Source organism: Prunus mume, linkage group LG6 (genome assembly GCF_029339155.1).
Source record: "Prunus mume cultivar Tortuosa linkage group LG6, ASM2933915v1, whole genome shotgun sequence".
Lineage (NCBI taxonomy): Eukaryota > Viridiplantae > Streptophyta > Magnoliopsida > Rosales > Rosaceae > Prunus > Prunus mume.
The window spans coordinates 20,516,819-20,578,391 of NC_142703.1; the positions used below are offsets into that span (position 1 = coordinate 20,516,819).

General features: G+C 36.3%; 8 protein-coding genes across 8 annotated transcripts; 4 read left to right on the plus strand and 4 right to left on the minus strand.

Annotated features, from left to right (window-relative positions):
• Window positions 1–10,170: 10,170 nt before the first annotated feature.
• Window positions 10,171–13,955, minus strand: BETA-UP (beta-ureidopropionase). Its single transcript, XM_008238910.2, has 6 exons — window positions 13,728–13,955; window positions 13,209–13,316; window positions 11,882–12,070; window positions 11,568–11,795; window positions 11,255–11,479; window positions 10,171–10,776 (listed from the first exon to the last, which is right to left on the minus strand). The coding sequence occupies exons 1-6, from the start codon at window positions 13,866–13,868 to the stop codon at window positions 10,411–10,413; spliced, it is 1,257 nt and encodes a 418-aa protein (XP_008237132.2). The 5' UTR covers window positions 13,869–13,955; the 3' UTR covers window positions 10,171–10,410.
• Window positions 13,956–17,823: 3,868 nt separating this feature from the next.
• On the plus strand, window positions 17,824–21,284 carry LOC103335877 (vacuole protein). Its single transcript, XM_008238911.2, has 6 exons — window positions 17,824–18,210; window positions 18,317–18,412; window positions 19,743–19,783; window positions 20,050–20,167; window positions 20,632–20,712; window positions 21,008–21,284. The coding sequence occupies exons 1-6, from the start codon at window positions 18,007–18,009 to the stop codon at window positions 21,062–21,064; spliced, it is 597 nt and encodes a 198-aa protein (XP_008237133.2). The 5' UTR covers window positions 17,824–18,006; the 3' UTR covers window positions 21,065–21,284.
• A 1,466-nt stretch (window positions 21,285–22,750) lies between these two features.
• LOC103335878 (uncharacterized) lies at window positions 22,751–28,070 on the minus strand. Its single transcript, XM_008238912.3, is given in 6 exon segments — window positions 22,751–23,042; window positions 23,138–23,235; window positions 24,161–24,409; window positions 24,521–27,190; window positions 27,192–27,391; window positions 27,790–28,070. Coding segments are annotated over 2 exon segments (2,775 nt in total). The 5' UTR covers window positions 27,297–27,391; window positions 27,790–28,070; the 3' UTR covers window positions 22,751–23,042; window positions 23,138–23,235; window positions 24,161–24,409.
• A 5,701-nt stretch (window positions 28,071–33,771) lies between these two features.
• Window positions 33,772–38,936, plus strand: LOC103335879 (uncharacterized protein At4g38062-like). The gene is given in 6 exon segments (XM_089054886.1): window positions 33,772–33,896; window positions 35,222–36,770; window positions 36,773–36,886; window positions 36,889–37,566; window positions 37,569–38,086; window positions 38,796–38,936. Coding segments are annotated over 4 exon segments (2,793 nt in total). The 5' UTR covers window positions 33,772–33,896; window positions 35,222–35,251; the 3' UTR covers window positions 38,051–38,086; window positions 38,796–38,936.
• A 799-nt stretch (window positions 38,937–39,735) lies between these two features.
• On the minus strand, window positions 39,736–42,001 carry LOC103335880 (Haloacid dehalogenase-like hydrolase (HAD) superfamily protein). The gene is made up of 4 exons (XM_008238915.2): window positions 41,816–42,001; window positions 40,973–41,144; window positions 40,677–40,793; window positions 39,736–40,050 (listed from the first exon to the last, which is right to left on the minus strand). Exons 1-4 carry the CDS (start codon window positions 41,923–41,925, stop codon window positions 39,874–39,876), a joined length of 576 nt encoding a protein of 191 aa, XP_008237137.2. The 5' UTR covers window positions 41,926–42,001; the 3' UTR covers window positions 39,736–39,873.
• A 1,052-nt stretch (window positions 42,002–43,053) lies between these two features.
• Window positions 43,054–43,700, plus strand: LOC103335882 (uncharacterized). The gene is given in 2 exon segments (XM_008238916.3): window positions 43,054–43,586; window positions 43,588–43,700. Coding segments are annotated over 2 exon segments (525 nt in total). The 5' UTR covers window positions 43,054–43,140; the 3' UTR covers window positions 43,667–43,700.
• A 2,271-nt stretch (window positions 43,701–45,971) lies between these two features.
• Window positions 45,972–47,429, plus strand: LOC148916395 (uncharacterized). Its single transcript, XM_089054556.1, has one exon. The coding sequence runs from the start codon at window positions 46,836–46,838 to the stop codon at window positions 47,232–47,234; it is 399 nt and encodes a 132-aa protein (XP_088910682.1). The 5' UTR covers window positions 45,972–46,835; the 3' UTR covers window positions 47,235–47,429.
• A 28-nt stretch (window positions 47,430–47,457) lies between these two features.
• Window positions 47,458–57,639, minus strand: LOC103335883 (Cysteine proteinases superfamily protein). The gene is given in 17 exon segments (XM_008238917.3): window positions 47,458–48,048; window positions 48,050–48,213; window positions 49,027–49,065; window positions 49,157–49,441; window positions 50,040–50,153; window positions 50,609–50,699; window positions 51,633–51,726; window positions 51,812–51,867; window positions 51,962–52,162; window positions 52,881–53,012; window positions 53,950–54,010; window positions 54,630–54,705; window positions 56,248–56,297; window positions 56,419–56,509; window positions 56,746–56,906; window positions 56,998–57,054; window positions 57,280–57,639. Coding segments are annotated over 17 exon segments (2,211 nt in total). The 5' UTR covers window positions 57,485–57,639; the 3' UTR covers window positions 47,458–47,714.
• Window positions 57,640–61,573: the final 3,934 nt, after the last annotated feature.

Sequence of the window (61,573 nt, forward strand, 5' to 3'; positions counted from 1 at the left end):
GGCTTAGTGAGAAAGTAATGCAAGATAAACAAAGATTTACCCAACATTGAGTAGAATAATTTTGAAACCTCCTGAACCAAATTCATAGAGAAATCTCTTAAACAAAATTAATAATGCAAAAAGATCCACAACTAGACCGCAAAAGTACGTTTGCCTATGTCTGTAAAGATGCTAAGAAAATAATGTTCATGAATAGTGTCAATGATCCTCAAGACACATGAGTTATGGCTGCTCACCTTCAAAAAGAGGCACATAATTCTCTCGGTGTCTCCTCTCAAAATAAGCCCTTGTGAACATGTCCAAAAAATAAGTTTACACACTATGGGCCAGACACCTGCTACAACCAACAATGAGTAGAGCTTGTGGAAGTGTTGGGCTAGTGTTATGGCTGCTACAGCTACTGGTTCCAGCCACAACCACGACAACCAAGATTGCCACGACCGCAATTAAGATCACTTCAAGAACTCCTGTGAGAAAGACCACAATGTTTTTGGGAAATGCTGGGATTTGGCAGCCATGAAAGTGGTGGAGGGAATTGAGGAGGGATTATCAATGCTGGGGTTTGGAACGTCATAAGCAAGAAAACGAGCACACAAGTCGATAAACTCAGGAAGAGGAAGAAAATTTAAAATGGTCATTACTGCATTTTGTAGTCGGCGCCCAAACTGTCGATACAACAGTGGCAAGGTCTTTGCTGAAGACGAACTTATCAATCGCAACAAGAGACTCGGCAAGGGGTTTGGTGTGACGATGATATTGATTAATAGATTTAGAGCCTTTTTGCATGTCCATGAGTTGGAGGACTCACAACACACTGTAAGTGAGTATAAATTCGAAGAGAATGCTAGTGATGTAGCTCACCTCAAGTTGATCATGTTGAAACCAAAGAGTATGGTCAGGGTTGGGTATAGCAGTATCATTGTTGTCAGATGAAGGAGGGTGAAATTGTGAGGCTTGAGGGAAAGAGCCATCAACGAAGTGCCATGTGCCATGACCAATAAGAAAGAGTTTTATTTGCCAGATCTAGATGAGGTAGTTGGTTTCTGGAAGTTTGAGGAAGTAGGAGGAATTCGGACTAGGGAGTGAGGAAGACATTGGGAAAGATTTTAGACGACTAAGATTTTGTGTTTTTGTTGGAAGTGAAGAAAGAGGGGGTGTAAGAGAGAGAGACATGATGTTGCTACTTATCTTTATATAGAGGTAAACTAAAGAGAACATGATTAATTGTCATTACAAATAAGAGAAAAAAAATTATAAGGGATAGTAAAAACAATGATGAATCACATGGGAGGGAGAGGAGAATGATTAATCACATGTGATGGTGGAGGATATAAGAAGAGATGTACGCAAACTTACCAAAATTGAAATCTTCCAAGCTTCCTTCCTCATTTCTCTCACTGCTGCATCGCAATTTTTTGAAAGATGATGAATGACCATTCACTTAAAGCTAGAAGCTAAGTCAGAAAGTAATGCGTGACAAACAAAGATGTTGTAACAACCTAAACCTAAAATTAATATTTAATTATTAATTTATTTGAGAAAAAGACTAAAATACCCTTAGAATATTTTATTAGTTTAAAAGTTGACTTTTTGACCAAGAAGGAAATTGGGGATTTCAATTATACCGTTGCGTAGAGCGCGACGAAACGAGTCCGTAGACACGTAGTGGACTCGAATCGGAGTTGTAACGAAGAAGTTACGGTCAAAATGCTTCAAGGGGCAAAATGGTAATTAGGAAAGTCATATTTTTTATAAAAAAACCTCTCTCTCTCTCTTTGGTTAATGAACCTCCCCCAATTTTTTCGCTCAGTCGGTGGCTTCAAGAGCCACCGTTGCCTACAGAGCCACGGTGGGCCACGAGATCGGACCCAAACGGACGGCCACCCCCTCCTCTTCCCTTCCCGATCGGTCTCAGCAGGACCGCCGGAGGTTGCTGGAATTGCCGTAGAAATGGCGGTTTTTGACAGATTTTCTCTAGCTTCGTTCGAACGATTTCGGGCACCAATTTGGACGAGTGAGGTATGGATTTCTAGCTATTTTTCATGCTCTAGCTGCTGGTTGGGTAGGATTTCAGAAATTTCCAGCGTAGATAGCTCGATTTACGAGCTAGGTTTCAGCAGGTTTTCGGGTCACTGTTTCGGCCACTTCCGATCAGTTTTTGGGGTAGGTCCAAGAACAAAAGTGGTTCCAAATAGGGTGTTTTACCTATGATAGGAGTCTTGAGCCGAGATGTTGAGATTTTCCGGCGAAGCATTATCGCTTTAGGCACCACGCGCTGCCGGCTCGTGGGCGGCGCGTGAGCAGTAGGGTGAAGACTACAGTCAGTCCTAGAATGATCTCCTAGTCCTCACGAGCGCGTAGGATTTCGCGGATCTTAATTCGGATATCGTTTGAACCCCGAACGGGTCTCGCCTACTGTGCGATTTTCGGGTTCAATACGTTTGAACCGTTAGATCGTAGTTAATTCCAAGTATGTTAATCTAGACTTTCCCAGGATCGTATAGTATTTGGTGGATCGTAAAACGGAGTCCCGGATACTCCGCAAACGTCAGCCCTAGAGTATGTTTTACGGATAATTGAACGATTCTGGTCGAGGCGGTGAAAGAACTACGTGTGGCTTGATCCTCGAGAAAGGCGTGGCAGCCTACGATTACAGCGCAGCCACGAAATAGGGCCCGAGTTTGTGTTATCGCTTCGGGCATTTTGGTCATTTACGACCCACAGGCACTATGTGTCGATTTTGCAGATTAGCCCGATTCCAAAGTGGAATTTGGGTCAGTCGTTGGATGTACCCAAAAAATTGAAACACAACCCAACAGCAGATTAACTCACTGGTCAAGCCAACACATAATCTCACACAACAATTAAAGAGAGAACAAGAGAGAGATGAACTGGAGCATAAAGGAAGTGATAGCTTCTATTCATTGTTCTGAGTCAAAATACAAAAAAGCAGCAACACCAATATAAAGAAAGGTTGAGCAACAAAAACGAGAGAGAAGCCTAGAAGCTTCAGAACACTAAGCGGCAGCTTATCTTCTTGAGAAACCAAAAGTAGCTGTTGAAGCCTAAAGGGTTTTACAACAACAATTAAAAATATTAAAGTGGGCTTGGTTTAACTTCTAACAGTCTCCCTTAAACCAAGCTCATCATAATTCATCATTCCCATCATCTTCTTCAGCTTCACAAACACATCTGTCTTGAGACCCTTTGTGAATATGTCTACAATCTATTCTCCAGTTGGACAATATTGAACTTCAACTTCCTTATCTTTCCCCAAATCACGAATATAATGCATTTTCTCACGAATATGCTTGGTCATTCAATGGGAGACTGGGTTCTTTGACAATGATATAGCTAACTTGTTATCACAAAATACATTTGTTGGAATTTTCTGTTCTTGATGCAAAACACCAAGAAATTCCCTCATCCACACTACATGAGTAGCACAATAGGTGGTTGCATTGTACTCTGCTTATGTAGAAGAAAGAGCCACAACTTATTGCTTCTTTGATGACCAAGAGATAACACCAGAGCCATTGTGAAAAGCATGACTTGAGGTGCTCTTTACATCAACATCTTCAGCCCAATCGTTGTCCGTATAACCCATAAGCTCAACTCCACAATTGCTAGAATATAAAATACCATCACTTTGAGTGCCTTTGACATACCTCAAAATTCTTTTTGCTGCCTGCATGTGTAATTATCTTGGAGCTTCTATAAATCTACTAATAAGCCCAACACCAAATATGATTTTAGGCCTAGTAGCAGTCAAATAATGCAAGCTACAAACCAACTGCTTGAAAAATGTTGGATTAACCAACTCTCCAACTCCATCTTTTTACAGCTTCAATTTTTCTTCAACTCGGGTCATCATAGGCTTGAAAGACTCCATCTTAAAATGCTTCAAAATATCTCCAGCATACTTTCTTTGGGAAACAAAAGTCCCATTCTTAGTTTGAGTCACTTCAAGGCCAAGAAAATAAGACATCAACCCCATATCAGTCATCTCAAATTGATATGTCAAGGCCTTCCTAAATTCTAAAATTCCTTTTGGGTTATTCCCTGTGAATATGAGATCATCCACATACAAACACATAATAACAAATATCTCCCTGTGAATTAGTTTTAACATACAAAGTGTGCTCATATGGACATCTTTAAAACCCATGCTCCATGAAGTAGGAATCAATTTGGTGTACCATGCTCTTGGAGCATGTTAGCCTTTTTCACCTTATATACTTTGTCAGCTTACCCTTTTTTTACATAACCTATTGGCTGCTCAAGGTCAACTTTCTCCTCCAATGTTCCATTTAAAAACGCAGATTTAATATCCACTTGGAAAATAGTCCAAGCATTATGGGTAGCAAGCGAAACAATCATTCTAATAATATCAAGCCTAGAAACAAGAGCAAAACCCTCAAAGTAATCAAAACCTGGTTTTCGCTTGTAGCCTTTAGCTACTAACCTTGCCTTGAAGCAATCCACATCTCTATTCAGCTTGTACTTTGTCTGTATATGAATGCCATTGAGTTGGCCAAATCAACATGTGAAGGCCAAGTTGGCCTTCAGGAAATTTTAACTAAGCAAACTGTAAGGCCATCTTATATATATATGTATTAAAAGTTTGTTTTATGTAAGTGTTTTAAAACTTGATAATATATATATATATATATATATATATATATATATATAAAAGCTAGAGAGTGAACAAACATCAGCCACAAAATCACTTCAGCACACCCAATATTCCTTTGCAACTCGAAGACCCAACTAGCCATCCTCACAATAGCAAACCTATCCACACATCCATCTCAAAAACTCGCCAAATTTGCTTTCCCGACCAGCATTCACACACTTCCAGCCAAAATCACATCCCATCCAACTGGACCTTAGCAAAAAAAAGCATCGGGGTAGTGAGACCATTCTGAATTTTTCTTGTTTTTGCCTCTTGAAATTGGGTTCCGCCTTTACTTGGAGTTAGGTTCCACCTTGATATCAGATTGGATTTTAGACCACAATCTGCATATAAGGCAAAGTTCACAATTTCTTCATCCGAGGCATCGTTGCCTATACCCACTTGATAATCTTGGAAGCGGGAAGATAATAGGTGCTCACGTGGTGGCCTTCTTGACTCAATTTCTTGTGGTACTTGAGCAGCTGGAGATTGAGCCATTGGAGGTTGAATTTCTTGTTCATTTACATGTTGTTCATCTCCGAAATAATTATCAGCTGCTGGAAAATATGTTGCTGGTATACTTTCATTCAATGACCAATCCCAATTCCTTGCTTATCAAAAGTGACATACCTGCTAATTATAACCTTCTCTATCTTCATATTATAAAGCTTGTAGCCTTTTGTGACTATATTGTAGCCAATAAAAATGCATTTCTCTGCCTTTTCATCAAGTTTCTTTCTAATATGATCTGGGACATGAGAATAAGTAATACATCAAAACACACGAAGGTGTTGAATATTTGGCTTCTTCCCACTCCACATTTCATAAGGAGTTCTTTTATCCACACTTATATTAGGAGAGTTATTCAAAATATACACAGCACAAGCAACAACCTCTACCGAAAAATACTTAGGCAAATTCTTCAATTTCAACATACATCTCACCATATCTATAATTGTTCTATTTTTTCTCTCAGCCACTCTATTTTGTTGAGGTGTATACCTAGCTGTCAATTGATGTTTTATCCCATTCTTCTCCAAAAATTCATCACAAACTATATATTCTTGGCCTTTATCAGTTCTCAATATCTTTATCTTCTCACCACTTTATTTCTCAACTTAGGCCTTGAAATTCTTGAAAATGTCACAAGCATCTGATTTGTTTTTTAAAATATACATCCAAGTTTTCCTGCTGAAATAATCAGTAAATGTGATGAAATATTTTCCACCACCATGTGAGGCCACTTTCACACTACACAAGTCGGAGTATATCAATTCAAGGGGTCTTCTGGCTCTAAAAGCCTTTCCTTTAGGAAAACTCTCCCTGTATTTTTTTTTTTACCCATATAACAAGTCTCACATACTTCATTAGGAACAGAAATTGGAGGCAAACTAGCAACTAAATTTTTTCGAGCAAGGAAATTCAAACTATTAAAATTTAAGTGGCCAAAGCGCATATGCTATAACCAATTATCTTAAGGACATTGAGGTTCCACCCCAAAACCACCAATTGGCGATGGGGGGAGTAACTCAACTTCTTATAGGCTCTTGCTGGGTTACTCAACTTTCTAATGTGAGACTTTTTACCTTCACATTCTCACACGCCCCCGCACGTGTGGTGAATTTTCAAGCCTAACACGTGGACACACACATTTTGGGTGACGTGGAGCACATGTGGCCATTAAGCTTTCACACGTAGACAACCCGCTCTAATACCATGAAGGAAATTGAGGTTCCACCCTAAAACCAATTGGCAATGGGGGGAGTAACTCAACTTCTTATAAGTTCTTGCTAGGTTTCTCAACTTTCCAATGTGAGACTTTTTACCTTCACATTCTCACATTATCACCATCCATCATTGAACTAAAGCAAGGTAATTCATGATAATTGAGATATAATGGAAATAGCATGTTTGGAGTTATTTTTACCTTAGCTATTAGTTCATGACTAGCATCACTAATAGTACAAACTCCATTGAGAAGCCAAATGTCATACCCCTTCTCTGAGAGTTGTTCGAGGCTCAAAAAATTGTGGCGCAAACTTGGAACATAATAGACATCATATATGGAATTGAACAACCCATCCCTTAACTTGATAGTGATCCTTCCTTTTCCTTTAGCTAGAATCTTCGTTTGATCACCAAATATGATCACAGACTGCACATACTCATTCAAATCATTGAACAAGTCCTTATGCCCACACATGTGATTACTGCATCCAGTATCCAGTATCCAGCAGCCACTTGTTTTTCTCATCATCACTGATAACATTATAAGCCAGCAACAAAGTCTCTTCATTTCCTTTATCATCCTCTGCAACCTTAGCATGGTGCCCTTTATTTTCAAATCTCTGATAATTGCATTCATTTTTGTAGTGGCCATATTTCTAGCACTTAAAACACGGAACATTGGATTTATCATGGGCTTGGCTCCAAGTGGTGCTTCTGCTTCTTCCTCTACCTCTTCCTCTTTTGTTTTCAAATCTATTCTGACCCATTTTGTAATTTGAGTTATGATTCTTTGCATTTGATCTTACTTCAAGTTTATTTGGACCTTCAATGCTTCGTAAATCCCAATCTCTGACTTCTCATTCAATCTTTGCTCATAAGTTTACAATGAACCTTGCAAATCATCCACTATGTACTTAGATCATGTGTCTCCTCAATAGCTGTAATTTTGCCTTCAAACTTGTCTATCAAGGTTCAAAGAATTTTCTACAAAATTTGGAGCTCTTTCAAATCCTCACCATTCGCTTTCATTTGATTTGCTAATTACAAGGTACATGAGAAATAATCAAAGATGATTTCTTTTTTCTCCATCTTCAGAAGTTCAAACTGTCTCTCAAGGTCTACAACCGTACCTTCTTTACCTTATCTCTTCCAATATAGCTATTGATTAGCACATCCCATGCCTCCTTAGATGTAGAGACATGTGCAATCTTCTCATAGATTGCTTGATCAATTGCAACAAAGATACACATCAAGGCCCGGCTATCTTTCTTCCAATTTTTCACCATCTCTTCTCTCTGGTTCTGTGTAAGGGTGGCTTGATCTCCTAAGTCAGTGACCCATTTATCACAACATCTGTGTATTCCATAACTTTGAAGAAAAACTCCATCTGAGAATGCCAATACTGAAAGTTTCCATACCCATCAAACTTACCCATTGAGCACTGCACAAACTCATTTATGTTTGCCATCCCTCTTGAGCCTAAGCTCTGATATCTGATGTAGGAAAAAAAAAATGAAACACAACCCAACAGCAAATTAACTCAGCAGTCAAGCCAACACATAATCTCACAAAACATTTAAAGAGAGAATAAGAGAGAGATGAACTGGAGCATAAAGGAAGTGATAGCTTCTATTCATTGTTCTGAGCCAAAATACAAAGAAGCAGCAACACCAATATAAAAAAGGGATGAGCAACAAAAACAAGAGAGAAGCCTAGAAGCTTCAGAACACTAAGCGGCAGCTTATCTTCTTGAGAAACCAAAAGTAGCTGCTGAAGCCTAAAGGGTATTACAACAACAATTAAAAATATTAAAGTAGGTCTGGTTTAACTTCCAACAAAACCTGCCTCCAATTCCACTTCCCTCACCTTCTTCACCTCTTGCGTCTTCTCTGTCCTCCTCGAAATCACTTCAAGCCCAAGCTTTGGCCTCTTCAACTCCACCTTGCCTACAACGCCCTCGCCAGCCAATACTTTGGCCTCTTCACTAACACCACCGTCCCCTTAGTCTCTCTGTTGCTCGTCATCGAGTTCGATACCAGGGTGGGTAGTGAGTTGCAAAGAGAGGAGAAAGAGTTTTTTTTTTTTTTAAATGATTTTAATTTTTTTTCTTCACTTTTTTCAATTGTTAATTGATTCTTTAATTTTTGCTATCTTTTATAATTTATTTTTATCAACTGATGTGGCACAATATATTTGAGTTTAGGTGAGCTATTAATTGTTACGTCATCATTTAACAAATAACTTAACACTCAAACAAACAAAGGTATAACAGTGGCAGAAAAATCAAATTTTGGATACGAAGTTGAGACGAAAAAAACTTTGTGTAGTAAAGTCATAATTTGTGGAAACTTCTGGATAGTAAAGCGAAATTAACCCTATAATCTATCCTAAAGATCTCACTTTGAGAGTGTTGTTTCTCCTTGTGGATTTAAGATATTTTCGTTGTAGAAAACGAAGATATACTCTAGTTTTCAGTAATGTTCTCTATCAGAATGGAAAGGGATTTTGAGGTAACAATGAAAATTTCATCAATTTCTTTGCATATGTAGGCTATTCTGCATCCATTAGAACACTATCTTTATGAGATTAACTCATAGTTTTATGTGATTTCTGTTGTGTCAAAACTTAAGTGTCAAAGCTGAGCTAAATCTCAGCCATAGTTGAGTTAAATCCCAAGTGCTTCGATTTTATATTACAGTAAATTTATTATCATTGTTTCTATTCTTATGAAGTCAATTTCGGATGTGAATTTATCCCCATATTTTTGCTGACATGCCAATTATTATTATTTTCAAATATGACCAATATTGAAATCGTGCAAAAACCAAAAAATTGATAAAGAAAACCTTGGAGCTCAGACATCTATGCACTCAAGGGTAGTTTGACTAATGATGCAATACTTCCGCAAACCTGCGTCTAAAGATTCTCAAATTTTATTTAAAATATTTTTTTTATAATAAGATCTAGGGTTATTCGTTTCATTAGTCCCGAACTTAGACTCGATTTGCATTTGAGTCTCTCAATTTCCAAAATCGGTCACGTGGTCCTTCAACTTCAGTTTTGTTATGACAAATGGTCATGCAGTCAATTTTGTCAACTTTTCTGTTAAATACAAGGGTAAAATGGTTTTTAATTTTTTTTAATTTTAAATCGATTAAAATATGAATAAAATATTTAAAACAAAAAAAAATTAGTTCAAGTTTTTAGGAATAAGAACTAATTTTTAATTTTTAGTTTGACTAAGGATAGGAATAAGATTTTTAAATTTTTAATTTATTTTTTGGGTGAGAGGAATATTCATAAATTGGAAAGAAAAAAAACAAAAATACCATTTTACCCCTGCATTTAACAAAAAAAGTAAAAAATTGACGGCAAGACCATTTGTCCTAACGAAACTAAAGTTGAAGGACCATGGAAACGTTTTGAAAATTGAGAGACTCAAATGCAAATTAGATCAAAATTCATAGACTAATAAAACGAATAACCCTAACAAGGTTTTGCTTTTAGGTTTATGTAGGGTTTATTTTATGAAGGGCAGATTTAGGTGAGTTTTTTTTGCTATTATTGAAAGTATTAATAAAAACTGACATTTGAGAGGAAAATTTTGGCTAATTTTCATAAAAACTCAGGAGTAGGGTGTCGACACAGATGCTAGAACTTGAACCCTTGCCTAAGGGAGTAATTACTCCAACCACAACACTTGCTGTGGACATTTTTATTTGTAAGCTAATGTAAGTTTTTTGGTTTTAATTTATAAGAAATTGATATTAAAAAACAATGGCGAAATGGTCACTTTATGAGAAATAACTACAGATACTTCAAAATACTTCGTGGGAATGTTGGTTTTCCTTTGTTTTTTTTCTTTTTTTCTTACGATATTTACTGAATAAAAAGTAAATATCTACAGATAGCCAATGCTTATTTTTCAACGGCTGAGAAATTGATGCACACAAATTTACTTTTTTAACTACATGTTCAGACTGCAGACCAACTAGAAACTAAAGAACTTAGGGAGACTTCTTGTGTAACAAGGGATCAGAAATGACTTGGGGCTCAAAATCCGGCTTCAAATACTGAGCAAGCAAGTCAGCATACAGCTCATAACGAGCAGTCATTCGGAATCCCCACTTGTCTTTTATCTGCCTACACAGGTTGAGGTCCATGTCTGAGATCAACAACCCATCGCTATGGCGTGATAGAGAAGGAGTGCACGAGGCATCTGGGGCTGAAAAATGGCTGGATCCGTAGAAATGCCCGAAATCTGCATGTTCCGGCTTTCCATCACCGGAAGTAAATGGATTTGGAAAAACCTCAGTCCCTACACGGTTGATTGACCCAACAAAGTAACTGTTTGCAATTGCAGCATTACGGGCCTGCAAAACAGAACAGTCAAATGGCATGTTACTTGACTACACAAAACAGTTCATCAAGGTTCTGAAAATAAACTGTCTATAAGATCATAGCAGGAGAACAGCTCATATTTGATCATCCAAGAAACATAAATTGTTTAAGTTTGTGCAAGTGTCCATATGGCTTATATCCTAGAGACTTCATAGCATTACAATTACAGCTAAACTAAGAAATCATGTGCAATTCCCTTTGAAGAAAAACAGGCTGTTCTTAAACATAAAAATATTTCCTTTCTGTGTATGACATTATGTTGTATCACAATTCATTTTGAAATCAGTAGTTTAAAAAATCTGAGAGAGAAATCTATTGCAAAAGAGTGGATTATAGAATGAAGGAGTAAAAAGTAACCTCGTCGAGGACACACGGGTTTGCAAAGTTAAAAGAGAGAAAATATCACAAAGCAGTGGCTCATAAAAATAAAACAGATGGGTAGTAGTTAACCTCAATGGGCCACATCGGTTCGCTGAGTTCACCAACAGTGGCGGAAGGGTTGAAAACAATCTCTGCACCATTCAAGCCAAATGCTAACCAATTTAAAGGATGGTGCCTTCCATAGCATATGTTAACAGCAATTTTTCCATAAGCTGTCTCAAAGACTGGATGTCTAGTATTTCCTTCCATATAATACGTACTCTCGTTGAAGTCGCCAACTCTTGGTATATGGTTCTGTCCATTATCATTTGTCAATATGCCTTTCAACAGAAAAGTATGCAAGTACAAAATAAGTTACAAACAGATATACTAATTCACTTACCTTTCGATGCTTGCCAATTATGTTACCATTATTTCCAATTATGACAGCAGTGTTCCAGAGAGTCTCTCCATGGTTGACATCCCTCTCAAGAATTGGGCTTATAATGACCATGTTGTACATGCGTGCAAAATCCTGGAGGAATCGAGTTGATTCCCCGTCTACAGGCTCTGCAAATTCACACCACCTCTTCTCCCGTGTACAAAAGGCAAATGGCATTGTCCATGCTTCCTGGATTTAATTTGAATGGATTTGCTTGAAAATATCAGACAAAAGTCAATAAAACAGAGACGACATGGAAGGAGAGCATAACGAACCTGCAAGCATAATACATTGACACCTGCAGCACCTGCAGCATCAATTATTGGCCTTAATTTCTCAAAAATAGCCCTCTTCTGGTCCAAAAAGTGAGCAGTAGTTGGAAGAGCTATAGAGTTTTGAATGAGACCAACCCTAACTATTCGAGGTTCTCTCAACAACTCTTTGTCAGCAAGAAAGCAGAAGGCCTGAAAGGACATATAAGATCAACAGTTCAGACTAGTCAGCAGCATAGCAGCAATTGATTGTACGATATACCATAGGAGACATGCCCAGGTATAAAAATTCAGTTACACTAAACAGGAAAAGCCAGGCAAAACAAAAAACCTCAATAATCTGGGTAACAAAAGAGACAGGTTCCGTCACAATTTCAAAAATCAAAGCAGCTTCCACAATGGGACCCACCGGTAGTTTTACATTCTAGATCTAGAGCTATACTTGTGGTGGGGAATAACTAAAGCAGCATGGTATTAGAAGAATTGACAATGTCATTTTGGTGGTGTTCTGGAAATTCTACAGCAGTTGTATGGATCACTTGAGGTAGAAGAAATCAAATCTGGAATGGAGAATTCCTATGGGATTCTATGATACTACTTTTACTTTCTAATGGTTAGACTCAGAATTTCTATGTGCTAATTAGACCTTAAATGAGTGGCTAAAATAAAATGGGAGTGAAGAACATATGGGACATAAGGTAAGTAGGTTCGTAGGAGCCCATTTAAGGTTATCTTGATTTTTGAGTAGGATTTTTTTGATGTTTGGAATGCAAGAAAATCTTTGTGGAACTCCATCTCTCTAGAAACTAATTAAAACACGCAAGGAAAGAGATATAGCATTTAAAGTTGTCAAAGAGATTCTAAGATCAGGCCGTCCCAGAAGGGGACAAGGAGAAGGGGGTTAGGTTAGTTGAACAGAAATGCTGCAAGAAGCTGGAAGATTAGAGTTCTGTGATTCAGTGTGTAAATAGCTGAAAGTCTACACTGTTGTTTGGATTGAATAGCTAGCTGAGAGATAGATTAGTTAGTTTACAGTTATGCAGTTGTGAACTTCTTTGACTGAAGGGAAATCATCGGTTGGCTTGTACAAAAGGAGAGTTTTGTTATAATTCACTGAAACACAGTGGATGAAAATCCGAAGTTCATTTCAATAAGACTTTCCTTTCAGAAAGACTTCATTTTTCTTAAAAACACTTTTGGTTACAGACATCCAAGAGCCTACTAACAGGGACTTCCGAAACCCTGTATATCACACCTCCCTTGACTATGAACTACTGGGATGTGAATGGTAGTCGCAGGTCATTGCACAACAGTTAAAGTAACTTCGTACCTGGAGGTCAAAATTATGTCCTGCAGAGAGTGCTTTAGCAGATTCTGGGAGAGAGATTGTTTCAAGTGCCTTACCGCGATTCAGACCCAAAAGAATACGGTTGACTTCCTGAAAAGTTAATTATACATTAAAAATATAGCATAACATGTCTGAGTCTGATAAACGCAAAATAACAAATAAAACCAATTAACATGGGGAGATTTAATGGTCTGATTTTCACGGAAATTGCATGAAAACCTATCTGGGTACAATCCGAATGTCCATTTTCAAAGCATCTAAATCTGAAAACCAAATCCTTCAACCTCAAAATTCCAATAAATATGTTAAGAATTCAAATATGAAATCTTCAGACTTGAAGGAAACGAAAACAAACTCAGACTAAACCGTTGACTCCAGAGCAAACTGTCTCATGAAAAAAGGATGCAAACCCAACAAAGAACCAATCAAACTGATCACAAATCGATCACCAAAAGCACCAAATGACAATAACCCAACAGAAAGAAAATTGAGAAAAGTGACCTGAAAAAGATGGGGCTTGAGATTTTCGCTGAGGAGGTGGTGAAGTGAATCGTACCCACAAACAGAACCGTCGCTGGAAGCCTTGGTTGCTTCTTGAACTTGCCCATTTTGGGCGTCAGTGTGTTGGGCTGGTTTTTCCATTCTCTCTGTTGTTGTGTTCTTCGCTTTAGACAGGGGAGCTGGTGATGCGTTTGTTCAGCTGCTGATTGAATTATGCACATGAAACGAAAGAGGCAAGTGTGATTGTAGTTTTCTGAATATTTGTGACGTGTGACGCATGGAATATTCCTTTTTTTTTTTTTCTATTCTATATTTTTTATATAAGGTGTGTTTTTTTTTATCTTTTTAAATCGAATTCTTTGTTTTTTTTCCTTTCTTTTGGGTATGAATGGCCTATTCGACATTATTCAATTTTTTAATTGGACAGATTTCTATTTATTTATTTCATGCCCAACAAATTGACTGATATAAACACCACAACTTTTTTTCGTCTCAGATTTGTATTTAGTTCTCTTTCAACATATAAGAGGTTAAACGACATTCAAACAAACGATTGTTTCAATTAAACATTGAGGGCATGTTTACATTTTTTTTTTTTTTTTGACGATGACATGTTTACTAATCCATAATCAGATGAGGAGGAATTGAATTGAGGAGAGCTAGAATCCGGATTTCAATTGAAGTTGTTTACTAAATCATATAAAATTAAGGTAGGAGTAGTATTGATTTCTTATAAGTTGTTTACTAAATCCCCATGAATTGAAATTGAAACCAAGTAGATTACTAAAATGCCCTTGTTGTTGGGTTAAAATAGATGGCAAATTTGAAAATTTTAAAATTGTGTGAGGATATGTTAGGTAAAAAAGATGGATTCCTAATGAGTTAGAATTCGAAGAATTAGAATACTACATCCCACCTAAAAGTCCAATTCCTCGAAAATCAGAAATTACTCCTAATTTTTTGTGGGTCCAACTCGCATTTTCATTCCTCCATGTAAAGTAAACACAGGAATATCTATAATAAGAATTCAACTCCTTATTTTGATTCCAATTACAGATTAGTGAACATGCCATAAATTATCACACTATTATTTAAACGACTAAATCATTTTTTAATTTGGTAAATATTTTATGAGAATGATCGTTGAAAATGAGTTGTCGCAATCATCATACAATATTGCAAAAGGAGAAAGAAAATGTAGAAGTGGAAGGTTAAAAAAGAAAGGTAGCTAGAATAATTCACTAACCATAGTTCATTTGAATGAATTATTTGGGTTTGGATATTGCCATAAATATCATTTTCCAACAAATTAAAGATTATTTTTATTTATTTATTTATTTATTTTTTATTTTTTGGGTCTGAACCACGAGGTGGTCCTAGATGGCAACTATGAGTGGCGTTTAAGCGTTAACCACAACCTAATCTCCGTCAAAGTATGACCCATCTGAGCAGAGATCGAACCCCTGACCTTCTCTTAAAGAATGAGAGTGCCGAACCATTCACACCAACTACCTTGGTTATTAAAGATTAAATTTCACTAAGCCACATAATAATATGTAATTTGAATGAATTTTTTTAACTTTAGAAAATGCAATAGTTGTCCTTTGCCTATGAGTTGGAGCACTTGTATCCTCTACTTATTCTCATATTAAGTTCAATTTCATTAAATTGTCTTCTTATTATCTTAGGTGCAACTGCAGTGTGGAGGTGTAAAAAGAAATGCAAACCGCTTTTAGATCTTCAATTGTCGGAGAAGTGTTGCGGTGGGCAGTTGTACATGGTTGTTTTTTTTGGGGGTTGGTGTGGGGGGTGGTCGTCGAAGTCACAGCCGACTGAATGATAGTTCTACTACAAATACATCCAAAATGACATCTTCACAAGTGGGACAAGGTGCTAAAAAGTTGGAAAGAGAAGGCTAGTTGGCTATGGATAACAGCATCTCCAGCGCAGAGCCCCAGCCCGGACAGGAGGGGGCTAGGCCCGCCAACACATTTCCAGCGCGCTTCAGCAGCTCGGATAAGACATGGATGCCACCAACCTAGGCAATGCCCAAGGCAAAATCAGTCAATTCTCCTGCCTGAGGGTTGGTGTTTAAATAGAAATTATTTTGTCGAATCCAACCATTCATTCAGAAGTAGTCAATTTGGGATTCTCTTCAACCACTGTAGGCCGACATAAAGCTCTGTTAATAAAAATCTTTCATCTCATGAAAGAAAAAGAGATATTTAGTCATGTATCTATTCTTAGCACTAATATTATAGATAAATCATACACCATTTAATTTCTATAAACAAATCTAAAAAAACCCAAAAAATAACAATTTGCCCTATTGAATTTAATTTTGATTATTAAATTACTTTGATGCCCTATTGAGTGTTTTGGGTTTTTTTAATGAGATTTTGGGGTTGAGTTTGTTTTAAGAAATCAATATCAGTTTTGTAATTTAAAAAAAGTTAAAAGTCTTTTTTATATATTGTAAAGAGTAATGCTACACTTACCACATTATTATCCCATATTTCTATACCACAAGATGTGGCATATGCCACATCAATTAAATAAATGAAGTGTATTTTAATAAATAAAATTAGAAAAACAAAAACTAATATTTTACATGATGTGGTATATACACATCAGCTGCCACATCATGTGGTATAAAATTGTGGTATAAAAAATGTTGTAAGACTAGTATTATTCTATTGTAAATGGATTTTGTGTGTGTTTCTAAAGTTCATTTCATGTAGGGCTTTATAATTTGGGCTCTTATATTGGGTATAATAGTAAATCTCCCAAAGAAAAATTCATAGATTAACAAATATCCTGCTTTGCTAATGTACATTGATTATTAGGTAAAGACAAGTTTGGTACAGTAGAAAAGCTTCTAAAATATGCATCGTGCCACCCCAATACTTAAATCATTAAGCTCGTGAGTTTTATTATTGTGTAAAAAGACAAAAAAGGTCATCCAACTTAATACTTAATCCTAGTACATTTATACACATACCCCACCACTCTTCATATTAAGTTTTAGAAAAAGACAAACTCCTCTACACTCTATTGCTAGATTACTCTTCTCTTTCAATCAGAAAAACCTATTACACTCTCATCTTCTCTTCACAAACCCTAAATACAGTATGCAAATAGTGGCTTGTGGGTCGTCAATTGAGGTATGTTATGTTAGATTATTTCTTAGTTTGGGACTCCTCTCAAAATTATTGAGGATGATGTGATCAAAGCCTTGTTGTAATTCTATTTGTTATCAATACAACTATTTTTAATTTAGTTCACAAGTTATTTGGTCATAAAATATCAAAACAAATGAAAAACATAGCATCAATATAGAGTGAAAAATTTTCTAGATTGGGTTGGGAGTGTATTGACTTTTCGACGACTTGAAAGAGTTCAATAATTTTATGCACTAGAGTTTGAAGTTTCTCTCGCTGAATTTGACCTTTCAACTGTTCAAGGCTAAAGCCAAAAGAGTCAAGCACAAATTGTAAGACGTGTGATGTTGATGCAAGCAAAGAGCTTGATTAGTGCTGCCCTTATTTGGGCAAAGTGAGTGCTAACAAAAACATATTCTATTTATGGAATGACCTAGTAGATGAATCCACACCGTACAAGTGGGGTATGGGTGTGAGGTTGATTGGGGGGGTGGTGTTTTATTATTTATTTATTTATTTTAAATTTTTTTTTAAAGATTGGGTGTGTATTTAGGGGTAGTTTAGGAAAATAGCGGGATTTTCTTAAAAATTGTGAAAATTTGAATTAGAAGTTAGAATAAACTTAGAATATGAGGTAAACAAGTGCGGAGTTTAAATAGAATTTTTTTTTTTAAATTGTTCGAATCCAACCATTCATTAAGAAGTTACCAATTTGGGATTCTCTTCAACCACTGTAGGCCGACATAAAGCTCTGTTAACAAAAGATTTCATCTCACGAAAGGAAAAAATCATAGATCAACAAATATCCCGCTTTGCTGATGTACATTGACTATTAGGTAAAGACAAGTTTGGTACCGTAGAAAAGCTTCTAAAATATCCATCGTGCCACCACGTGGCTGGGCCCTTTTGTTTTTTTTTTTTGGTGAACACGTGGCTGGTCCTTTCAGCTTTCAGTTCCTTCAAAGGAGGTCAAAGAATCCCGCTTCAATGAACAAACGAAAAACAGAGGGGGAGCCAAAGCCATGAGCGAAACAGAATCTATGCGTTGCAGAATATGAGATTTTCTCACTGAATAAATTAGCTGAAAATTTTTCTCGGAGCCGAGAAAGCGCGAGAAAATGTCGACAAACAATGGAGAGGCGGATGTAGAAGGGAGCGGACGGCGAACATCTCCAACTTCGAGTAACACCAGACTGAGAATGAAAGCCGACCCTTTCTTGGTGTGCTGCAGATGCTTCAGCGTCGTCACTGCTCTCACTGCCGTTCTCTGCATCGTCGTCAATGTCTTCTCTGCCATTGAATCTTTCAAGAATGGATCTGATGTACTCTCTCTCTACCCCTCTCTCTATGTCTCTATACATATATGTGTACATATTTATGGAGTTGTAGATTGGATGATTTGATTGTTTGTGTGTCGTTGAATTGTAGGTTTTCGACGGGATATTTCGGTGTTATGCTGTTTTGATTGCGATTGTGGTGGTTGTGGCCGAGACCGAATGGGCTTTCTTTATCAAGTTCTGGAAGGTTCGTTTTCACTTTTCACTATTCTTAAGCCCTAACAAATTTTATCGAAGGAAAATTTCGATTCTTAGAAATTAATTTTTAAGCAATTTCGATAGCTGATTTTAACCTTAACACAACAAATTTATTACGAAAATTGTGCGGTTTCTATGCTTTAGTTAGAAGAGTCAGAGTCGAGAGTAAAAATGTGATTGAAATGTTCAATTTCTTTCCTTTAATTGTGGAAATCTCTGAATCTGATCTTGGGTAGAGTGATCGTGACCATAACTTGTTTCTAGGAAAAAGAAAGGAGGAAATATTGTTCAGAGGAGTAGAATATGAAACTTACACCATAGGAGATGTAGGCGTTGTCAAATGATACACGCTTTGGACTGAATGGGTGGGGAAAAGAATTTTGTTTTACAAAGAAAAACTATGTTTGGTGTAGAAGCGGACAAAGGAAGAAAAGAAAAGGTTTTAGATCTCCATACTTTCTATTGTTGGCTTTATATAATGGGAATGAGCAAAAAAAAGAAGGTTAAAAAAAAAACTAAAACTTATGCGCAATTACAAGGGGAAGTTGGCTTACCAAAAGAAAAGATACCAAATTTTGTAGTTTCCTGTCATATTTCCCCTTATTTACTCCATGCAACTAAGCACAAGAAAACTTACAACTTTCTAAAAACTGTTTCTCTCTCTCTCTCTCTCTCTCTCTCTCTCTCTCTCTCTCTCTCATTTTCTCGTGCTGTACAAGAACCAAACATAGTGTAAGAAGACATCTCCTTTATGGATGCCTTGAACTGATTATAGGTCAGTGTTCCAAAGGCCACTCCAGTTACTTCAAATGTTGTTTATGAAATCTTTGTAACTTTAGTGCTTCATATATGCTCCTGATAGAAACAGACTAATTCTTCTATCAAGGATCAAATCTTCCCAAGGAAAATACGAAATGAACTTAATCCACATGGAATAAAAACTTATTATTAGATTTTATGATTCCTCAAATAGGGTACGTGATCTTTGTGATGATCAGGGACCCCCTTTCTCCCCAACCCACAGGAGGGGTTTTGCTAAGATGCGATTATAATTCCCAAACCAAAAGGATTGAAATAATAAAAATGAAAAAGAACCTGAGAGTACCAACAGTATGACAGGCACTTGATAACATTCAAACCTTTGCTGCTAAGTGCAATCGTGATGAATTTCTGCCTCCATTTCTCTCAGTCTTACTCTGTTTAGGAAAGATCAACAATTTACTGTTTTACAGTAACTCAAAATTTCTGGCAATGTTGGAGTTATTATTCAGAATTTTGCTTCTGTGATCTAATTTCAGTATTCAGTTAACTGTTTGCAGGTACTGGACTATTGGGTTGGTAGGGGTATGCTGCAGATCTTGTAAGTCTTAAAATATACTCAAAATATTTTGTTTCATTTTCCTAGAGTATTTCTCTGCACCTTGAGATTGTAGAGCGCACCTCAGTTCCAAACTGATTATCGTAGCCTTATAACAGTATAATTGTAGCTATGAGGCCTGTGACAAAGAATAATGATGGGATGGAAATTAAATTTTATGCTTGACTTTGACTGAAGCAACTTTTCATATCTATTGCACACCAGCATAAATTTTATATGGTTTCTGAAGTCGTGATTGTTTGTACCAGTGTTGCGGTCATGACAAGAGCTTTTCCTGATGAGACTGGTACAAGGAAGACGCTTGTTCTTCTTCAGAACATAGCAAGCTATATGCTCCTTGCTTGTGGTGGGGTCTATATTATTGCGGTAAGTCTCAGTAGAAGAATCCTATAAGAATTCTGGACATGTATGCCTGAGTGCATGTTTAAATGTCTTCTTGTAGCTGAGGTTAAAGATCGCTGTCTCAAGAGCATGATTAAAAATTCCCGTCTTGTGTTGAGGGCCGCTTGGGAGTGGCAAAACATAACACACCAAAGTATCAGAAAATCTTTTAATATTCAACACTACAATAAGAAAAACGAAAAGAATTATTAATTCCAGACGTTTTTAATGGAAATTAGCCAATTACTAGAGGATCACAGTAATTATTGATAACCCTCACAGAATTACTTCAGGAATTTGTTGTGTGTTGTGGTAGGGAGCAATAACCTAATTATATGAATGTTATCGCGATATTTCTGGTTCATGAATTATGGTCAACTAGCAGTAGGAGCTGCTAAGTACATTGGTCAAAGTTCTATCTACTAATCTTCACTATTTGATTTTTTAAGGGAATTCTATGCATTGGCTTCCTGAAACGGGCTCGGCAGAAGACAGAAATTTCAAGGGAGCAAGCAATAAAGGATCTTGAGGTAAGCTTTCAAATTCCTGGATTTCCAGAAGTAACGTGTGGCACTGGAAGTCCAGACACGGTTCAATGTTCCTTTTGCTTATCATACTTGCTTGTATATGGTTCCTACTACAAGGAAAAATAGCTTTAGCTGTGACCTTAAAGGCTTGCTCGCTATAAGATTTCTGCTATTTATGAGTCTTTGGTCTTTCTAGATAGTCCGTTTATGAGTTGGGTTAATTTGTGTTTGTCAATTGCCCGTAAGTCAAATCTATTACAGAAGTTTGCTCACATTCACCTGTTTGCAACAATCACAGGACTTGGAGCGGCGAAGGGAAGAACTTGAACACTTGCTTATTGTGGAAAGAGATTAAGACACTATGGTACAGGATCATACCGTACCGTAGACACAGAGAGATTCTTATGAACCTTACTTTTGTTTCAGTATTTGATTCTGCTAGTGAGTGGCCTCAGAACTAGTTACTTTGTAGGAGCTTATTTATTTGTATAGTTGTTGTGAAAAGGCATGTAATTCATTTTCCAATGTACCGAACATAAGAAATCCAGGCTGTTATTCATTTGTTTAGATAAAAATCTCCATAAGCTGTTTTAAATTGATGGATTGGTTTCTGCCATAAACAGAGGTTTATTAATGGAGTTGTTTGCGTTTGGCCATGACAAAATTATTAATTTCCCCTAATAACTTAATTAAGATTTAGGTACAGATAATCTATACTTTATATTAAGGAATTAGAGGTACGAAAATGTCAGCCTTGTCAGTTGATAGTGTATTTATCCAATGCCACGGAAAGAAAAATTGGGGATAAAAAGGTAGGGGTATTGAAAACATTTGCTTGGCTAAGCTGTTTTGTTGCCTCATCCATTGGAGAGGTGAAATGCTAGATCTAGTTGGTCTGACTGTTAGATGTTGAATTTTTTAGAAGTTCAATTATTATTATTATTATTATTTTTGGGTTTTATCAGGTTTGCACTATATCTTAATTGTCAATTTACAGCGTAAGCCTTTTTTAAATTGTATATTTGTGTACCCTTGAACTTTACATACATTACTGGAAACAAAAAAAAAAAACAAAAAAAAAATCACATATATTAATAGTCAAGTTGAAAGATAAAGATATGATGGCAATTGCAAATTACCAAACTTATATTTTTTTATTCAACAACTATCATCATCAAAACTTGAACTTATGACCAGCCCCACCACCAAAACCAAAAAAAACCAAAAAACTTGACTCCTGATCTCCAGAAAATGAGTGAGTAACTGAGATCTCTCAAAAGGTTCAAATGTCATTGTCAATGTCAGTAGAATTGGGCAATTCAGTCCTGATCACAAATGAATTAGCCAATTTCACATTGTGGATGTCCCTATTTTTGCTGATGTTTTGCTTTTGAGCATGTTTCTGATCTTCAATTTTCATAGTCCATGTCTAATGCCAATATAAGGCGATAGAGCCTTTTTTTATTTTTTATTTTTAATTTTTTTTTTTTTTAATGTCATGGCAAAATACGCTTTGAATTGCAATATTACACATTTCGCAGTTCAATTTTATTTTTATAATTGATTAATATTTAATTAATAATGTATTTGTAGTTCAAATAGTTAAGAGAGTTTATCTATGAATACGTGATCCTGCCTTAAATTCCTCCTCCCTAATATTGTTTTTATTTATAAAAAAAAAAAAGGTGTAAAATAGTGATGGGAAGGGATTTGTATCATTACAACCATTACCCATGTATCTGAGAAAAGTATTTACCCATACACCTGAAGTCTTAGATTCAAATATAATATCTGAAATAATGATCATAGACGAAAACATTATCAAGAAACATAACTACATATACGTTTGTATGTTTTACTATCATAACCTATTCAACCAAAAAAAAATTTGAAAAAATTTTATCCTTTTTTTAATATTTATTATGTTACTTCATATTGCATTTCTTTATTTTATTCTATATTTTTAACTAATCCATCTTTATAAGGTCCGTGGAAGCGCTGAGATTCCGAAGCTCCTTGTTAGCCAAGGCATCAGGCTGTCTTCAAACAACAGGTCCAACATCATTTCAATTCCAAATTTTTGTTTTTTCAAAAAACATATCAAATTTCAATACAATTTTACTTTGTTTTCATTTCTATAGCAATCACAAACATAGAGAACCTGGTTTATGAGATTATGAAGACAAGCACTCCTCTGCTGGATAAGCTAAAACCTTTGCTCCATGAACTTAATGTAGAATACAAGCTTCCTAACTTGCACACAAGGCAAGCATAAAAAAGGGCTTATTGTTCCAATAACCAACAAAGTTAATGATCCACAGAAAGAAATGAGCCTGCATCCAATTTTGGTAGAAAAAGTTTAAAAATTCCAATCAATGTGTGAAAAAATCATGAATAAGATAAGGCAATACGAATGTATGCAACCTACCACTCTTAAAACACACCTTCTGCAGACCCAACCTGATGAACCCTGGAAGGCTTGTATGTAGAACACTTGTCACAGCACCTCAATGTTATAGGTACACCCTGTCAGAAATCAAGACTCCAAAGTTTCAAAATTAGCTAAAAGTTTAGATGTAAATGCAACATTTAAATTCATAAGTTAAAAGGTTTTTCATGCAATTATGCAATCATAAGTCTAGAAACACAACACATCTTCACTTATCCATCACAAACTAGAGAACAACAAATACAAAACATAAACAAAGTTAAGAATACGCTCTAAAGCTCATATTACACTTTCGTAGCACTAAAAACCACAGCTACCTACACATCACTAACAAACATCCATCTCCCCAATCTGCACAAAAGGAAAAATGAAATGTTACTAAACTCTTTAGAAACGGAACCCCACAATGAAGCCCAACAATGCATTCTATCCCACAACAAGTCTACCACACACCAACCACACCACCCCCACACCCCCTCCCCAAAAAAAACCCCCCTATAATATAAGCTCACGGTTATAGAGTTACCTAAATGACTGATCACTATGATCAGAGTAACATTACGGTTAATTGACCATGTGAGTAGGTGTGAAATATATGATAGAAATCGTGTACGATTGACCAAGATAATAATAAAGTACTCTGATTGACACTTCAAAATAGTAATCATGCACGAAAACATTATCAAGAAACATTACTACATATACCTCTGTATTGTTTTACTGTCATTATAGCTTCAATCTATATCACCTATTCAACCAAAAATTCATCTCATTAATGGTTCAAAAAAATTTGTAGCATTTATATTCATACCGTTTACTTACAAGCTCTAAATCTCAACCGTTCGTATTTCTAAATTTTCACCCAAACGGTTTGAAACAATGCTTAGAACCTGGTCTGTTATCTATCAAAAGACTTTATCAATTGCTTCACCATTTGTGTGTGATGTATATTACTTTCGTGAAGTAATGAAAAAAACGAGTTGGCCCTTGTTTTGAACTTACATAAGGCTTTAGCATCTGATCAGAAAAAAGGATTTAGCACTGGCTTTCAATAATGTGACAGGCAAATTGCTGAGTTCATCACAAGCCTTTCTCTTTAGTGTTTCCCTCGCTTTCTTTGGCTGTGTTAGGCCAAAATGAACTGCTGATACAAACAATAATCAGGCATTTTCAAGAGAACCAAACTAGGGAGTAGGAGGCCACCCTCTCATTCGATTCAGTCACAATATCTGAGATCAGGAACATGATTATCTGCAACAAAGAAAAAGATTTCCTGTTATTTATTAGAGAATCAACCATATACTTAATAAGTACAGAAATAAAAGAGTAACTGGATTTGATGTTTTAATATCAGTTGCTTACTCAGAAAGTGCAGTGATCTCTCAAGACCTGTCGAGCGAGATCAACTGCTCCACTCTTTTTGTATATAAGATGCAAATTAAAAGCTGCTTCTCTGCGAAGGTCACAGTAACCCGGTGATCGATTTTCAACAGACTCTGGCTTTTCATGGGGAAGTTTTGGGATGGGGTAATCCTTCACATGCATTGCAAGAACTTTGTCATAGTGCCAAGCTGCCAGTGTCACAAGACCGACGTGATGGTACGCCCTGGCTATGTTGAAAAAAGCCTCTTGGCTGAATTCACAAAGCTGCAAATTTTTGTGGAGGAATGCTAAGCCTTGTGCAACACACTGGTGCCTATTCTGAAGTCTGTGTCCAAGGGCCAAGTTGATTAAGGCAGTACCGACACATAGATTAATCAGGGGATTCTCTGGCAATAATTTATAAGCTTCAAGGTATTCTCTTGCAGCATCTTGATGACGGCTCTTTTTAGTAAAATGATGCCCAGAAATGATACTCGGAGGTGCACAGTCTTTGAGTTTGTCTCGCTTTCCACGTAGAAACTTATAATGCCTCGCATACCAGTCATCTAATCTGGTAATTACTTTGTAATAGCAGTTCCAGGCAGCATTGCTGTATGGATGCTGGTCTGCAATGTATTTTACACAGTCAACCCCATGCTCAGGATCCGGAGTGTTGTATGCAATTTGAGCTCCAAGAGACCGGAGTTCCTCTGCAACAGAACACATGTTGCGAGTTGATTTCAAAGCAAGATTTATAATCTCCAATGCTTCGCAATATCTATGCAAGGAAGCCAGTGACTTGCACAAATCTATTATAAGGCCATGATTCTCTTTATCCTTGAGAAGATCTGGCAGGGGAGGTTCTTGGTGTATTTCTTCTGGAGGATCATCACCTGAATCATCACTTTGCCAGTCAACTCCAGCAGCCATTGCCTCAGCTCTCTTTTCTTCCTTTACTTTTGCCTTCTTTTGAAGCAACTTCTTCGCTCTGGCAGCTTTCAGCAGATCTGATGCAGGAGCTACTGGTCTAGATCTGCATAATAGGTTATCTGTTTGGTGATCATCCAGGACTTTCACTCTTTCTAACAGAACACTTTTTGTGAGCCTCTTTTTCACTTTCACCTTTTGCTGAAGAGATTCGATACGTAACGACTCATGTACCAAAGGATAGATTGCATCGACAAATTCCTTGAGCATCCCTTTAGCTCTGTAAATGTAGCAAAGCTTCAGTTTCACTTTTCCATTACACCACCATGGTTCCGATTTATTTGTTTGGGCTTCAAAGCGATCTAGATTTTTTGGAGGAGATAGCAACAAAATGGCTTCATCTTCTCTGGCTTCCTCAAGAAGAATAGAAGCCAATGTTAATCGGGTCTCAATATTATCTTCAAGTGTCTTTACAGCTTCATAGAACCACAAAATTGCCTGTACTCTGTCATTCAAGGACAAATGACATTGAGCAATTTTCATATGTAAAAAGCATTTATTATATTTGGTGTTTCCTTTCAACATTAAAAAATACTTCAATGCAGAACTATAATGCCCAAGACTCATAAATGAGTCTGCGACTTTAGCAATCAAGTCAGCCTGATCTGCACTCTGCTGTTCAAGAGCACTAAAGAGAGTTTCTGCCTTCTCCATATTTCCGAGGTAAGCATGGCAGATTCCTGCTTTAATTTTCATTGTCAAAGGCATCTCTTTATTTGAACAGAATACGAGTTGTGCATGCTCAATATGCTGAATTGCTTCATTATGTGCATTATTTTCCATAAGTATGGAAGCTAGCAGATCAATGACACTAGGATCAGCTTCAGTTGGATGATCTCTGAGATAAGCCTCCAGAATATGAATAGAATGCTCATGCTGACCACTTCTGTCATACATCACAGCTCCTGTCTTGAGTGCTTCAACATTATCAGGACAGGCTTGTACTATCTGTTCATACGATGCAGCAGCTTTATGATAATCTCCAAGCTTAACATAGAGTGAAGCACGACCCAATTTCAGGTCAATATTTTTAGGATCTGCTGATATTGCTCTTGAAAGGCAATAAATGGCTTTATGAGTGTCGCCTCGTCTATTGAACCAGCCAAAGAGCAGTTCCCAAAGAGCTGGATTTTTTGGTGCTAAAAGTGCAGCAATTGTGAAGCAATTCAAGGCTTTCAATTCATTACCAAGATTATCATGGACAAGTCCAAGTGTATGATATGTCTCGGACAAATCTGGTGCCTGCTTAACAATTTCTGCCAAGATGGGTATGGCCTCTTCATAACGTCCATGTACATAGTGAAGAGTAGCTTCACCAAGCCTTCGAGTAATCTCAGGAGTAAGTTTCTTCTTTGATCCTTTCCGTCTACCTTTTTTCTTGGGCTTCCTTGTTCTCCTTTGCATACCATAATTCATGGCCTCCATTATTTCCTCCATGCTTGCTCCAGTAACATCCTCATGCCTGGCCTTCTTAACAGAACCTTCAGGCCGACTATCCTCAAGTGCTTTTCTCTTTCTTTCAGCTAGAGCCTCATAACCCATGCCCACAAACTGTTCATAAACTTGGTCACCAAAAGCATCGTCTTCCACAAAATCCAAGGGATTAACCCCATCTTTGAAACTGAAAGTATTCTCATCCTCATCCTCATCCTCTTCGTCCACTTCCCCGTCTTCTTCATCCTCGTTCATCATCCTCGACATCTTCTTCCATGTCTTCTTCAAGGCACACAGCAAATGCATACTGTGAAGCCTCTTCATGATCACCAGTACCATTGTCTTCCTTATCCATCAAGATGTACAGCCAAATGAACCCTCGTGGAGAGCCAAATGAAAAAATAAATGAAGAAAAGCCTACACTGGCAAAAACTATGCGATATCCAGAACCTGTTTTCCCACCATCACCATTACAATGCTAATTAATATTTACAGTCCCAAAATAGAACAAATCAAATTTATCAAACAAGCATATGATCATCCAAGAATACCATAAATTCTGAGAGAGAGAGAGAGATATATATATATATATATATATATATATAATATAATGCAAACAAAGGAGTAAGATATATATACATATGATCATCCAGGTAAAAAGTTAAAGCCAATTCTGACACTTAATGCTTTCAAAGGCCAAGGCAAACAAAGGCCTAAGCTTCAATAATTAAAATATGCACAGCAAATAACCAATCAAGCATAATGTTCAAACCGAAACATTTAATATTCAATTACTCTAGAATCAATCCCAAGAAAAAGGAAAAAAGTGACTCAGTCATTTAACTCACCATCATCCAAGATATATCACAACCAGTGTTTTCAAAGGCATGCCTTCGCGCGCGTCGGCGAGCACGTCGGAGCGAGGCGGCAGGAAATCGCCCGAGGCGGTCGGCTGTTTCGCGAGTAGCACGTTTAGCGCCGGGAAGGCGTGAGGAGGCGTTGCAAGGCGTGGCCAGGCGGAGCGAGGCGGAGCAAGGCGCGCCAGATCTGGACACTTCTGAACCGGAAGAAATTTTGCGAGTCTGCAAATTGGCTGCGACTCTGCGAGGAAGACGACTCGCGTGTTTTTTTTCAATTGTAGGTTTATTGCAATGAAACGACGTCGTTCCGATTGCAGTGTTTTAAAAAAAAATTAAATGAAACGACTTGGAGTGTTTTGAAATAAAACAAACACAAGTCTCTGCTTTTTTTCTTTTTTTTAAAAAACAAAAATTATTTATTTTAGAATTAAAAAAGATAATGGATAATTGTGTTCTATAAAAATAAAATTCATTATCTGATTTTTCTTTTATTTTTAATTTTTTTAATATGAAAAAGTGTGAATTTACCATATTATCATCATTTAATTAATAATTTCAATTCTTAATGTTTGCATTAACCAATGACATTTTCTGATATTTTGAATGTTTCATCATTCTCTGTCTTTTGTTTTATAATAAATTAGCCCTTGGCACATGCTCACGCATGTGCCAATTGGTTTTCTTTTTTATTTTTTATTTTATTTTTAGAATTAAGAAAAGATAACATGGGTAGTTATGTTCCATATATGACCTATTATCTGATTTTGCTTTTAATTTTATATTTTTTTAATATGAAAAAAATTGAATTTATCATATTATCCTCATTTAATTAATAATTTTAATTCTTAATGTTTGAATTAACCAAGGACATTTTCTGATATTTTGAATGTTTCATCCATTCTCTGCCTTTTGCTTTATAATAAACTAGCCTCTTTCTTTCGCACTTTCCGCGCCTGCGAGATGCATTTTTTTGTAGAAAGTTTTGAATTTATTTTAGAATTAAAAAAGATAATGGGTAGTTGTGTTCCATAAAAATAGGGTCCATTATCTGATTTTTCTTTTAATTTTAATTTTTTTTAAATATGTAAAAATATGAATTTACCATATTATCCTCATTTAATTATTGATTTCAATTATTAATGTTTGCATTAACCAAGGACATTTTCTAGTATTTTTAATGTTTCACTATTATCCACCTTTTGCTTTATATATATAGATAAACTCCAACCGGCTGTAGCTTTATTCTACTAACCTTTTTTTTTTCTAAATTAATATGTTAACACACAAACTTATATATATATATATATATATATATTGTGTAGTACAATCATAATTTCTACTCTTACCAGATAATCTCTATCAATTTCAAGAATTATCTTCATCTTTCGATTGCAAGTAAGCCATTTTATTTTTCTCTCTAATTCTTCGCAATTATAATTTGAAGTTTCGTAAATAATTTTTTTTCAATATATTAGTTATCTTATTCGTTTATGTGATATAGTAGAAATTTGACGTACATGCATCATACTTATATCTTAGAAATATTAATGGTGTTGTTTTATAGCTATGAATCGAAAAGATCCTACGTGGAAGTATGCAAAAGAAATAGAGGGGGAAAAATACTTGAGATGCACATTTTGTAATCAAAGATGCAATGGAGGAATTTCTAGACTTAAGCATCATTTGGGTCAAACTCATCATGGTATGCAACTATGTAAGAAAGTTCTGAGCATGTGAAAAAAGAGTGTGTTGCAACTTTGAAATATTTCCAGCTTGAAAAAAGAAAGAAAAATGAAATGCTTAGAGAGATTAGGGATGGTCCATGAGGAGGGGCTCAGAGTATGGAATCCCCGGTACTAGGAGTGTTATAGTTGATAAGGCTCTTAGAGCATAACATAAATCAAAAGGACCAATGGATAGATTTGTCACTTTAGAAGCTTGGCAAAGTACATTAAATTCAGCATACAAACAAGAAGAAATAAAGGAAGTTAGTCGAAAGATTGGTCTTTTTTCTTCTCTAGAGCACTCCCATTTAGTATTGTAAATGATCCATTTTGGCTACCTGTGGTGGAAAGGATTGTCACATATGGTGTAGGATTTAAGCCTCCATCAATGCATGAGCTGAGGACTTAGATCCTTAAGGAAGACGTTGGATGCATCACGTAAGGAAATATTGTTAGACAGCGACACTGAAGCTACACACACCTACATGAAAGCGAAAGCATCAGTGGATCTTGAATTTTTTTGTAAGTTCAGTGTAGACGAGGAAAATAGGCTTGCTAACTTGTTTTGGAGAGACTCTACTTCACTTTTGGATTATGTTGCCTCTGGAGACATCCTCATATTCGCTCAGTACATACAAAACCAATATGTATGACAAGCCTCTAGTGTTATTTGTTGGTTCAAACAACCACCGGGCGAGTGTTGGTTGTGCCATATTGTTTGACGAGACCTTTGGAACATAAAAGTAATTATTGGAGACATTCATATCCTCCATGAAAAGCCAAGAAGCCTACATCAATATTGACGGATGAGGATGAGGCGATGTACACAAAGTAATTGAGTATGTATTGCCCATGTGCAATCATAGGTTGTGCTCATGGCATGTGGCAAGGAATACACAAAATAACTTTAAGGATGAAGAATTGGTAAGATTATTTCAAGCATATCTTTGGGAACCAATTACAGTCAATGAGTTTGAAAAGAAATGAAAGTTTTTTAAGGACAGAGTTACTACACATAAACAAAAGGAATGGTTGCAAATGATGTATGCAAAACGAGATGCGTGGGAGAAATCACGCCTTAGACCCAAGTTTTTCAGTGGTATGTGCACTACTCAATGCGTGGAGTGTATGAACAAGTTTGTGAAAGATTACTTGAGGAAAGACGTTAAGTTGTTTGAATGCATTTCAGCAATTGATAAGGTCATAGCACGAATGAGGAATATCTCGGGGAAGGATGATTTTGACCAAAACAGTCAAAGAAAGTGCTTACAACAACACTGAAAAGTCTTAAGGAACATGCTTCCCAAATTTACTCACATGTGCTTTTTCTTGGTATGTAACGAGATCAATGCTTCATCAACACTCATTCATGAAAAAATAATTCATAATTTCGGAGGATGGTTGTATATTTTAGTGAAATATGGTGAACAGCAAAATAATTGGAGTTGTGTGCACCTTGGTGGGAAAGATGTTCGAATAGAGTGCAACTATCAGAAGTATGAAAGCGAAGGCATCCCATGTTGTCATTTGTTTTGTGTGATGAAATGGGAGCATGTTATGGAAATTTCCTCGTCACTCATAATGAAGTGATGGACAAAAACTGCCAGAATGGACATTGAATATGTATTTATGTCAGAAAGTGGTAGCAAGGAGGTTGTACAAACCACGAGATACGGAAGTTTAAGTTGTATGGCCAACAAAGTGTGTTTGTATGCATCAAGAGCACAATGCTTCAAGGCTTACGCCTCACATAACGCGACTAAAACGCCTCGCCTTTCAAAACATTGATACATACTTATTATTTAAAAAAACTATATTATATAAATATTATGTTAAGCCCAAACTAATTATGGTAAATATATTTTAAAAAAATTAATTTACCTAATCATTCAATTCAAAATTAAAAAGAAGAAAAAATCAATAAAGGCCCACATATTGTAAAAAAAATTAAAAATCATCCTTAATTACTCAATTCAAAATTAAAAAGAGGAAACTCAATAAAGACCCAAGTATTTTTTAAACTTATAACTTAAATCAATGAACCTAGTTGAATCAATAAGGAAATTGACAAAAGACATGGTAGAAAAACTTGATTATGTAAAGTTAATTGTTACTTTTGAATCCAAAAATTTAAGACGAGTGATGTTTTGATGCATGTTATAGAGTTGTTGGGTAAATTAGATATTGATTTTTTCTTTTATGTTACAATTGTGAATTTTAGTTCATATAATACTTTTTAAACTTAACGAAAAAAAAATCACACACACACACACATACATATAAGGCCCCATTTAGGACACACACACACACACACACATATATATATAAGGCCCCATTTAGGATGTTCGCCTAGAACCTTCAAAATGCAAGACCGACACAACACGTTATGGGTTAACGAAAGACGACATACAACTTAATGGAGGTATGAAAATGGTAGGTAACCCAAACAATGGGTACGAGGTTGACAAAAAAAATATAGGTTGTAAAAGAAAAAACTCGATAAATTTCTGGGTAATAAAGTGAAATTTACTTATTAATTAATTTTTGTAGTAGACCTATAATTATGTTTTAGTTTCAGTTAACTGGTGAAATACCTCCTGAACTTGTTATGTTTCAATTAGCCTGTCCTTTTTTTTAGAAAATTAAGGATACAAACTTCTTTTTGGCCAGTTTCCCTCTACCGTCTAAATCATCAATATTTCATTCAATTTGCCGTTAAATATGAGGGCAAATTGGCCATTTCCATATGAAAATAAAATAAAATAATTTAAAATTTGAAATAATAATAATAATAATAATAATAGAAATAAAGTTTATAAAAATAAATATTTTTTTTAAAAAAAAAAACCTCACTTGCCATATCTCTCTGTCTCTCCCACTCTCTACAATCCATTCTTCCCCAAATCAACCAGAGACACAGACATAGCAAAACCCATAAAACCAACCCTAAGACGACGCCGTTTTGGGCGACAAACGCAAGTGATCGTCCCCCCCTCTATGGAAGACTAGCCTCTGCTCCTATTTCAAGTGCTAGTCCGCTTCTGCTGGAGAAGGAGGATGGTGCGAATGGAAGACCAACCTCTACTCCTACGTGGGACTCGACCTCCGAGCGCGAAGAAGCAACAATTGGAGGAGGAGGACAGTGCGAATGGGTTTGGGTCTGTGGATGAGGATAAAGTTTTCTTTTTGGTTTTTTGGATGTGGGGGTGGGTTGCAGGTGGGGAAGGGGGTGGATCATTGGCTGCTGTGATGGCATTGGACTGGTTGAGTTGAGGGATGAGGAGGAGTTGTTCTGTGTCAGTGAGATGAGTGGTTGGTTGTGGTGATTAGGTGTGTAGAGTAAATTTTTTAGGGAAAGAGAGAGGGGGAGAGAGGGGAGTGTGTGTGGTGGCTGTAGGAGGGTGGGCTGCTAAAGGGAGGTGGCGGTGGGAAGAGGGTGGCCTTGGGTCTGGGGTTAGGTAAGAGGTCTGGTGATGCCATTTTGGGAAGAGGTGTGGCGGCGATGTTGGCCAAGAAAGGTGATAGTTATTGGGAGGGTTTTTTTTTTTTTTCTCTTTTTTAATTTTTCCAAAAAAAAATATTTATTTTTAATGATTTAACAGAAAATTAGATGAAATATTGATGATTTAGACGGCGGGAGAAAATTGGTGAAAAAAGAAGAAATTCATATCCTTCATTTTCTTAAAAAAAAAGAATAAAAGGCTAATTGAAACTTAGGTACAAGTTCAAGGAGTAATTCACCAATTAATCCTTTAATTTATTGTGTGGAGGATAGTGCTTTGTTTATTCACCAAAAGAAGTTTCATTATTTTCTTACTAAAATGGTAATTATTTTTGATATATATATATATATATATATATAGAGTAAAAGAGAGAGAATGATGAAACATTCAAAATATTAGAAAATGTCCTTGATTAATGCAAATATTAAGAATTGAAATTATCAATTAAATGAGGGTAATATGATAAATTCACACTTTTTTATATTAAAAAAATTAAAATTAAAAGAAAAATAAGATAATAGATCCTATTTTTATGGAATACAACTATTCATTATCTTTTTTAATTCTAAAATAAATTTAAATTTTTTTTAAAAAAGCTTCTCACATGCGCTGAATCGCATGCGGAGAGATTTGTTTTTATGAACCCAAAATGTTTATTATTTCAAACTTAGGAAAAAATAAAAACAAAAATTAAGCAACTTTATGAGGCTGAGGAGTGAGAAATGTGGGGAGAAGACGTAAAAAGCAAATTCCCCATTTTGGCCCTCTACTCAGATTTGAAAAACCTATAGAAGAACACAGCTTGCTTTCCCGCTCAACTCAAATTTGAAAACCTCTTGTGGTTCGTCTCCGACTCTGCGACTCACAGGTATCTCTCGCTTTCTTCAACAATTTCTTGCATATCATTTCAATGAAGTCCAGATTCTACTTTCTTGTTAAAAGCCCTTTTTTTTTTCCCTGCTCTAGGGTTTCTTCTTGGCCAAATCTTTCAATAAAGAAAATTGAATCTAGAATAACGAGCTTCGGCTTTTTGCCTTTGCCCTTATATTCATACATACATTCTATAAATCAGTAGAAATTTGGGTACTCAGTCAACTGCTTTGATTAAAAAAATCCTAATTTGGGTTTGTTCTATTGCTCCATTGCCCTCAACTTGTTTCTGATATAGATTTGTTTGGGAACCCAATTTGTGGATTTGGGTAGATCTACTAGTGTTTTTATCCGGGTTTGTGTACTTGCAGTAGGTTTATTTTTACTTTAAAGTTTTTACATAATTTATATTGGAAAGTCTGAATGAACTCAGGGGTAGAGTTTGCCTACGCAAAACTGACTTGCAAGGTGAAGGTGCACAAAAGTTATAGCAACTAATTTCCATACTTAGGTGAGATTGCAGAGGCACATATAACACACTTCACCGCGTGCAATATCCATCCATGATTGCCCATTGTTCCCTGTTGAGTGACTTTGCAGATCTAACTTTCGAATGGTAGCAATGATGCAGGGCAGCGGCTGTCCAGCGACTCAAACAACCCACAAACACAGAGAATAGAAGGATAAGGCTGTAGAATTGAAGTTGGAATGAAGATAATTGAGTTCTAGGGCAAAATCCCAATAGAAACTCTATGGAATAAAGTCTGAAATTATATTGATAAAAACTGAATACAAGAGCCTCTTAATAGCCTATATATACTAGAGTACATCAGCCTAGCATTCCTATTCTTAGTTTATTAAGAAACCCTAACTGACAAAGGAAATTAAACTAAATCCTAGTAAAGATAGCAAAATAATTAACTTAATAATTTATTATAGCCAAAATTTAGCCCTTTTTGGCTAGGATGGATGCTCCTGCATCAAGCAACCCCTCAGGTTCCCATAGAGTCATAACCATATTATGCCCAATCCCATACTAGGTCTGGTGTATGCTTTGATACCAAATGATGTGAACTCATTGGTAGGAATTGCTTCTGCAAAACCTGCGTCCAGCTTGCAGGGAAACAGTGTGCCTAATGATTCGTATAAAACAAGTAATCCCATACTAAGGACATGTGGGATTGTAAAATGGACATAAAACTCATAGAATTCTTAGGCTTAATTACTTGAATCTGCTTTTTTACTTCATGTGTCTTCTGAGTTTTGTATATTTAAATGCTCTCATTGACATGTTTCTTCATGCTTCAAATTTTACTGCAGCAGGGATTCTCACAAGTTGACAATCAAAGGGAAATGGGGGACGTATATAAAGAATTAGATGATGTCAAAGCACAGATCGAGAGGCTTAAGACTGAAGTCCGGGTTAAGACTGAACTTTCTGAAGCTTTGAAGAAAGCTCACAGTGAGCAGTTGATCAAGTATCAAGAAGCTAAGCAGGAGACTGAGAAACAAGCTCAAGAACTAATTGTCAAGCTTGAGGAAATTTCTCAAGCAAAGAAGGTTTCGGAAACCCTTCAATCTTGTTTGCGTGAAAAAGAATCGTCTTTCAGGCATTTGACTTCTTTGCATGAAAAACTTCGAGTTGATAGTGAGAACAAATTGCACAAATTGGAAGGAGAAAATAAGGAGTTGGCATTTGCCTTAGATGAAGTAACAGAAAGAAACAAAGAGTTGGAGCAGAATTTTTGTGCCAGTACTAAAGAGATTGAGGGCCTTAAAAGACTCTTATCAACTTCAGAGAGGAACTGTTTCGAGGCAGAGCAGAAGGCTCAAGAAGCCAAAGAACTGAGACAGAGAGATGATATCATATTGGAACTAGAGGAGGAAAATAGAAATGCTCATGATCAATTGAAATGGAAGAAAGAACAGTTTAGACATCTTGAAGAAGCACATAGAAGGCTCCAAGATCAGTTCCAGTTGAGTAAAGAGGAGTGGGAGAGGGAAAAATCAGCACTGGTTGAAGAGATCTCTTTATTGCAGACAAGCTTGGATTCTCAAACTAGAATTCTTGAAGGTGTTCAAAAACGTTTAGAGATGTGCAACCAAGTTTTAGCTCATGAAGAAAGCAGGAGGAAGTCTTTGGAGATTGAAGTATCCGAATTCAAATCACGTTATGAGAATGTCTTTGTGCAGTGTGAACAAGAAAGGTCAAAATTTGAAAGCTTGACAGTTCAAAGGGATGAAGAGATTGCAAAGCTCAGAAACTCACTGTCAACAAAAGAACCATTCACAAAAGAAATGGAATTTCGAATTGTTCACCTTGAGCAAGAGAATCAGGAATTGAGAGAATCTCTAAAAGAACTACAAGAAGCTCAAATCAGAAATTATGGGTCAACTGCACTAACAAAGCTACGCAACAAGCTTAGGGGCTTAGAGCAGGTACATGGTAACTGCTCCACAATTCTGAAAGCTAAAGAATCTGAATTGAGTTTCCAAATAGAAAAGTTGAAAGGAGATATAAGTAGACATAACTCTGAATTGAAGGTTAAAGAGAAGCAGATACAGGAGCTTCAAATGGAGCTAGAAAGCTACCATTCGATGATTGAGGTTCTAAAAGAAGAGATTTCAGTAGTACTTACGATCTATAAATCAGAATTCTCAGAGGCTTACTCCAAAAGATCTGATGCAAAAACTGAAATGCAGCTGTGCAACAGTATGGATGACAAGATCTCTCTACTTACAACACAGTTGGAGATGAAGAGTAGTGATTTAAGAAATGTTCATCTTCAGCTTGAACAAGAACATGAGAAAGTCAAAGAATTAATGAAGAGGGTAAGGTCCTTGGAACTCACTGAACAACAGCAGGTTATCATGGGGAAGAGATTCAACAACATAAAATGATGCTTGAGGAATCATCTGCACATCAACTTTACATGGAAGAGAAATTTCTGCAGATGGAAGGTGAGAAACGAGATGTTTCTGAGGCTTTAAAAAGACAAATCTTGAGCTGGCTAAGAAAATTCTTGAAGTAAGTCAATTAAAATATGAGTTACAGAATTTGGAGTCTAGTGCTGAAAGCTTGAAAGTGTGCTGTGAAGAAAATCAAGAAAAATGTAGACAAATGGAGAATTCACTTCTTGCACAATCTGAGAATGAAGAAGTCCTTAAGCATGAGAAAGAAAGCCTTATCACCATTATCAAGGAGCAAAACAATAAAGTTGAAGTTCTACAGCAGCAGTTTGTCCTTCTAGAAGCTACAGTTGCAGCAAAGAGAGTGGAAGTGGAAGCCTTAACACAAGACAAAGAGGACCTTATTAAAAATGTGAAGGAGAAGGATAGCTGCATGGTAAATCTCCAAAAAGATATCACATGGATGGAGCGAGAGTCCATGAAAAGAGAAGCGGAGGCAGCAATTCTTGCAGGCATAGATGCAGAGAAATCTGTTGGACAAGAGAAAGAGAGGCTTTTCAGGGTTATAAATGAGAAAGACCAGAACATAAAAAATCTCCAAGTATTGGCATCGTCGTTAGAGGAAGACTTGACAAGTGCATTTGTATTGTCTTTTTCAGAAGTCGTAGAAAATCTGCTTACGACTGAAGCTTTAAAGAAGGCCAAACACATGACAGAGCTAGTGATTGAAGAGAAGAACAAAAAAATTGTTGATTTGGAGAAGAAGTATCTGGTTTGGGCCAAAGATTGATCCATCAGAAGGAAGCCTTGTTTACTCAAAAACAACAAGAAGAGGAACTTCAAGCTTTATTGGAAGCCAACAAAGTGGAAAATGATGAACTGATGGGTGAACACAGGAGACTGGAAGGCATAGTCAAGCAGCTTGAGTTTGAAAAAGGGGTTCTCCTTCAAGACACCACAAAGCTATCAAAAGAAAGGGAGGAACTTTTAGTTCACATGGAAGGATTCTGTGATCATATTGGTGAGTTCACTTGTGATGATGTGAAGATGATGAATTTTTTAGAAAAAATGTTGCAAAGGTCTAAGGTAGAGGTGGGACCAGCAATGAATTTGATAGTGGATGATGAGCTCTATGATTTTAGCGAAGAGAATGCAAATGCTTCTTTCTCTGCCTCAGCAACAAAACTTGACACTAGTGCTGGAAGATCACCACTGAAAGAGGTGAATCAGCTGCAGTTGTAATCAAGAGAAGAAATGCAGTTTTAACTGGTGTACAAGGTAATTCAGAAACCATTGATGTGTTTTAAAATGTAAACATATGATTTTTTTCTTGATTTTCATATATTATAAAAGACATTTTTAGCTAATATAGTTGTTTTTCACTGCCCACCCCCTTCTTCCCTCCCTCCCTCCCTTAGCATGCATATTCTGTATTGGGTCATGGCAGGATCAAAATCTCTGTGTTTAAGAGATTGTGCTTTGACGTTGAGAGAAAGTTCTTCCTTAACTTAAGGGAAGAGAGAGCAGAGCTCTTTCCAGTATCCTTCAGTGGTGTGTTCTGTTTCACGCTCTCAGCATCTCATTGAAGCATATTTTAACAAATGCTACAATGTAGTGAAGCACTTTGCGAATTTGCTGAACATGAAACTGATATAAGCATAGGCGACTTGCTAGATATAGGATGCATATTGTATAGGGATTTCCCAGAGCCGTTGATCATGCTGACTGCATAATGAAGCTGATGTAATCGATGTGATGAGGGACTTCATACATTGTTTTAGCGCAGAGGAAGTGTGCTAATCTATAATGTAAGGGCTACTAGAATCTGGACTAGCACATAAATCCATCATCCTTTATGTTGGATAAAGTGATTTCATTCATGAGAAGAGGAGTAATCATGCCATGATTAAATTCTTAAGATGAATAAATTCTCATGTATCAATAGTTTGTTGGAAATTTGACTGTAATAGCTTTGTTTTGTGTACAGTGGCCAGAATAGCAGGAAGTTTAAGTTCTGTTACTCGCAAATTTGGAAAAAAGGCTCGAGACCTCTTCGAGCTTGAACCTATTGGCAAGGAAGGGCAGACAAATATTTTGTAATATTCTGCTGTATGTTGTATGAGTTACCACAAAGCTTGCAATAGGCCAGCCCCTCTTTTTGTTTTTGGGAATATAGGAGCCTAGTCATTGTTAATTGTGTGGTTGTATGAGTCCATTTATATTCTCTGAGCTGTGTCTGTGTAAAGAACTTATGAGCTTTGCTATGGTGCCAACTTTATCCTTTTCCTTCCGGCATGCTAGAATAAATAATGTACCTGAAATTAAATTCTTCAATTCCAAATCCTGGATCACGTGTTTTCAAACGCAATCAGTAAAATTCTTCCTGGTTTTGAAATTGAAACCTCGTCTTTTACAGATTCAGCTCATAGAGAGATCAATTGGGGGCCTTTGCTTGCAACAAAGGCTTCTCCTTAGCATGTTTCATGATCATTTCACCATTTTGTCTCCATTTCTTTTAATAAAAAAAGGCCTTTTCCACAAAGAAAAGGCGGCTAAAACCATGAATTAAGCCTTGAATAGATGCGTAAAAGGAACCCCCGAAAGCAGGTGATGTTTTCACTTCTAAGCTCTTACTCTCCTGCTTCAAAAGCTCCCCGAGCACTTCTCTTCATGTTACAACAGTTGCCCATGCAGAATTGTAGATTATTGATTCACTTTTCGAGCACGTTTGAACTATTTGTGGCAATCTCCAAATCCCTTTTTAGAATACCTAACTAAACTCGAACGGGATATTTCAGCCCTGGAGTTGTTTATTGTTTTTATGTGTACATGTAAACGAATAAATACGTATACTACTTTAGGATGATATCACAGTTTCTTGACCATCGTCTTGAGTGCCTAGAGATGAGGCAGATGCTACAGGGGAGTGTCTAGAGAATTTCTTGATAATTGATACAACAAATCGTTATCATAACCGGGATGCGCTTGTCACACGATAATCCCTGACAATACAAGAACAAATCAATACTTTTGAAGTTGTACATGATTCTACATCTATGGAGGATTCAATTCTTTTCATTCTGCTTAGATGAACTCGAATTTTTGGAGAACTTTGTGCGCCATTTCTGCTTGTTCTTCTCAGATGTATTCACATTTTCAGAGTATTTTGTAAGACCCTGCCTCAATGCTCCAACAGTTACCCCATTACCTACCAAAATGCTTGTGACGCCCATATTTGAAACCTGTCAATACCATCACAAAGTGTTGATAAATGGGTGCAAGATTCAAGTCTCATATAAATTGAAGATATATGAACACCAAGGCCAGGAATATTATGAATACAAAATCTCTTGGCATGAAACAATCTTTGTCACACTACAGATAAACAGTGGTTTCTGATAAGAAGAAGCAAAAGTGGCAGGGGAAAAGGGTGGGCTTATTTCTGCAACACAAATGCCTCATTTGGTTTCACAGCAGCCCATGTGTCGACATAATTGCCTATGATTAGAACCTGTAATCTCCTTTTTCAGCTTTACCTATGTGGGCTGCAGAAAGTCTGCATGTGTGTTGTTAAAACTTAAAAAACTAACCCCAAATCACTTCTCTTGAATGCACAGAAGTTTAGCTTCACCTTACCCAATGACAGGATGATTTTTCCTTTACACATTGCGCTACCATACCAATATAAAACCTCCACAAGTATAAAAATTTGAAGCACTAACAAGTTCATAATTCAAACATTTTTTCTTCATTTTTCTTCACTTCAAATCTTTTGGCAAAAGTCATGTATTTGTAAATTTGATTCATATTCATTTCAAGATGCCAAAAGGAGAAGATGACTATGGTGAAAAGGCAGGTATAATCTTACCGCTTGGATGTTCCTGTTCTCGTCATCAAAGAAAAGCATTGAGTTGAAGGGGACCCCAGTCCTTGTATGAATTCTCTGGAAATGATCTGTCTTATGTGTCCAGCTCGAAAAGATCTCCTGTATAAGCAGAAAATCAAAATTAAAAGTAAAATTCAATTACTAGATTTGCAGTCAGCATGCCTTTGGCCAGTTCTCTTAATCCCAATTGAAACATTAATGAAAAAAAGGAGCATAGAAGAGATATCGTCCGAAGGAGGGAAAACACCAAGAAAAAGAAAAGTGCTCTGCTGTATCACCTGGGCTACAAACATTGACTTGATGCTTAATTTGTCAATAAATGTCTTTGCTATATCTGCAGTTGGGGACCTAGAAGCAATGGCAAGATCAATTCCTTTTTCCTTCAGTGCATACAATATACCTCTAGCATGGGGATAAAGCGATGGCATTTCACGTTTGGAGCGGCATTCACTGCAAAAAGAACACAGATGTAAGTCGACGCCAAACATAAATTTGTAAACAATTTGTTGCAAGAGAACATGTTAAACAGTACCAATATGTTAGGCATATTTCTCAATTCAAAGATTCTCTTTTCTTTTCTTTGTGTCCATGGATAGCTAGCTATAGGCTACAAATGGGGGTAGCCTCTAGACCCTCCAAAATCTCACCCCACTGCTGTTGCCTAGACCAATTCCTACACTTGGGTGTTAATGCATTTTCTCACAAAATAACACTAAACATTAAACTGGGAAACTCATTGACCCATAGAGAACATGCACGGGCTCAATGCTATGGGTGTTCACTCCAATGTTATAATCAAGCAGCTGTAGTTAAAACTCAAAACTAATTTTATCCACCAGAAAAATTAAAATATATATTACAAATATGATGATTAGGTATAAAAAAAACTTTCAAAGATACACACACAAGAGTCTTAAGAAAATTTCAAAGATGACAGGAAAATCAAATTATAGGGGAAAATTCAACTAAACGTATTCATTGGTCATCTGGGTTATACATAAACTAATACAAAAAGAGAACAGAATGGAGCATTTCGCTGCTTCCTTGGGGAAAACATAATTTTTTTTAGTTTTCTCGGGAACCAAACAGGTTGTAGTGGGAAAAAAGAGAAAAGGACGTACCAATAGAAAGGCCAGAGAGTGTAATCAAGATCGAAGACAACCAATCTCGGAAGGACTTGGAACATTCCGAGTATCTCCAAAGCCTCAGCCTTCACGTTATCGTCACCCATTCTCTTTTTCTCTCTCGCTATTTCTCTATGTTCACGGAGTTTCAGATGGGTTTTTCGGAGATGGAGTAGACAGACGAATACAAGTTAGCTGTCCCACACACGTGTGAATTAGAGGAATTATTATTATTTGACGCAGTAATACCACGTCAACTGGTCATAGTTCCAACTCAAATTTGTCACTTGGCTTCTTCTTCTTCTTCTTTTTATATTATTTATTTTTAAATAGCTGGAATTAAAACTCAATTTTTGTCTTTAAAATAAAATTATAAAAAAAAGTAGGAAAGAAGAACAAAGAAAAGATTTTTTATTTTTATTTTTTATCAAAGAGAAACTTCGTTAAATAAACTTCAACTGTACAATCAAAGACACCAATAAGACATCTAAAGTATCAATCCTAGGAAAGATATGCTACATTGAAAAATTATCAATTTCTTAGCACTCTAACCCTGAGAATTAAAAATATTGCACTGTGAACCCCCAAATGAACAAGGATGTTGGAAGGAATTTGATTCATGACCCTAGAAAAAAAAAAAAAAGAATGTCAAAAAACGAAGGAAAACCAACAATGGACCAATTTTCATGAGAAAAGAGGCTAAGTTGTCAATGTAAGAAGTACTTTGATAAGTGCACTCCATGCATATTCTATACATAATTTGTCCAATCCATAGAGAATATTACATGAGTTGCCATGAAATTTGGTTCTCTAGAAGTGATTGAACAATATTTTTTCTTAATAATTTGGATGGAGTTTGAACTCGGAACCTCTTCCACCACTGTTGAAATCATTAGACCAAGAGTTAGTATTGATTGAACAAACTATTACCTCTACTCTACGTTGAGGGGAAAATGACTTGTGTGCATCTGAGGATAAAAAGATAACATAAAATATGAAACGAGCGGGCTTTGAACAAAGTTGGTTGGAATACTTGCTCCTTCAATTTGCTATTATATCTTCCCACGACTTAATAGATGTTCATGCAATACATATAGTTGTGGAAGTTATGAATGGAAGTATTGCAGTTCAGAAGTTGAACTAACAACACCAAACAACACCCTTTGACCAAACCCTCTCCGAGACCTCAAAACCCATCCAAGTTGTATCTATAAATACTTGTTTCACTGCCCAAAGCAAAACCACAACTCATATCCATTGCAACAACTACAGATTTCCTTCCTCCAATACATCCATATATTATCATCAGTTAGCTGCAAAATATGGCCTTTCATGGCCTCCCGGCCTTCGTCTTTCCACTACTTTTGGTTTTTACCTTGTCGTCTATGAGCTCCAAAACAATGGTTGCGGGGGCTCGCATTCTTCTGGAGACTAACTCCTTCCCTCAAGTGCCCCAGCTTCCAAAGCCTGAGCTTCCACCACTTCCCACTTTCCCAACTTTGCCAAAACCTCAGCTGCCACAGTTGCCGAAGCCTGAGCTGCCACAGTTGCCAAAGCCTGAGCTGCCCCAGTTGCCAAAGCCGGAGCTGCCACAGTTGCCGAAGCCCGAACTGCCGACCTTGCCGAAGCCGGAGCTGCCAACATTGCCGAAACCTGAATTGCCTACGGTACCCCATGTTCCAACTTTGCCAAAGCCAGAAGATCTCAAGTTGGCAGAAGAGCCCCATGTCCCTGAGCTTCCAAAGCCAGAATTGCCACCACTTCCTAAACCCTAATTTCCCAACTTTGCCAAAGCCTGAGTTGCCAAAGTTGCCTGAAATTCCACCACTTCCCCATCTTCCCAGCTGACCTACCTAAGCCCACATTGCCCTCCATCCCAACCCTCCCTCCCTTCTCTCCATTCCACCCCAAAAAACCACCCTTCCTTGAACATTCTTAAATATTGTTTTAGTTAATTTGTTTCACTATTTAAATACATCTTTGTAATATCATTTGTCGTGTGTTTCTTTCTGATCATGTACTAGTACTCTTCCGAGTATTATTTTAACTTGTGTACTTATTGTTACTACTTGTGAGTTCTGTTGGATTGTTATTAATTTAAAATTTATTCGCATTTTCATGTATGAGGAGGGTAATATTTTCGCAAGTGTTTTTAATATGAATAGTCACCTGTCATACTCTTTACAAGCTGTTTTGGTTGTAAAAGGGTAAGAAAACCACCACCCACCACACACCCCCCCTCACTGGCGGACTCATAATTTTTTTAGCGGAGGTGCAATATTGACTAATAAGTATGAAAAATAATTTTTTGGAATAATCATTTTCTCAAGATAATTTTTCGCGGCTTTTATTCCTTACACATCAAATAAGAAAACTTGATTTTATGGGATTTTAGTATGAAATATATCAATGAGCAATTATTTTTAGCCTAAATTGTATTTTGCACTAAAACTGATTTTTCATATTTTGATTTGGTGGGAATTTGATTTTCTAGTATTTTTATTTGAATCCAAATAGGGGATACTTCTTTATTTATCTTGTAAACTTAAGTAAATGGAGTAATGTAAAAATAAATGAAAGTAAAAGGACAAAGATATTTACTTAAACGTTGGAAATGGAAATAAGGTAATCTGCACACCAGTTGAGCAAAGGGACTAACAATGGTTTTTCCGGCTAGGAAGGTGCAGCTGCACCTCCTTGCGCCTTAATAAGTCTGCCACTGCCCCCCTCTCTTCTCCCCCAACTCTCTCTATGCAAGTGTACAGTACGATTCTCTTACTACCCTTTACACTTCTTTTGCTCTATTTACAACATGACCTTCACAAATGCAAGTTTTTCATGAGGCTCCTAGTAGGTCCTCGTCGTCTATCTACACGAAGAGTGAGCCGTAGCCCCTTTGAAGCCTGTTGGTCGGAGGAATCTGACACTGGATCCCTACTACTCAAAGGCATAATCTCTTTAGGATTTATGATTTTAGTTGAGTCGGTTACTTGATGGAATGAAGGTTGGTCTTCTAGAGTGGAAGGTAAATATTGAACCTCATTGTCGTTTTCCTCTTCAGAATCCAGCACAACACAAGCTGTGAAATCATCACTTGAAGAAGATTCTGATGTATCTGTTTTCCTTGGATAGTCAAATGCCTCATTTTCATTAATCGAGCGATCTTCACTAGATGTCTGAGAAATTGGGTTCCCATCAACAGCATCTCCAATATGCTTACAGATCCCACCCAAAAGAATGAATTGTATAAGCAATGAGGAAGATATGGAGGTGCCACCAGCACTAGATGAGAAACACAAATGAGGGGAAATATTGGTGGGCAAATGGCAGCAAGAAAGAATAAATTAAATCCATTTGCTTGTTGAGGTGTCTTCCAAGTGCAGCTGCCACAAGGAAAGAAAAAAATAGAAAAAGAATCAGCAAAGGAATTATGGCCAGCCGCACCAACATAGGCAAGTGGGAGTTAGGTACAGGGCGGCCGTGGGTTAGTGCAAGTAGTGTCACCGCACAAGGTCCTGAAAAAGTACTTTCTTTCACTAAAAAAAATAAAAAAAATAAAAAAAATTCATGGCTTCTTCTTTATCTTAAACTCTGATTTTCTGGTAAGTAATCATCATTATTCATCAATATCTCTTTGGTTCATTTTTTCAATCATTTGACAATTTTTGTCACAAGAAAGATTGAACAGACTAGCTTTGATTTCAATTAGAAGTGAACTTCTAGAAAAACTTGATTATGAACATTTGATTGATCATTTCTCTTCTAAAAATTCAAGAAGTATTGTACTTGGGTGTTTTTTTTTTCTTTTGAGAAAAAAAACTCTTGTAATAGTTTTAATTCTTCAAATAAAGATAACAAATACAAGGTGAATGATTTTTGGATAATAAGGTATGTTTTTGTCATTACATAATTGATTGATGACTTTTAGTTATAAATATTTTTGTATTAGATTATGTTAGACCCCAATTTAAGTTTAGCACAAGACTCTCAAAATCTCAGGAACGAACCTAGTTAGGTATTGAATTAAAATATGAATGGTGGTGTTGGAATCCATCGTGATGTTACTCCCTCTCAGCCCTATAAATTGGGATGTTGCTGCAGCTTCAAAAAACACATCAAGCTCCACAATTTCTTGACCTTTCTCTCCTTCCTCCATCTTTATAGTTTTAATTTCTGTTTTAGTTTTTATGGGGAACTAACTCCCTACCTAAGGCTAGGGAGAAAGCTTTTAATATGAGTATGTAATTTTTATTAGTTTGATCCAAACTTAAGGTTTAATGTGAATTTGTAGTTTTTGTTCAAATGGAAATTTGTAGTTTTCTTTTTAATTAATTCATGAATGTTTGATAATCTACTTCATGGGTTCAATCATGTTTTTCCTATTGTGTAGTAAAAACTTTCATGCTTTTAAAAGATGAGATAATTACTAAAGATTAATAGAATTTTGACGAAGATTATTTTTTGATAGTTTGTTGTCAATGGTACAAGTTATGCTTAGAATACTTTCAAAGGAAATTAAAAAGAGCTTTAATTATTTTGAACAATTACAATGGAAAATGTTTTGTGGATCAAATTAATAAGAGTTGCATGCTTATGTTAAAAGTGGAACCCCAATGCCTTAGTTTTTTAATCAATTAAATTTTCTTTAAATCAAATCTTGCTTAAATCTACTTCTCTATCTTAATTGTTCTTTTTCAGCTTTGTTATTTTCTTTATTCTGCTCTCTGTGGATACGGCACTAAGACTTCTGAACTACACCTCCCTTGAGTTTTGCAAGCGGTCAATCACATATAGTTGTGGAAGTTATGAAATGGAAGTATTTGCAGTTCAAAAGTTGAACTAACAACACCGAACACCCTTTGACCAAACCCTCTCTGAGACCTCAAAATCCATCCAAGGTGTATCTAGAAATACTTGTTTCACTGCCCAAAGTAAAACCACAACTCATATCCATTGCAACAACTACAGCTTTCCTTCCTCCTATACATCCATTATTATCATCAGTTAGCTGCACAATATGGCCTTTATTCATGGCCTCCCGGCCTTCGTCTTTCCGCTATTTTTGGTTTTTACCTTGTCCTCAATGAGCTCCAAAACAATGGTTGCAGGGGTTCGCATTCTTCTGGAGACTAACTCCGTCCCTCAAGTGCCCCAGCTTCCAAAGCCCGAGCTTCCACCACTTCCCACTTTGCCAAAGCCTAAGCTGCCCCAGCTGCCGAAGCCAGAACTGCCAACCTTGCCGAAGCCGGAGCTGCCAACATTGCCAAAGCCTGAGTTGCCAAAGTTGCCTGAAATTCCACCTCTTCCCCATCTCCCAGCTGACCTACCTAAGCCCACATTGCCCTCCATCCCAACCCTCCCCAAGGACACAACCCTCCCTTCTCCCATTCCACCCCACAAAACCACCCTTCCTTGAATATTCTTAAATATTTGTTTTAGTTAATTTGTTTCACTATTTAAACACATCGTTGTAATATCATTTGTCGTGTGTTTCTTTCTGATCATGTACTAGTACTCTTTTGAGTATTATTTTAACTTGTGTACTTATTGTTACTACTTGTGAGTTCTGTTGGATTGTTATTAATTTAAAATTTATTCGCATTTTCACGTACGAGGAGGGTAATATTTTCGTCCAAGTGTTTTTAATATGAATACAAAACTTGCTATATTTGCATTTTGAGAAGTAACTTTCCCTCTTGACCCAAGAAAAAAGAACAAAAATAAAAGAGTTACTTCCCCCCAACTCTCTCTATACAAGTGTAGAGTACGATTCTCTTATTACCCTTTACACTTCTTTTTGCTATGCATTATCAAGAACAGTAAAATATTGCTTACTATATTTACAGCACGACCTTCACAAACGCAAGTTTTTCATGAGGCTCCTAGTAGGTCCTCGTCATCTATCTACATGACGAGTGAGCCGTAGCCGCTTTGAAGCCTGTTGGTCGGAGGAATCTGACACTGGATCCTTACTCCTCAAAGGCATAATCTCTTTAGGATTTATGATTTTAGTTGAGTCAGTTACTTGATGGAATGAAGGTTGGTCTTCTAGAGTGGAAGATAAATATTGAATCTCATTGTCGTTTTCCTCTTCAGAATCCAGTACAACACAAGCTGTGAAATCATCACTTGAAGAAGATTCAGATGTATCTGTTTTCCTTGGATAGTCAAACGCCTCATTTTCCATAATCGAGCAATCTTCACTTAGATGTCTGAGATATTGGGTTCCCATCAACACCATCTCCAATATGCTTAGAGAATCCATGCTTCGAAGATGTTTCCGAGATTCTCAATCCTTCAAAGAAATAGGATTCAGAATCAGATCCAGAGCCTTGTTCACGATCTTCCATGTCGACTGATGAATCAGCAATCTGATCCCCAGTATCTTCAACTTCCTGTTTTCAAGCAACATAAAGTGCATACATTTTTGTTGGTTAGGCAATATTTGCAACCAGTTTAAGACCAATATCATGGCTCTCCAACTACAAGATTAAACAATAGAGCACACGACATGATCTGGAAAGCAAATTCCAAGGGCATGCATGCACACATATCAGACGATACTCTTCTTTGATAACAAATAGAATACTGTTGGTGAATCCATATCACCATTCAGTGTTACTCATTAATGCTTGATTATGATCAGGAGAACTCTTTGGGAACCTTATGCAACATAGAAAGCATCAGGTAAACTATTGGACGCTAACAGAGTGTGTTTATCACTTTCATGTTTGTACATCAAAAAATTTGGAGGTTGCTATTCCGCAATGTATTGTGGTCGTTTCTACACAAATACTCTTGTACCAAAATAATTAAATCCTTTTCTGTATACTTCCAGTTGGGTCAATGTCATTTGCATGTCAATTAAACTGCTGCATTTGCGCTTTCCCAGAGAATGTCACTTATCTTTGGCAGTGTTGGTAAGCGTTATGTTGTTAAAGACTTGAGATCAATAAAATAAGTACAAAGCACAAGTAAGACCATGTGCAGAAGTAGAAATGGCATGTAACATGGTCAAACACATATATGAACAGCTTATAATTTTGGTGAAGCATGCTCCTCCTAGTGCCACGCAACAATATATTTCAGCCAAGTTCCACAAAAAGGTCTTTTCAAGTCTCAACATGTTACCAACTAGCGAACTAGTAACAAGACACCCAAAAACCAAAGGAACTTCTAGATTTATCAGTAAGAAAACAAAGGATTACCTTTATTGGTGACATCAAGCTCAGATTACGAGCAGCAATCTGCAGATAATATGTATCAGAAACCAACCTGAGACAAGTGCTCGGTTATATACTCCTTCAAAACCAATACTGATTCTCTAAAAGACCATACCTGTATAGGAGGAGAAGGTTCCAACAACGACGTTTTAATCCCACATGCATTGGAACTAGAGGAATTTACATCAAATGTTTTTATTGGCCTGGGCATCTCTTCAGGAAACTTTATGCCAGTTTCTTCCTTGTGTGTTTTGTCGGGCCTTTGAGAGGAAGGATATTTATCAATACAATCATCTACAAGAGCTTCCTGAGAATGATCCTCAAGGATTTTACATATTAACTTCTTAATCTGAAACCGTTTGACAGAAGCGTCCGCAGGAGGAAACCAATTTTTGTTTAGCTGAAAAATTATAACATGTTTGTAGCATATTAAATGAAATTTCGTGTAGATAGAAAGTTATACGTACAAGATAAAAGGACAAAAAAGGAGCACCAACATGTTAAATGCATCTGTAGATTTTCTCCAATGAAAAAAATTTCAACAGTTAGTTTTTCTATTGTGAACAAAGAACAGATTTTTATCTAGTCCAGTTTGGCAGGGTACAAGAACTGTGGATTCCCTACCTCCACATCCAAAACACAAGGAAATTGTAGAGAACAAATATTCTTAAGCCGTATCTGCATGCCGCATGCAAAAATCTTGCAGGAAGGCATAATGAGAATCTGACCAACTTATCTTGATTAAAATTGGTAATGTTCACGTGCCTATATATATAAGTATATAACTATAATATGCTTGGTGCATGTGACATTGACAATATCCTTTTGGGGGCTGGGGGGGTTGTGTGAAAGCTTTATGCCAATAATTCCTTTAGGGATGACTAATAGAGACTGAAAGGACACAGAATCAAAGAACTAACAGAGAAGTTACTGTATCATCCAGAAACAGAACATGTACAATTTTAAGTTTGAGGCTATGCTGAGATAAGATCACTTACAAAGTTGGAGAACTTCTTAAAGGGGCTAAACTCAACAGGAGCTTCCTCCAGAAAACGTTCCACATAATGAAGCAAAAAGAGACCACAGTCAAATGAATTTTCCTGCTGTGGCAGCTGAATCAATATGACAGAAAAGAAAAAGTCAAGCAAACAATAATTTATTTTTCTCTAATAAGCAGAACTTTATTAAGAAAAGAAAACAGCACAAGGAATGATAGACAACAATGTCCATAAAAGAGAACAACTAAAACTAACTGTATACACTGAACAATCAATACATAACTTCCCTCCAATCAAAATAAATAAAACTAAAGCGTCTAAAATGTTTTCGCAAGCAAGCCAACAAGGGTACTGGTCAACACCAGTGGGAAAGACAGATTAGAGGTTTCAACCCCAGGACCTCCAACAATCTGAACTCTAGTACCGTGTTAGGCAACTATGCCGAAAAGATTACCCTTATGGGAAAAATAGATATCTTCAGCAGAAAGAGTTTTTGTTCCTTAATAATTGATAATAGATTTCAGTTTTTTTATAAAAATAAAAATAAAAAAAATAAAAAAAAAGGATACCTCCAGTGTGACATATCGCAAATGTAGAAATTTCAAAGAAACATTTTCTGCTGTCCCACCATGCTTCTCTTTCCACTCTTCACATAGGTATCTGTCATTTCATGACAATATTAAATATTAGGGCAATCGGTGTGATCCTTAGCCTCAAACAGCATGAGGACACATACTTCAGAATCATAGCACATCATTCAGATTATAAGAATTCTATAGTTATGCCATAATGTATTATAGATCAAACAACTCAAGTTGTGAGCTTATGCAAATGTTTTTTATTTATTTAAAATTTTTGTTAGTAAAACTTACAGCCAGATTTTGAATCTCCCCCTTCTCCACCCCAGTCCTTAGGCATCATCATTTATACCAAAAGAAAATTTTACAATGAGTTAAGGAAAATGAATTTTTTTCATACATAAGTTCACATAACAGCTTACAAGGTGACCATAAGCCACAAATCCATCAGCAGATTTTTCCTCTGTTCTAGGGCTATTTTGAGAAACCTTGGCTCAGTAGGGAATACTATCAGATACATTCACATTAAATTACAAAACCACCACTTCATGGAACTACCCCTGCATTAAAAAAGAAAATATTTAATTCTTTTCATAAGAAATGTAAAAGAGTCACCAACTTATCTGTATTGACTTTTCACAGTGGACCAGTATGGCCTCCTTTTGAGGATTCAAAACATGGGACAGGGTTGCAAATTGAGACTGATAAAGTAGTAAAATTTTATGCACGCATCCGTACATCCTTGACTGTTAGTTCATGACACCAGGCTTCACCTTTACTTTTATCTGTTTTATCATTTTCTGGATGGACATTTCACTTTCCCCATCAACTGAATGTAATCTAACGACTAAAATAGAGGCATATACAAATTCATAACAGCTTTTGTTGAAGATACGCTAAGACTCTACATTATATGGATACACGGCCAGGATAAAAAAAAGAATATGGATAAGATTATGATGCAAATAATAGACCAGAAGGCGACTGATCATGAAGCTGTGCTATCAAAAGCTACCTTTGAACAAGATTCTTGAGGCCTCTATGACTTCCTCTAATTGAATCCATGTGCAAGATGCATGGAACCTTGGGTGAACTTTCGATTTCCTCATCTGCAAGATAATTAGAGAAATCAAACTGAAATGGCAATAACCATGGTACATACAAGACATAAATCCAAATCATAAAAGGTCTTGCCTTCAACATTAGCTACTTCACCCGGATGACAGATGACAATCAAACTCCAGTGCAGCCTGCAGAAGATGCAGTAATAATTCATATTAAGAAGTTGGTATCATAGGATTACTCTCCAATCTGCACGAAAAACAATGTAACACACTTTCTCACCTGTAGTTTACAGGAATGAAAATGTAATCCTTCTCAAAAACATTCACTTTCCTAGTCCATTTAAGAACGCGTTGAAATGCTTCCTTTCCTTCACAAGCACCTGGTTGATCTTTGTCTAGATCAGCAAGTTTCCGAAAGAAAAAACTATTGAAGAAGTGGAACCTATGCTTTTCCTCTGGTTGAATTTTACTTTTTAAGTATCTGCCAATAAGCCAAAATCACAATTTCTTACTATGTGGAAGTAGTCGGATATAAAAGAGGAACTAGAAGTTACGACCTCGTTGCATGTATATCTTTTAACTGTTCCATTTTGATATTAAGTATTAAAAAAAAAGATTCCTCACTGAATTCCTTTTATGAAATGAACTTCCTCTCCTCCTTAGTCCTAAAAAACCAGCTACTCCTTTCCAATCAAATAATAGAATACAATTATTATCTGATACTAGAAACCTACCAATCTCAAAGACCATATGAAGTCAATTTCTTTCAAGCAAAGAATATCATAGGTTCATCTACAGCATTCAAATTTTGAAATCTACTGATCTAAAACCATGACGATTGCAAGGCATTGTCACCTTCTAAGCAGAGTCATTATATATATCTTCTCCAGTTTCCATAATCTCCAATTAACTTCTCAATGCCCATATCATGTTTCCAATTATAAGGTATAAAATACTTGTTGCTAATAAAAACCGGATTCCTGACCTAAAAATTGGGGGCTTTGTTGTGGACTATACTACATGAGTTGTATAAGATTGTAAACAATCAAGAGATAGCCATAACCAACACTGAATCCATATGGATGACAAAATGAAAGTTTATAAGGTCAAACATGTTAAGATCCTGCAACATGAATACGTACAACTTCAAAACTAGGTCCAAAATAAGAAAGACTTGAAAGGAGCCAGGTCAAACTTACTGAATATAAAAGTCAACTATAGTGTCATTAATAAATGTTGCTGGCTGTAGAAGCTGAAGATCTCTCTTACTTATACAAACTGCATCAGGATCCCCTTGTGGATAGATAACATCTTCAAAAGGCTTACTGAAACTACAACAAACAAACTACATCAACAGAAATCATAAAGAAGCAAAAATGTGTGAGATTGGATACTATCAAAGTCAATAAACTTATAGTTAACAATAATGAGCCAAAATTTAAATACCAAAACATGTACAAATGTTAAAATATAATGGATGAAGTATACCAGAAAGAAAAGAAAGAGAAAAAAATTCCTCTGGTATTTGAAAATACATCAAGTTTTAACCTTGGAATGAGATGAGAGTCTAAACAAGCACTATAAGATTTTATAGCAATTAAAATTATTATAAAAAATAATTTTAAAGCTTAGGGAAAAAGTCACTTTTGGTCCCTGTAGTTCGACAGATTTTTTCAATTTTGGCAATTTAACTCCTATAGTTTGACACCCATCACAATTCAAAGACACGTCCAAGTTTCCGTACAATTCCGTTATGAAGTAAGCATGTGCCCCTCACGTCGAGGGATATTTCAGTCTCCCACAACAAGATGAACCACGTCTTCAACCTCTGAATCAAAATTCCTCACCCTCTAATTTCCCTCACTCTGAACCATATAGGAATTGAACGAAATCTCAACATAGGATCGAAATTTTAGAAGAGCACCAAGGTATATGGTATGAGTGGACAGAAATACCCCTCCACGTGAGAGGCACGTGCTTACTCAGTCATGCAATTGGACAAAAATTTGGAAGTGTCCTTGAATTGCGATGGATATCAAACTACAAAGGTCAAATCACCATAATTGAAACCACAGGGACCAAAGTGGGAAATCCGGCTAACTACAAGGACCAAAAGTGACTTTTTGCCAAAAACTTGTGCATAATAAATCAACTATAGCATCAACCCTGTTTCAGTTTTAAATTATAGAAACTAAAAAAGATGAACAGTCACACGGATTCAATGTAAAAATAATAAAAAATAATATACTGCGCCAGTTGAGCACTCACTCAAAATCAAGGATCCACACATCCCCATATCTTGCATCCAATGAACTGATTGCTTCCTGTCCTGCATGCAATAATAGAGGGCATCATAATTAAAAAGATATTGACTATAAAGTGAAATATTACACAAAGGAACATTTCTACAGGGTTAGCATTTTGAACTTTAATTAGGATGAACCCACTCCTTTATAATCAACTCAATATGTTAAAGTCTGATATTAGATCATTTCAACTTGATATTTCATTTAACCAATCTCAACTTTGATAGCTTCTAGATACTTATCCATCTGAGCACTCCAAAAATATTTTAAAAGAGTTGTTCTTATTCTACACACAACATGTTTGGTGGTGCTAGCAGTTTTTGTGGAGGCACATGAGTGCCGCACATAGTAAGGCAGCTGAATGTCAAGAAACAAGGGGGTGATTGTAGTTGTTGCAATGACAAGGTGAAGCTTGGATCTGATCCCAATATTCACGATAGGGGACAAACGTAGGAAATTGATAGACAGTTTCAACTTTAGCCAAGTTATCAACAGATTGCCTCATACGGTCATCTTGTCGCTAGGCAGCATGTAAAGTAGAGAATAACTGTTTGCAAGAAGACTTTTTTAATGAAAATCATATGATTCCATCCAATACAAAAACAAGATAGCTCCATCACCATTTTCTAAATATGCACAAACCTGAAGTTTTATATGCATTTGCAGTTGCTCTAGAATCCCTTGATTCAAGTTGAAGGTCACCTGTAGCTGTTTCAACCTACAATAAGCAAATTATCAAATTGCTCATATACATGTTTAAAAAAAACCTCATGTATAATTAGATAAATCTACACCATTCTGACTCAATCTCCATGATATAACCAATTTTCCACTCAAAGATATTATATGTCCCTTGGTCCCAATGTCCCATTAATAGTTGAACTTCTAGACTAACACAGTGACATGGAAAATTTAACTGAGAGGCTGTCAAATATTAGTGTACGTAAACTCTATAAAAATTTCTAAAATGGAGTAAAACCTGATTTATTTACACCATATCATTATGTAAACACACACACATATCCTTTTAATATACTTTTCTGTAACTTCCCTAATGCAAAGGAAACAGCAGCTGTAAAAGAATGTGATTGTTTGTTGCCTTAACATGCACCACTAAATTCACAATACAACTACTTGAAGAATGTGCTAACATGTGATCTGTGGATATAAAATTTATACTTTATTAATCACATTTCAACATCTATCTGGCCATAACCTTTACATATAGTGACATGCTATTGATTCCCTGTCCATAGACTCTGTACAATAAATTGCGTAACAAGTACATCCTGGGCATGGACCTCAGAGTCGAGCATGTACTTTAAAGGTTTTTTTTCTGAGAGGGGGTAAACAAATCCAATTTAAAGTTAGAAATCGCTTAGAGTGGGAAAAACTAATTATTAATGTCTTCAAATATTGGGGCAACATCCAGGAAATGTGTATAAACATACTGAAAACTAGAATAGCCGCTAAAACATACATTTTCTATGTGGTTACATACTTGTCTGCCAGGAGTCTCCAAACATATAGTTACACATGCATCTTTAATTTTGTTTACAAATTGCAAATTTAAAGGTGACATACTGGAAGGGAAAACACACTTCCCACCAATACACATCATTCTCCAACAATACACACTTCCCTACTGGAAGGGAAAACACACTTCCCACCAATACACATCATTCTCCAACAATACACACTTCCCTACTGGAAGGGAAAACAGAGGAGCACTAAATCCCAATAATGACACCTTGGGGCCCAATTAATCAGTACAGCACCAGAATTGAAACAGGAAATGGTCTTAAAAAGGCAATAATTAAGGGTTCCAATTGCTACGGATCAAACAGTGTCAAGTCAAAAGGTAGTACTACCAAACTCAAACGTTCTTAAACGTAAAAATCATAACCAGCCTCTTAGGAATATCTCTAACATAACTTCCAATTCAAATTTGATGGTGCATGGGTGATCCAGGGATTCGGATAAAATTTGATGGACTTGGCCTCTACCAAACTCCAACGTCAAGAATGTCAGTGTGAGAAGATATCCCACTTTCTGAACAAAAACGACCTCGGGGAATTTTCCTTTAACCTTTAACTTTTTATTACTTCAATAGTCTATTATTATGTCTCATCTTTTTTCCCCCTATTTTCTATGTTTCTCAAACTCATCAAAACAAGATTCAATTTCCTTATCTAGGCTCTTAGAAAACCACCAATAAAGACAATATCAAAAATAATAAGGGGGAAGGAAACACACTTACAATTTCATATCCACCAGAACCAGGGTATGATTCTTGTTCTTCTAATGGAGCTACAATTATGCAGAAAGTTTGGGGTAAGATAAATGAAAGACACAAAATTGTGAGAGAAAAAAGGCACCAACAATACTTGATTATGTACTGATTTTTATGGCAGAAAAATTAAAGAGAAACCTTCAGATGTTGAAGGACTTGACATCAGAGTTGATGAAGAACGCATTTCAATCCTCTCATCATCATCTGAAATTGCACATACTTGGTTTTTCTGGAACAATTTCAAACGAAGTCATTATTAACAATATGCTTAAGATCCACATTGGACATCCCCATAAAAAGGGGTAAAATTTTGGGTCTAGCAAATAAGAGAGTAACCAAGTATAGTGACATTTTAAAGTTTAGGCCCATTACAATTGCTTTAAGGTCGTACATTTGGCTGAAAACATACTCACCCAAGCAAGAAATACAACGTAAAAATCTTTGAAGATAAGTATGAATACTTACTTCACAGTTTGGAGAACTAGAAACCACAGAGACATCCAACCCGGGCATCTCCTCTCTTGCAGCACCACCACCATCCTCTGCTACTGTGCCCACATCAGTAGCATCATCATCTAATAACAAAGTGGTAATTTCCTTTTGTGGAGCCTTTGTTCCATGTGCAACTACACAAAAAGTAAAGAAACTTAAGCAAAACTAAACATCAATAAATTTAAAAAATAAAATTAGAGGTTTAGGCGGTGATAACCCCACTACCTCCAGCATCAACATCAATCGATTCATTTCTGAACTCCTTCTCAAGATTCTTGGTAACTGGTACAAGTGCATAGTGAGTACACATGATACATAAATAACTAATTTACTCAATTAATTAAGTTAAAGAACTTGCTAACTTGATTAATAGGCATAATTCTCAGGGCCAAAACAATCCATTTCCGAAATTCCCTTTTCCATTTTCTTTTCTTTCCGGAATTTTCCCATTAACCAAACAGACTACCCACAATTCAAAATGCAATGAGAAAAGAGAAACAAACTCACAGCAGTGCAGGAACTTGTACTTGATAATAGGGGAATCGAGGTATTTGTTCTTCGTGCTCTTCCTGTTCCTGGGCTTCATGAGGTTTCGGAATTTGGCGATCATCTTGGCGGACTGCTTCTCTACAACCTCGTCGTCGGCGTTGAACTCGAACGCCTGGAATCGCTTGCTCGGAGATTCGGAGTCGGACGTGAACCGACGAGTCATGAAGCCGAGCCACTCAAAACTCGCAAACAGAAATGCTGAAGACGTTTGCGAGTATTTGGGTTATAAATACAAACAGAGGTCGAGAAGAGTACAAGAGAAGTCTAACTTGAAATGGAAGAAGAAAGAGTTCTCGCCAGAAAAATAAGAGGGAAGAAGTGGGGGAGACTGGGGGCTCCACGGATCCCTACTTTTAATTTTTGAATTTTGTGTGAATTTCATAGGTTTTAATTGACTTCCATTGAATAATAAAAGTTTGTTAGAATTTTATGATAAAATTTGATAGATTTTTGTTACAAAGACTTTTTAGTGGTCAATTTAATGGGCATTTCCATTAGTTTTAATTTTTTATATATAAAAAGAATAGGTGCTTTATTAAAATAATAAGCACTATAAGAATGTACATAAGATAGCACTGAAAACAATCAAATTTACATACTGGAAATGGTGGTGTGTCATCATGCCGTCCACTTTATTGATAGGAGACTTTAGTGTAAGTCAATTAAATAATTTACTTTGCAATGGCCTTGTACGTAGAGGTGTTAAACGGGTCGTTTAAATTCGTGTCATTAAGTTATTCATGCCGAATTGTGCCGTGCCATTTAATTAATTAGGTCGTGCTCTGCCACACTGATTCATTTATTAAAACTATTAATTCCAGCCCGGATTAAAATTCAAGTTCATATTGAATCGTGACGTGCTTGAGGCGTGCTCATAATTGAGTTGTGCCCATACTCGGGCCCAATCACTCATTTTTCTTAATTTAAGAAACATGCACATTAAAAAAATACATTAATATTCAAAGGTGATTATTAATCAAATATAAAGAAAGATATGTGAATATATATATATATATAGTCCCCTTGTATTGAGGAATCCCTAGAATATTATTTGAGAGACACCGTTTAGGGTATCTTACGAATTTTTTTTTCCAACGATCCAAACCATTTATTTTTTAAGTCTACATTCATAGATCATTCTTGTAAAAAACTAGACAAATCGGAAACCGTTTTGATTATCCAATTGTATCATACAAAATCAATGAACACGATGCTTCAAGAAAGTACTCAAATTTCAATAATTCAATTGAGTGGTCAAATGATATCGGATTCAAATGATTTTTTGTAGAGATGATCTTTGAATGAGTATCTACAAAATAGATAGTTTGGATTAGTGAAATACATTACGGAGTGGGCCTTATAAGAATGTCCCTCAAACAAGCTTATTTGAGAGATCCTTCAACTGAAGCTCCTATATATAAATCAAGTCAGTAATTCTATTATTAAATAATGTAAGGTAATAATAAAATAATGAAAGAAGATAAGGAGGCAAAGATTCGTGAGGCTGAGCCGTGCCGAGCATGGCCAGCCAAGTCCATTGGACCTAATTTTTATCCCAATACGACCTAAGCTTTCATGATGTGCCGAGCATGGCCCAAGCTGTGCAGTGTCGACCATGGCCCACTAATATATGTGTTCATGCTATGTCGTGCCCAATTTATACGTGTTGGGCCGGCTCATCCCATTTTACACCTCTATTTGTAAGTCAAGTGGTTATGTCATCTCTAGGTGGGGAGGGCTATATTTAGCCCCGAACTGCATTTAGCCCTCTAATAAATGATTTTATAAGGAACAGTGTCATGCTACAATTTAACCGTCTCCAATAGCATAGGGCTAAATTTAATATTTTAATATTTTAAGTATATTATGTAAATTTATTAGTTAATTTAATTAAACTACTATTTAAAATACATTTTAGAAGAGAAAAATATTTTTGGATAGGATTTTTTTACATCCACGTGTCAGCATGTGATTAGACCTATAGATTTCTAATTAGATTTTTTCTTGTTTTAGCCTTTGTCTTATTTTAAAAATAATGAAAAAGATGAAGGATAGTTTGTAAAAGAATGAAGAGAATGTGATAAATTATGTAAAAGGATGAAACCAAGGAAGGATAATATGTAAAATGATATGTTGTGAGAAATTATGTAAGAATGAGGTGAGTATTTATACAAAAAATTTAAGAATTTTTAGAATTAAAAAATAATAATCATTTTATTCGGATTTAAAAATAAATTAAAAAAAGCTAGTTGATGTCAGCTAACAGCTAGGTGACGTTAGCTAGGGCCATCTAATTATTTTGCCTAGGGTGGCCAAAAGGCCACATGTGGCCTGATTTTTAGGAATTTGCCCTTTGTGTAGCCTTCCCTTCTTTGAGGATAATGTAACTTCTTCAAATCCATCAATCCCTATATTGCAATAAATAAATAAATAAGGTTTTTATTTCAATATGGAGAACTAGATTGTTGAAAGCAAATAGTATATAAAGGAAAAAAGAAACTATTCCTTATACCAATGTAGTTTCAACGTAGAGCAATCCCAGGATGAGTGACTCACTGGGAAGTTGCTCATGAGTTCCCAAAAACAAAACCGTGAGGGCAGAGAGGGGGCCCAAAGCGAACAATATCATGCTACGACAGAGCCGATCCTAGGATGTGACAAAGAGATAGCAACACATATGGGGAGCAGTAAGTTGAAGATCAAGTGGAATCAAAAGAGGAAAAGAATTAATTAAAAGAAGTGTTGTAAAACTCAAAAGAGGAAAAGAAGAGATAAAAAATGCTAGTGGGAAAACAACCAACATGTGAAGATGATGATTATATTGATGCTTTAGTTGCTCTCTTTCCTCTATAAATAGAAGGCAATGCAATGGGAGAGGGTGTGCAGATTTTAGTAGATAACTGAGTGCAGAAATTGTGAAATTCTTGGGCACCAAAGGGAGAGGGAAAATGGAAAAATAATTGGACAGAATCTTGGGCAGCCATGAAGCAAGGAACCAAGGGGGCGATGATGCACTTTTTCCTTCTCTTCATTTTAGTTTTTTCATGTTGTTTTTATTTTCACTTATGTCTAGTTAAATTATGTTAAGGAGGAAACACCATTATGAAATGAAGTTTTAGTTTTTATCTTTCAATTCCCAACTATTAAGTTAAGCTATTAATGCATCCTTGGCATTGTATTACTAATATACAAATTTCTTTGATCCTTTGTAGTTAAATAATCTTTTTCCACATAGGATGCTTAGAATTTGTACTTATGAAAGGAAGAGAAATTTACATAAGCTTCATTATAATGCATACTAAATTGATATATCTTGAGAAAGCGGTATTGCTAGTCCATGGGAATTGTTGATAATTAATTAGAGTTTTATGGAATAATGGTGTGGAATCTCAAACCTTATTTATTTTTATAATTCATTTAAACCTTATTTTAGTTTATTTGCATTTTCAATTTTATGCTTTACTTCATTTTTCTTTTCCAACAAACAAATCAAACTTTGAATCAACTAGGTTAGCAATTGAATTAACTTGGATTAGTTTTTCACCTTTTTCACGCACTCCCTGTGGGTACAACCTCACACTTACACATACCTATTCTACAATCGCTTCATGCGTTTGCGAGTTTTATAAATTTAAAACAACCTCTTTGGGGGACAAACAGTGGTGACATTCATAAACACCAAGCTAACCCTTCAAGCTTGAGGATCTATTCAGCCTTCACCTCCTTCTTTAGGACATGTCAGCTTGGCAGCCGTGATTCCAAGCTTGAAGGATTTAAGGGGAAGTCCCTAATGGAAAGATAGATATGGTTTTGCAAGCCACACTAGATGTAATGCTTGTTCTCATGTAGCCTTCTTGGATTAAGGCTTATCCCTACTCACTCTTTCTCCCTTTATATATATATATATATATATGTATATATTATTTTTATTTTTATTTTTAGGCTACTTGGCTCGAATATCATGCTTAGCTCGAGACCTATGGCCTTCTCTAGAAGCAAAGCGATGATATCAAGGAACTAGGGAAGAAAAATGAAGACAGTGACCTTCTAATTGTCAAGCTAAGGTTAGTGGTTGACCTTGAGAAGAAGAATGTCAGTGATGCTAAGTCCGAGTTGAAGAGCATGCCTAAGAAGCATGCTAAAGATTTTGGTGTCATCCAAGAGCAAATGGCCAAGCTTATAAGTGAGGTGGAGGAGCTGAGGTTAACCAAGGATAAGGTGATCAAAGAATTCAAGTTTTCTGAGGAGTTTG

Coding starts and splice junctions, on each gene's coding strand:
- BETA-UP (XM_008238910.2), bottom strand. CDS start 13,868: ATGGAAAAACCAGCCCAACACACTGACGCCCAAAATGGGCAAGTTCAA. Junction 12,071..13,208: donor GACATAATTTTGACCTCCAG/GTACGAAGTTAC, acceptor ATGTCCTTTCAG/GCCTTCTGCTTTCTTGCTGA. Junction 10,777..11,254: donor AACCGATGTGGCCCATTGAG/GTTAACTACTAC, acceptor TCTGTTTTGCAG/GCCCGTAATGCTGCAATTGC.
- LOC103335877 (XM_008238911.2), top strand. CDS start 18,007: ATGTCGACAAACAATGGAGAGGCGGATGTAGAAGGGAGCGGACGGCGA. Junction 18,413..19,742: donor TCTTTATCAAGTTCTGGAAG/GTTCGTTTTCAC, acceptor AACTGTTTGCAG/GTACTGGACTATTGGGTTGG. Junction 19,784..20,049: donor AGGGGTATGCTGCAGATCTT/GTAAGTCTTAAA, acceptor TGTTTGTACCAG/TGTTGCGGTCATGACAAGAG.
- LOC103335880 (XM_008238915.2), bottom strand. CDS start 41,925: ATGGGTGACGATAACGTGAAGGCTGAGGCTTTGGAGATACTCGGAATG. Junction 41,145..41,815: donor ACTCTCTGGCCTTTCTATTG/GTACGTCCTTTT, acceptor TTCTTTTTGCAG/TGAATGCCGCTCCAAACGTG. Junction 40,051..40,676: donor AGAACAGGAACATCCAAGCG/GTAAGATTATAC, acceptor TGGTATTGACAG/GTTTCAAATATGGGCGTCAC.
- LOC148916395 (XM_089054556.1), top strand. CDS start 46,836: ATGGCCTTTATTCATGGCCTCCCGGCCTTCGTCTTTCCGCTATTTTTG.